Below are 72,089 nucleotides of genomic sequence, written 5' to 3'. Positions count from 1 at the left end.
AGTTTTCTTTATGATGATACAGTGTTAAAAGAAAATAAATTACAATTGATCTGTCATCCATACTTGCTAAGAATGTCTGTTTCCATGGACCAACCTTACAAAATACGCATTCTTGCTTGTGTGTCTGTGCGTGTGTGGGTGTGTGTATGTCGGTGTATGTGTAATGCCCTGTGTGGGATTTTCTTTGGATAGAAGCGACTTCACCTGCTGTCCATCTTGTCCAGGCCTTTTGTTGTCCCAGCATCCGTGTGCATCGGTTTGTTCCTTTTGTAATGTATCTACTCTTCTAGTGGCTCAGGATATTAGCCCAGCTGGAGGAAAGTAGGGTTCTCACATGTCCACACATTCTTGGGTACCAACTCTTTCTACAGGTCAACCCCTTCCACATTTTATGCCCTCGGAACATGCTAAACCATGGCCAACTCGGTAGTTTCCCTTTGGGGCCAATTACTTGAAGTCTCCATAGAAGATGTCAACTGCTCGCCTTATACCCTCTCCGACGTTTCTGTTCATGTGGCAGGGAGCAGTAGACAATTATGGGCTAGATGATTTAAAACTGAACTTGAAGCTAATGTTAGACTAGTGGTTAACAGAGCTAAGAAATAAGGCTAACCATTTCAGAGAACGTGGGCTGTGGGTAAATTAGCTTTGCTCTTTAGATGCAAGTGACTGAGGCCAACAGGTGCCTGGCAAATGTTAACTGTTCTTGGAAAAAAATAAAAAAAAATAAATAACGAAAGAAAATGGCTGCCATCTTCCTTTAAAACCTGTTCTCCCCACCACCACCAACACCACCTTTGTCTACACAGTTTAATCAAAGTCGAAGAGTTAACAATGACTGGAATATACTTTATTCATGTAGCATTTGGGGAAGATAAAAGTTAAATTTCCTGAGTAGAAAAGCAGGCAGACATAGGAATTGTCCTATAAATTGCATACCGTGTTGTTTTGTCTATTAAGGACTCTCGAGTTCCCTCAAAGAAGTGTGTTTCCATCCATGCAGAAAGATAAATGTGTAGCATCAAGTACAAGGACACGTCGTGTTTCCAGTGTCGCAGGATGAAAGAGTCATGTTTATCAAGGCAGAGACTGTAGCGTCACTTACCACAGCCTAATGGCTGGTTTAGTCTTTTCAGTTGCTTGTTTCGAGCTAAGCAGAGGGAAATAAACACACGTGTTGAGGATTTCCTTCTTCCAGAAAGAACCTGCTATTTTCTTCTTGATTCTGAGTCTCAAGGCATGGCTCACATCAGCAGTTCCTGAAGACCAAAGGATTTCTTCGATATCTGTATTTCTTCAGGAGAGCATTGTACCAGGCTATGATTAGCTAACTCATCTGGCATCACAGATAAAGATACAAAAGATTTTGAATGGTCAAGCTTATTTAAACCAACCCATTTTTCCTTTTTGAATATGTTCATACAGGCATAGACACAAGACAAATGTAGCCTGACTGTGAGGGAGAGAAAGATGATCAACATGGAAGGAAGGAGAGAAGGAAGGAGTGGGTGAATAGGTAGTTAGTGGATGGAAAGGCTTGACCTGAACTCAAGTAGCCCAAAGCCCCGATAGGCTTCTTTGGTCAGCAGTTGAAGTCATGATTTGTAACATGGCACACACTGGATAAAATATCAAGGTGGAGAGGGACACTTCTGTGGTTTTCCTTTCATTGCGTTGATGACCACGTACGACATCCCATCCCAAGTGGCTGCCTCTATAATCTGGATTCCCCCTACTGAGAAAAGAATGGTGGTTTTCAGAAGAATATCTGGGAACCCCAACATTTCTTTTTCTATTTAATCCTTATAAGAGAAAATAAATACACTCAATTTACTTAATAGATAAAATTCAGACCTTATGTATGAAAAATAGACACCCTTTTCACTTGAGAATGCCATCAGCAGAGGCTGAGGAGCGCTTGGCATTGTACAGAAAGCTCTCAGTTCACAGGCTAAGATACTGGATAGATTGTAACACCACCCAGTACTTTGATTCTTATTAACAGGCAGTGAAACTGAAAGGCAGATTTTAAACTCAGCAGTAAAGCAGACACCACCAAAAGCTCCATGTATTTTATGTCCTGTTTCTCTTACCTCAGCTCTCCTTTGTCGTGTGGTGCTATTATCCTGGGTCCTGGGAATTGTGCCTCCAGAGGTACTATTTCTGTCTGGAGAAACTAGGTATTGTTCACATGGGTGGAGGAAATACACACAGCCTGTGCCTGAGAAGCCTCCGTTTTCAGCATTACTCCCCCAGACCAACAAGGACACTCTGGGCAGTCCATCTCCACCTGGGACACGGATTCAGTGGCCAGTCTATTAACCCGAGGCTAGCATTACCAACTAATCCTTACCACCCAGCCGACAGCCATGCTAGACTCTCCGTAAGACCAAAGAGAAAAGTAAGCCAAGCTTCTGGGGAGCAACATTGTAGGTTAGAGATCACTGGCTGTCCAGTCCACCCACACACATCCAGAAAGATTTTCTGGGGAAATGTGTTTCCTGTAACTCTGGTCTCCGAAATGCTATTGGTCGGCTTCTTCCTCGGGCTCATGCAAATTCCTCAAGCCAGCAGCTGTTATGCAGCTTGTTTTGGGGCAAACAGCCTGTGCACCTCCAAGTGCTTCATGGTCTGTGCTTACCGTTTGTCTGGTGACCACTTGGCTAGTTCTCCTGTCCATGTTTGGGCACCAGGTGCTGCCCAGACGGTTATGTTCTGACAGAACCCTTTGTGCCAGAGATATTCTCCTTCTCTCTCTCTCTCTCTCTCTCTCTCTCTCTCTCTCTCTCTCTTTCTCTCATTCTGGTTTAACACAAGTGAATCCATCTTAATTGTAACAGTCTTCACAAAGCAAGGCCATTAACCTCAATACCCAAAGTAAATCTGATGTACAGATATTTCCTGCTTTTGCAAGTCAATTACACGGCCCTGAAAGTAAGGAGTGCTCTGGAAAGAACACCAAATAACAGGTATCTTTGGTAACCTATAGGATCTTGGGACTCTTCCTCCATGATCTCGACCCCCAACCTCAGGTTCCTGTTCCTTGACAGACTCGCCTGCTTCCTTGGGGCTATCAGAAGAATCTAGATTTCATTAGGAAAAGCTGGTGTCAGTTAGAGTAATGATTGCAATAGCCATTTTCATCAAGGGCAGCACAACATGGTGCTGTTGCCCTTTAGTCTTCTAGCAAGGGTTGGCAAAGCTAATTAGCAAGTAGGTACATAGAGTACATAGAATAAGTACATAGAGGTAGCATTAGGAAGAGAAGGAAAGCTCCCATGACTCCACACTGTGACTGAGCACAGGCTGGGAAGGCTGCCTTTGTTTGGCTCATGCTGCCCCTGACGCCCCGGGTTGGCACTGGCAGCCGCAGGACAGATTCTAGAGTCAGTCGGAAGACATTTTAGTTATTCATCATTGACCAAACTCTCAGCACCCAAAGAGAGCCCTAAAGATGCTGCCGCTGTGGTTTTTAGGGTACCATCTCTAAGCTGATAGCTGCCGAAATCATCCAGCAGACATTTCAAGTCAAGGTATCTTTGAAGTAAGGAAAAAAGCTGTCCTGGGATCTAAGAAGAGGTAGATAATTAGGAACAGATTTGCTCTCCGTGGCTCTGTGCGTGGAAGAACGGAAAGAGAGCTACCAGGGTGGGAATTGACATTAAACAATGACAACCCAGCTATAAGGACATGAGCCTGTCTCTCTGGAGCACTGCGGCTGTCACAATCTTGTGTTGCTTGTGACTGAAACCGTGATCCAGATTTGAATTAGTTGGCACACGTAAATGAGAACTCTAGGCATGATTAGGCTTCGGGCATGGCTGGCTTCAGGGAGCAGAGTCATCCCGCCTTGTTTCTCTCCAGCTCTCAAGTCTGTCTCCAGCTGTCTAGGTTTTCATCTCCAGGTTCAGAGGTAATAAGATCTCCAGGAAGCTTGTGCTCGCAGCCTTGAATCCATTAAGTAAGAATAAATTCAAGAAACCTAAACAAAACATGTGGGTATCTCATTATTGTAGGGTCATATGCTCATCCCTGAAGGAGTCCGATGGGAAAATAGAAACCTCTCAAGACACAAACTATGCTTTTAAGAGAGTCGTCGGGTGCAAAGTACCACACTAGAGGCTCCACTGTGCATTTCTTAAATGGATTTTTAAAACAATTCCTAAGAAATATCTTTGATCTTTCTGATCTTCTAGGCAGGCTCAGAGAGATTAAATAGCTTGTCCAGCGCACTGAAGCGATGGCTCAATGGATAAAGAGCTTGCTGCACAGTGTGAGGACCAGAGCTGGGATCCCCAGAACCCACATAAAAGCTAGGCAAGCATAGCAGCTGCCTGTAGTCCCAGTGTTCAGAAGAAAGACACGGAATTAGGGGTAAGCTGCCTAGACAGAACTGACTAACCACAGTCTCAATGGTTACAGTTGATAGCAATCAAGAAATACACCTGACATAAACATGAGTTCTCCGTGGGCATACACACATCCACCCACATTCATGTAAGCATTCATACACACATAGGTGCAACACATACACACAGACATACAAATAACATATCCAGAGTTGCAGAATAAGTGGTGGGATTTAAAGGGTACTGCTGGACTTGGGACTCTTACGATTGAGTCACACTAGAGCTTCCTAGTCCAAAACAGAGTGGTTCACGGAATCCTTGACAGCTACTCACTGTTTTACGTGGATGTGGTAGAAACTGTCAGCTGGGCTACCCGAGCTGCAGTTGCCCTGCCCAAGCCAGCCCACATGAGCACGCATGGCAGGAACTTGCTCCCTGAGCCAACCTAAGGCGTGCTGCTACACTCAGAGACTGTTGACCCGGAGACATTCGACCGGAGATGCCTATGAGAAAAGGACAGCGCAGCAGAGTTGGCCGCCTGAGCCAACGGAACCTTGGGAGGAGGAACAAGAGGCCTGCCCATACCCACAATAAATGAATAGCTTTCGCTATTCACCTGACTCCCAGAGTCTACGGCACTGGCTCAGTGCCTTCTTGCCCCCTCTCCTTAGAGGTGCCCATTCAGGGTCATCTGTAGTAACAGCATCACAATGACTTCATTATGTAGTAACAGCATCACAATGACCTTATTATGTAGTAACAGCATCACAATGACTTCATTATGTAGTAACAGCATCACAATGACTTCATTATGTAGTAACAGCATCACAATGACCTTATTATGTAGAACAGCATCACAATGACCTTATTATGTAGTAACAGTATCACAATGGCCTCATTATGTAGTAACAGCATCACAATGACCACATTATGTAGTAACAGCATCACAATGGCCTCATTATGTAATAACAGTATCACAATGACCACATTATGTAGTAACATTATTTCATTCTTAAAGTTCTTACGATTCTCCAAACTTTTAAATTGTGAATCTAGACTAAAAATGTTTGCCTTTGTCTTTCTAGATAGCTATAACCAAAATACCATAGACCAGTTGGCTTTAACAGAAATACTCCTTTTCACAGTTCTGGAAGTTGAAAGACTCAGATAGAGGCACCAGTAGATTTGGAGTCTGAGTCTTTGTTAATAGGAAACCATAATTTTCACCATGGCTTCTTTCTATAGTAGAAATGAGAGAGGGGCAGAGAGAGAATGTGTGTGTGTGTGTGTGTGTGTGTGTGTGTGTGTGTGTGTGTGTTTGCATATGACCACCATATCTGAAGGTCATCTTCCACCTTATTTGAAGCAAGGTTTCCTCTGTGTTCACATTGGGTACACCAGGTAACTGGCTTGTGAGCTCATGGACACCTCTGTCTCCACCTCATCTCACCCTAAGAATGCTGGGATTACAGACGTGCTCTTCCATATCTGGGTTTTACCTGAGTTCTGGGGATTAGAATCCAGGTCTTCAACTTTGGGCAAATGCTTTACCCACTGAGCCATCTTCTGGTCCAGCAAATTACTTTCTTGCCTGAGCCTCTGTTTTCTCCATCATCAAAATAAGAGGGTTATTTTGTGAGAGAGACTCCCGAAGTCCTTTCCAGCAGAGTTATTCTCTAATATCTATATGTTCAGCGATGCTTTCCTTTCTTGCTATTATAGTTTTGAATTCAGACACTATTTTTAAAACAAAATTTCGTGCAAGGATAAACAACAGTTCACACAATGTGTCCCCTGTCATCTCTGCAGCCCATCCACTCAGTTTTTTTTTTTCATTCTCTTGCCTGATTTGGAAGGTCTTTTGCAGCGAAGCAGCCCCTTATCTATCCATAAAAATCTTGCCAAGTACTTCTTGGTGATGAGAAAAGTGAGCCGTTCAGATTTCTAATATACACTTCTGCTCTGCCAGCTCCCTCCGGAAACTCAGTGACACGCTTCCTATTGCAGGACCGGACCAGATCATCTAGTAGAAAAGACTGGGCTGATCAGGTGGTTCAGTCTGTAAAGTGCTCGCTGTCTAAGCAGAGGACCTGTATTCAATCCGCAGCATCCACATTTAAAATGCCTGGGGTGGTGGCATTCGCTCATGATTCCAGGACCGAGGAAGGGAAGACAGGATCCCTGGGAGCTCCTGGCCAATCAGACTAGCTGAAGCAGTGAGTTTAAGATGAAAGTGAGAGACCTTGTCTCAAGAACCAAGGTGGAGAGAAATAAAGGAAAGCACCCAAGGTTGAGCTTTGGCCTCTGCCTGCACACACCTACCTAGCTACACACATGTACATCCACACATGAACATGCACGCATACACACACACCCTGGAAAATAAACCTCACTGACTTCTTGAAGCTGCCTCTCCAACAGATACCTCGGTTGACATCTTAAAGTCTAGAGACTTCCTCTTCCAGCCACACTCCTCCGTGTTTCAAATGATGCACAATTACCCATGCAAATAACCTTGGTCCCCGCACCATGTGAGACATATTCGTCTCTCAAAAGAACGAATTGCAAACACAGTGCTTCGTGTTTAGCTTACGAATGCAAAGGAAAGAAAAGTCACAAAATACATGATGCCGATTCCAGATCGCCCGAGAGAGGGAGAGAGCCATTTGTCAACTGTCCTCACCCCACTCCTTGATTACAAATGTCCACCTACAGAGACACCGGTGAAGCAGAGAAATAATTTTTAAACTGCCAGCATGGGTTATTAAAATATTCAAAAATAATCACTGACATAAGTTTTATTTCAGGTAGAAAAAAAATGTATTATAATTGACAACAAAAAGACATAAGACCTAAAACAGTTTATGCTTACACATTTTTCTGGCCTTCAGCGTCAGCCTGTGACATTCATGGATGGCACATAGGAAGGACTTTGATCTCCTTGGGAGCACTTGGTTGAATTTTGCCTGTCTTTATTTCACTAGGCACTGTTCTGTTTTCTAGAAACACATCTGTTGAATATTTGTTTCTTAGCAAAATACGATCACAACCAAGCCATAAGCCTTTCAGGTGAGAGTGTCTGAGTGAGAGCGGAAAAGAAGGGACCCACAGGATGCTGGAAACCCTGGTAACGGGCAGGAAGACGGTCCCAGTGCAGGAGCTGGAACACCACCAAAGAGCAGGGCAAGCAGGAGCAGCTGTGGACCCCAGAGGAAATTGCGTTCCATCACCTTCCACCATGGAGATCCAGGACAGGCGGAGGGAGGATGCCCGGCACTCTACCAGGAAAAGGCCTCCTTATTGAGTGTCTCTGTTCTCCTTACCCTCTCAGATCCTCGCTCCCAGCTGTGTGTACTCTCGTAAAGGCCAAGAAAACTCTGTGTGTGTGTGTGTGTGTGTGTGTGTGTGTGTGTGTGTGTGTCAGCATAAGGAAGACCTAACGGATGAGTCTTGTGGTGTGAACAATGTACTGTCTATGGACTGGGAAGAAACCCCAGCCAGGACTGACTCAGTAGAAGGAAGTGTCCAAAGACCGGTGAAGCCAAAGAGGGCTGAATCTGTTTGACAGAGGCAGGGAAGAAGAACTGAGAGAGGCGAGCCAGTGCTGCAGCCTGAGCACCTGTGCCTCCCCCAGGTCGGAAGCATTTGGAGGTGGGGCCTTTGGGTGGTGACTAAGCCATGGGGAGAGTCCTTACTCTGTGATCAGAGGGCTAAGGGGAGATTCACACAACAGCTGTGACTTCTCTGCTTTACCTGAGGCTGATTCTCCCATTACTTAGGAAGACAGATCATTGTTAGAGATACTTTCTTCCAAACGCGGCTTTGGGTCCCCACTTCTCGAGGCTCTATGATGGGAAATACTGTCAAATCACATCAGTCACCTTTCGTGGGATTCTTTGTTCATGTGCAGCAATGGACATCATGGGTTTCCAGGGTTCATTTGACAACTTAACATATCTCTCACGTGGCAGCTCTTAACATGCCAGGAAACTTGTGTTCTAGAGAATTCACACATCCCAGGGACAGCCCTGCCTTTCCTGCCACCTCAGAGAGTAGAACAGTGCACGGCTCCTTTGCGAAAAGCAGTTTATCAGAGCTGGGACGCCTGCCAGCTCTCTGATGACATGGTTCTCGAGACTCCCATGCAATCTCTACGGAATATTCTGGAGTGGAACAGCAAGATAAAGAGGAACAGCAAGATAAAGAGGATGAGCCCAGATGAGGCTTCACATCAAGGGACTCTGGCTATCGTGGGAACTTTATAACAGTTTGGGGTAGGTGGTGAAGTGGGAATCAGGAGCGAGCAGAGAGGTGGACAGAGGTGATGTACACTTCAAGTTAAACTCAGAACACTCTCGGAGATGATAAGACCCATGATGCTCACGCATTCCATAAGAATATTGATAAGGGGCTGGAGGGAAATGATACTTTTAATCACTTATTAACACCTTTTTTCTTTCTGATAGACACTGTCATATCTTTACATCATCACCGTGGGAACAAACTTCACGGACAGCAAGCCTTCGTATAATTTTGAAAGCTGTCATCCTTACACTGAACAAGAGCACGCACACTGTTTCCAGAAACAGAAAGGACAGCTGACAACGAATGCTATCAATGAACCTACAAATACTTGCACAGCCGACCACAGCTCTTCTGTATGTTGTAGGATGCGCTGTGCCTGTTGAAGTCGTAACTGACTTCCATTGTGTCTGGAACACTGAATATGCATCTGAGCAGGTGAGACTTTTAAACATAAAAATCAATAAAATTGGTATCTTCTCTGGAATGCCGATGAAGATGGGCACTGAGTGACTCACCATACACAGTGGGGCATTTTTCAAGAGGCTACAATCTTGTAATCTCCTTATCTTGTCTCATAACTTAGCCCGAATTGAGAGTACACATTATCAGGTACGGGCTGGATGTTATAATAGTAAATTAAAGGTGGGTAATCATTACTCTTGCATTAGGCCTTTCAAAATGAATAAAAGCAATGGCTAACTGTAAAAATTAAAAGATAAAAAAAGCGATGGTGAGGCATGGGACATAGATGAGACAGAGGGAAAAGTTGAGCAAAAGGTGGGCCACTCTGGGCAGAGGTCATAGGGTCTGGGGCCTGGCTTCCTTCCACACCGGCGCTCCCGCTCCCAAGTGGGCACGTTTGTGCTAATGGTTCCGTGGTGTGGTAAGTACTGTAGTTGTTGGCTGAAGCCTTGAGCTCAGAAATACAACTGGCCTGTAGAAGAGGGGAACTGAGTTGGTATGTCAACTTCAAATTTACTTAGTCTTACACATTCAGGGTGAATATGTTTGAAGAAGTTTTCTGAAATTGGTAAAAAGTGTTTTTAAACAAACCTGTGCCCCTACTCATCTGTGTATTGAACTAAAAGCAGGCAATCAGTCCTAGTTATGTGGGTACTGGGGTGTTCAGTCAATCAGCGCACCTCACAGCATGACGGTGTCCTCTTATTGGAGACTCTAAAGCTGAAGCAGAAGCGATGAGAGAAACCGGAGGCTTTGCAGTGCCAGCTGGTCAGTGCGCTGATGAACGGGGAGCGGCCAATTACACCGCTTTACGTGCACCGATCATTTCCCATAGGAAACAAATGGTGGGCGCCTGTTCTAAAAGAAATAACAATGTAAAGCAGCCAGAGCTGGTCTAATACACTGAAAATTGAGACAAATGAAAGCAAAACGAGGTTTATAGGAGCCCTGGTGGTAGAAAAACTGATCTAGGAATATTCAAGAAAAAAAAAAACCAAATGCTGGCTCATGAAACATGTCAGGGGAGCTCATTCCCCGCAGACTTTGTGAAAATTCATATAATATTGCAGTGATTGAGAAAACTTGTTTAAAAAATCCAACTATTCCCAAGTATTTTAGTTGTTCAAGTTTTCTCTAAACAGTTAAAAATATTTCTTGCATGCCCCTAGAAAAAAAAGCAGCCTCTCCAAGGTATAGAACACAGAGGCGGCGATGTATGACACTCCATCTTCTTTAACCACGCAGACAGGACCCCTCATGATAGAGAAGGTCCTCCAGGTTTGGGGATTTGTGTAGTAGAAGGAGAAGCTCCCATTCTCTGCAAAAACTCACATGGGGGAAACCAATAGAATGAGTATCAGAGAGTGTAGGCATGCCAACACCTCCTGGAGCAACATGGTCGCGAACTGAAGGTTCTGGAATAATCCTCCTATCCCTGACTCTTCTCTTGGCATTTCTTTGTTTTCTTCTTTCTCTGGTTTAATGCCTAAGCAGTGAACTTCCTATAGCTCCTCTCCTTCCTGCTCTGTCTTCTGCTCATTGTCTGCGCAGCTGTCTACAATTGTCTAAGTGAACAGAAGCCCCTGTCCTCAGTTAGAACCTAGGTCTCGGGTTGCAGACATCATAAATCACCTCCTACCTCTCTCGTGCACCAACTTTGACACAACTCAGTGGGCGATGCGCAACAAGACAATTTGAAACTGGGGGAACTTGTTTGAGGGGAAGGAAAGATTTCAGCAGGAGAGGGGTAGGGTAAGAAGCGAATGAAGACGCAAACAGCTAGAACTCATTACACGTGTATATGACACTACCAAAGAAATTGAAAAGAAAAGTTACAGACTCTAGAGTGGGCCTGCCTTGTTGAGCTCGTGGCTAGACCTCCTACGCATGCCAGGTGTCCCTGTAAACTCGCGCCGCTAAACTACTACCTGTGCAGCTGTAGGGTGCATTCTAAATTCTTCCTCCTCCTGTGCTCTGCCTGTTTTAGTGTGGAGGCCCAAAAATGTGAGCCTATCCCCACCTTGTCTGATGGTCAGAGAGTTTGGAGGTTGCTCAATATTTAACAACAACAAGGGCTACGCATACTGACTCAGGATATGGCCACTTGGTTCTTTTGATATTAGAATGGCTCATACGAGTAGATCCACTCCATGCTGACAGATGATCAGCAGGTTACCTGGGGAATGGCTGCTTTACCTTGGTCTAGCGTAAGTTCACTGCCTAAACAACAGAGTGCTAATGACTTGATGTCTCAAAGTGCTGAAGCAATTAACTGTTTGAGTTGTCCTTTGTATCATGTTAAAGAAGTCTTTTGTTGCCATCTTCCCCCTTTTATATTGTGGTATAAAAGCGTGTAGAAAATTAAATGTGGGTATTTCAGTATTCACTGGGACTCCCTCCTGATACTATCTGATGTTTTCTGTTTTATTATTTTTATTCACATCTTTGTCCTCTTTACAACTTTTCTGATCCCCATTCCCCTACCCTGGCAAGATGTCTTTTTGTCCAGGCTGGTCCCTAGCATTTTAGTGAGCAGTTTAAAGCTGGGTACGCTCCAATCCTTCATTTCATCTTTCCACCAGCTCTCCGTCTAGCCAGCCCTATTTCCTCCCTCCCGGCTCACCGCAGAGCATCTCCAGTGTCTTCTTCTCCATAGACTGACTGACCCTCTGGGTCCCATTGCTGCACTTCCAAGACCTTCTAGGATATAGTCTGAACTTCAAGAGTCTTCATATCAGAAACTGCCTTGACAGCAACTCCTTCAGCTGTGTGCCTGGATCTTTACCTCTACCAACACCAAGCTCCTAGCCGTGCCATAAAGCCTTCATGACTTACCACTTGGTGAGCGTTCTGCTGCCGTTTGGTGCTGACACATACTCATCTTCCAGCTTAGCTTGAATGTCGTGTCCTCTAAGGGGGGTTCTCTGGTGCTATGACCTGACTCCCTCCCATTGTATCTCCATCACCCTGAGCTGCAGGCACCTTACATTTGCTTGGCAGACTTCCTAAACGACATCAGCACGTCAAGTCCATCTTGAGTGACTGATGATCTTGACATTCTGGTACACTGTCCGGCGCATGACGACCAATAAATGTAGCGGCATAGAAATGTTTGTGTCAAGGGCAGTTACTGTGATAATAAAGAGGCTGTACGACGCCAAGGGGTTTTTGCTCTGAAAGTCTCTCACACTTGGGTGAGAAGTGGGTGTGCCACACAGAAGACAGCTGACAAAGAATGCTGTTAGAGAACCGGAAACACAGTTCCTGGGACTTTAGGGGTGGGGTGGGGGGCAATGCTTATCAGATTTCTCCAGAGATAAGGCAGATGACAGATTTGAGTTCCTTCAAGAGGAAAAATTAGAGGCAGAGGCAGGCAAATCTCTATGAGTTTGAGGTCAACCTGGTATGGAGAGCAAATTCCAGGACAGCCAAGGCTACACAAGGAAACCTTATCTTAAAAAAAAAAAAAAAAAAAGGAAAAGTCTCAAGTAAACCAACAATCAACACAGCCTTTATTCTATGAAGTAAATGTTTTATTAAACTAAAATAACAGATAAACCCCATGCATGGTTTTCTAAACTAACCTTAGAATGCTATCATGGTTGTATTTAGAGAAGATAACCATCTTTTGGTTGATTTAATTATTTTTTTATTCTTTAGCAAATTTATGAATATATGCAATACAGTTTGGTCATTTTCATCCCACGTTGGTCTTCCTCAGGCTCCATCCCAACACTCACTAACCTGTTCTCTCCCATCAAGTCCTCTTTCTCATTTAACATATCCTTGTTTTCTTTGGGGGTTTGGTTGGTTGGTCACCCACTGACTTTAATTAGGGTTGCTTACGTGATCAAGGGCAGAGGGTTCTTGACTGGAGCATGGGCAAGTTGCCAGTGACTACACCACTCCATGAAATGATACCCCTCCCCTGGCACTCACTACCAGCCGATAACTCCTAAGGGAGGGGCGGAGCCTGTGATGGAATGTCTGTAGGCCCCATTTTGTGTAGGTCTTATGCAGACAACCACTACCATAAGTCTGTAAGCTCAATGTACATATCTTGTCCAGAAGACAGCATTTGGCAGCTCTCCTCCTCATCCTCCTGTTCTATTCTTTATGCCCCCTCTTCTGTGATGCTCACAAAACATACAGGGGCTGACATTGATGTTGATGGCTGAGCACTCAGCAGTTACTTGTCCCATATTCTCTGGTCAGTCGTGAATCTCAGTATTGACTACTGCCCACGGCATGGGCAGGCTCTCTGACCAAGCCTGAGAGTACCACTCATCAGTGCATATCAGAGTCTGCAACCCTCCTCTTTGATGATTTTTTCCCCATTGAAAATCATTAAGTATTTACCTCGTCAATGCAGTTTTTCAAATCCTAAGAACCTTTATTTCCTCTGGCATAAGTTGAATATCTTAATGTACATGAAGTACAAAGAAAGCAAGAAAGACAAGCGCATGATGGGTGTTGACAGAGGTTTCAGTGGTTTAACTGTTTCTCATTTAGTAGAGAGAAGCCCACAAGCCTCCCACCCCGTCAGGAGAATTTTTCAAACTTCGGTAAGCACCAGGACATCAAAGCCCTTATCCACTTCGTGACCTCACGTGTAAGAAGAGAAAAGTTCAGACATTAAAACACCATTAACATCACTTTGGTTGTGGGAGTCCCACAGGCTCAGCACATCTGGGTCTAATTACTGCTGCCTTAAATGTGAAAAGAGGGTATTCCAGCATTGCTTGCAGGAGGATCTCAGATGGTATTAAAAAAAAAAAAAGCAACTGAAAACCAACAGTAAGAGAGCAGACTGTAGCTTAATTAAACATAGCTTCTGGTGGGAAAAGCAAACTGTACTCAGGACTGCTGACGCTGGAAACTGAGATACCTGAAGTGGCCTGGTCATTAAACAATCAACACTCCCTAGCACTTCTGGATTCCTTGTGTTCCTTCTCAGAAGGGAAATAGATGCTCGGAAGACCAAGGGGAACATCCAGAGAGGCCAAAGAAAATAAAATTTGCAGAGGCAAACCCCCAAGTAGAGGAGAATATGGGGTATTTATCCCCCCTTCTCACCCACTGCAATCCGAGGACTGCCTGGGGCATCCCTCAGCAATTCTGACCTCTGCAGCAACCCCAGGGAAAGCCTCTGTGGTCCCCCTTGTCTGGTCTGGGATAGTAAGTGTCAGGATAAAAAGAACAGGAGGCTGAACATTTCTGCCTCTGAGATCTGGAGTCACCTGCTCAGGGACTGGAACCTTAAGGACAACTATAACACGCTGGAGAGGACTCCGTGATGGAGCTGCAGACGCCACCTTATAGGCTCTGACTTCATCCCTTGCTTATATTCAGTCCTGGGTGGGAGAAGTCTTCTGTAAGTTGCTATAGCTGATGAGGTGGGGTTCTCTCTTCATACAAGGCAGTCAAGCAGCCCTGAAACCCACTCTGAAAGCTCGCCTTCAGTAGCTTCTCTAGGGCCCAAGATCGAGAACCTTCAACACACTCAAACACTGATGGGTGCTACAATCCTACTCATGACACAAATCACAATCCCGTGTCCCTGTGGCACACTGTATCACAGGAGCAGGAGCGAAGGTCTTTTTATGTCCCGAGCGCCACAGAGCAAACCCTCTCACTGCCCAGACAGCCCTCATTGCTCTCCTGGGAGGTTTAATTGAAGAGTTGATATCAAGGCCCTGTTGCAGCTCCAGGCAGGCCAAGCACACCTGAAAAACAACAAGAAACGTTTGTCAAAAACAGCATAATTCCAAAAAGACAGATACATAATTCTTTTTTTTTAACCTACCTTCTATTTAGCTCTATTTCTAGAACTAAAATTACAGACTTGCTTTGCTGCAGGCCGTGGCACCAAATGCAGACAAAAGCTCCCCTGGCAGCCCCGCAACAAGTTCATCTGACCCAAGTCCCCCTCCGTGTGTGGACTGGCACCCCCATGCCTCTCTACACGAAGATGCGAACCGTGAGAGGTCAGAAGCGGGCAAGTCCAGCTGTCGGTCCGTTCAAGTCTGCATTTCTCTGAATAGAATTTTTTTCTTGCTTTTAAAAAAATGCATATCTGTTCATTTGTAATCTCCACACTACTGTGAGACATTAAGTCAAATCTATTTTGCTGTTTGGCCATTTTTGCAGGTGTCTTCAAGTCCTGCTCTCAGCGGAAGGTTAACATCTTTATCTCTCAAGACAGCATTTTACTCAAATTCCTGCGGTTAGTTAAATGATACATGTTTATGACATCACTGTAATTTATTTGAACATGGAGTTCATACCACATCCAGGGGATGGATAGTCAGTCATGTTCAGCAGATTTTTTTAAGCTCTGAAGAATCTAAATATTAACCTGTCTTTATCTTTGTTCCCTTCAATACATAATGCATAGTGAGGACTCGGGAAAGGTTTGTTGAATTCATTTATGTCTGGACAAATATCAAGAGCACGTAGGAAACTAAGCCATGACAATGGTCGCCCGTTAGGTGAGAAAGTCGCTGGTTCACAGTGTTGGTCTTCACTGAATAGGCTCTGGGGCTACGTACTACCCTCGCTATTGTCCATGCAAAGATACAGGCATAACTGAAATGACAAAGGTAATGCCATCTTGTCCTCACTCCAGTTTGTGTCAGTTTAGACACTTCTCAGCTCTCTACACACGCCAACAACCATGTCTGCCTTGGTGACACATTTGGGAGTTCAACGCCCCTGGCCACGGTCTATATGTGTGAACCAAAATAACGAATGTTTACACCAATTAAACATAAGCTAAAATAACTGAAAATGTATAGATCAAAATTAGTTGACATGTTGGGCCTGAAATAAAGGCTATGTTCTGTCATAAAAATTTTTGCAACGTTTCTCTGATCCTCATCTATCACTGAAGTGGTCATGGTTTTTGTTTTTGAAAAATGTTTGAAAAATGTTCTGAGCTTTGGTACCAAAAACTTCAAGGCATTAGCCTGTCCTTGGTCTCCAGCCAAACTTAAAAGAAGTCCTAGACTCTTAATTGTCTTAATCAGCACGCTTGTCTCCGTGTCTCTCTGATGAACTATTTTATCACCCCATGGGGTCACCTGGGGTCAATTAAAGTTATACTAAATCTTGACATGTTCCCAAAAGGAAAAAAAATGTCTACAAAAGGCACTGTTGAAAATGAGATTTTTTTTTCCAGAAGACCCCACAGGGAGCCCATAAGCCTGATGCCCCACTGCTCCTCCCAGCCACATGGCAATCTCTACCCTGCGAACCAACCTCTCACACTCTTGACTCGGTATCGTATCATAGAGAAAAGGAAATCCTCCTGAAGATGTGTATCAAGAGGGGTTTCCATGTCTGTAAAGGGGGAAATAGATAGGAAAGAAATGCGAACAGAAAGGATCAACCTTATCACAGGTTTGTCAAGCCACAGACACATTTGTCTAGAGCCAGCTGCAGTGCTCACATCATAAACAGAAACCATATTTTCTGAAGGGTTGTCGAGACACACCGAAAGATGAGCATAAAGACTCATGGTCCTCGCCACAGGGAACACAATCCAAGAACAGATTTCAACAGGAGGAAACTATGCATCCAGGTGAGTGAAGAGTATCAAATTCAGGTGCAAAAGAAGGAAAGGACTGGGCTGAGAGACACAGGGCAGATGCTGATACCAAGAAAACCCAGCGCGGACAGTTGCTGACACTACTCCTGGAAGACACAGGGCCTTCTTGAAGTATATAAAATGCTTATAATCATATTAAGTAAAATGGGAAAAATTAAAAAGCAACAGACCATGGTTATGGATTAGAGTTGCTTAAAAACATGTGTGTGGAAAAGGTTTGAAAGCGTTCTTAGAATTTAAAAGAGGCCAGCCACCCAAAAGCTATTAGATTAAGACTTTTTTCCTATAAAAAAATTACTTAATGGCTACTTCATCAGTTTTTTAATTTAAAAGAACAAAAAAGTGTTTTTATTTTTGAAGTAAGGTTTCTCTCTCTCTCTCTCTCTCTCTCTGTGTGTGTGTGTGTGTGTGCGTGTGTATGTGTGTGTGCATACTCTCAGTGCTACGGCCCTACGTGTAATGCCACGGGGCCACATCTCCAACCCCAGAATCCCAAGCAAACCTGACGTAGCAGTCCATGCGAGTCACCCCTGAGCTGTTGCACACGGAGCGGACACACCTTTGGAGGAATATTCTAAGCCTTCCATAGAGATCCTTCCAAGTGTTAAACACAAACTTTCTTTCAACTTCCCACAACTGAACCAACCGCCAGTATAAAGGAGGCCAACGGCAGACCCAGCTCCATCTCTGCCTCAGCAATTTTTTAAAATCATTGTAGAATAAATCCATTTCATCAGTATTTGCACTTTGCCATCCAAAAATGGTCTTAAAAAAATGTCTGGTGGGGAGAGAGAGCACGAGCAAGGAACTCAGGACCGCGAGGGGTGCACCCACACACTGAGACAATGGGGATGTTCTATCGGGAACTCACCAAGGCCAGCTGGCCTGGGTCTGAAAAAGCCTGGGTTAAAACCGGTCTCACTGAACATAGCAGACAATGAGGACTACTGAGACCTCAAGAACAATGGCAATAGGTTTTTGATCCTACTGCACGTATTGGCTTTGTGGGAGCCTAGGCAGTTTGGATGCTCACCTTACTAGACCTGGATGGAGGTGGGTGGTCCTTGGACTTCCCACAGGGCAGGGAACCCTGATTGCTCTTTGGGCTGACGAGGGAGGGGGACTTGATTGGGGGAGGGGAAGGGAAAGGGGAGGCGGCGGTGGGGAAGAGACAGAAATCTTTAATAAATAAATAAATAAAAATAATAAAAAAAAGAAATGTCTGGTGGGAAACGACTGGAAAGGAGTTCTCGAACCTTTTGAAGTGTTGCCTGGAAGAGAAGGGATCTATGACACATTCCACTGCCTAGACAAAAAGTGGGCACAGCTAGAGTCTAGATGGGCTTCACAAAACAGGTGCTGGGTCTCTGTTGGGCCTTTCATCCTCTTCCAGATCCCGCAGCTCACTAACCAGTCACCTGAAATGAAGAGAATGTGACATTGGGTGACATATAGGACGTAATAATGAAAGAAATTGAGGTCACTCGTTTCAGTTCCCCTCACGCCCACCTTCCTTTTATTTCGGTTTGGACAAGTTGCTACTAGTAAACGTTCTTGTCCATCTAGAACACAAAGCCACATCATCAATCTTTATGAGGCACAGGAGGCACCCAAGCTGAGGGCAGTTTTTCCCCATCTGTGCTGGGGAAACAATCCCATAGACGAAAGTCCCTGGGGTGGGACGAGCCGCTGTTATTGTCAGCCAAAGGGAACGGAAGCTGTGGCTGCCAAGGAGACCGCTTGGGCAAGTAGCAGCTCTTTGTGGTGGATGTGGTGGATTATGAGATTTCCAAATGATCTGGCGTGAGCCAGACTGAACCCTAGTGTAGTAAAGGTGCTAAGACTTCAACGTTCAATACATTTCAGAGCAATCAGAATTGAGCAAGGACAACATAGGTCACCCTGGTGGAAGAGGATGGGCAAAGCCCTTCCCAGCTAATGTTAGTGGTAGTGAAAGAGCAAGCAGACCTGGCATCGTGTGAACATGCAGGAAAGTGTGCCTGAAGGCATCTCAACGGGCCGAGTGGAAAGACTAATACAGAGGAGTTGACTGCACCCCCCAAATGTCCCTTGCCCAAACACCTTTGACATGAATCTGGAGTTTAGAGTCCCTATCTGTGAATTTTATCAGACGCATGGAACTTGTATCGGCTGCCTCACGCCACCTCCACTGCCCTTTGCTGCATTTGAGAAGATGTTTCCCATGGAAAGAGATGCGCAGCTCTGATTTTAGAGGAAAGGTCTTGATGTGTCAGAGAGATATTCAAGCCCATGACCACTTCCTCCTCTGAATCTGCTCACACTGTAGCGTTCAGTAGTACCCACCAGTGTGTTTGCAATTCATTCTGAAAACAGCTGCCACCCACCACCACCACCTACCGCCCATCAGCCACCACCACTGCCTGCCACCACTGCCCACCACCACCCACCATCCACCACCACCCACTGCTCACCACCGCCCAACACCCAACTCCACAGCCCACCATCCTTGCCTGCCCTTCATTCTCAGCAAATGGCATAGCAAGATTTTTATTTGTAAATTATTTCCCTGTCTGCTTGTAAATGTGTTACTGGAAAGAAGAGGTGACCTGACAAACTTACTGGAAATTTTATTTAAGATATAAACTGTGTACAAAACTTCTTCATTTTAAACATGATGAAAATTTTCTGTCCTCCAGAGTTACAAACTCTGCATGAATCTGCCTGGTTAGACATCCTGCTCTTTCCCCCATTGCTGTGGAGAAGTGAGAACCAGGAGCTCCGGCGACAGCTGGTAGAATTACACCTGGCAAGTTTTCGGCATTGTGTCAGGGAAGAGATGTCGCCGTATCAGTAAAATCAGCTCAAATGACTAAATCGTTGGCGGATGAGAAAAAAAGCCTACATGGTGAACATTAGAGGAGAAAAATAAGAAAGTCGGCCTTAGAGGAAGAGGAAGAGAGTAAGTATATCCGTTTCCTGAGTTCAACAAATAGCAATGGGGCCGGAAGGCTGCAGTCAAGGTCAGGCTCACGCAGGTGTAATCAGTTGAAGATCCCAGGGGGAAATTAACCTGAAACTGGGGTGGGCTCAAAAGCCAAGAGTTGATATGTTTATATGACAAATAAAAATTAATTTCACTGTGAAGCCAGGAGAGCACCCGGGGTTCTCCCCGGAGAAAGAAGTCAGCACATCTGGACACAGTGATCGTGACACCTTGTGCTCAAAACATTTTTTGAATATGAAATATGAATATGAGATATACAGACCGAAAGGGTGAGGGGAAAAAGGCTTTCAAGATGCTAAGAAATTTAAGCCCCGAAACAATACAGTTACATAGTTAAAATGAGAGACAGGAGCAACTGTCAGCTCAGAATGAATGCAAGGCTAAGAGAACTACTGCTCAAAATTTAAGATAAATTAAAAAAAATTTTTTTTGCCAATGAACTTCACTAAAATAAAAGGATTATTTTCAGACAGAAGAAATAGAATATTAGCTCAAAACACAGAAATGCCAATAGGACATAAAAATAAAAAAGCAATATAAAATATAAAGAAATCTAACTGATGCATAAGATAATAAGAGTGTCTTATAACACTTGAAGCATACAAAATTAAAATATACAGTGACAGTTCTGGAAGCACAGTCTGTAGCAAATGTTAAATTTAAAAGGGATCTGTATGTTATTTCTGCTCCAGAAGTGAACCAAGACAACACTGGTAGCAACTAAGTCAGATCTGAGGTGAAGGAATCAGGGGCCCATGCTATCTTCCCCACAGAAGTCACTAGAAGAATAGTAAAAGGATGTAACTAGTGAAGGGTCATGGCATGATGATAAAAAATCAAGCCCTGAAAATTCCAAAAGAATTATAAGTTCAAAAAAAAAAAGAAACCTAAGTAAAATTAAATTAAATGTGAAACACATAAACTATGGTGACCAGAAGTCCCAGTGTGTTAGTGGTTATATCACATCTGGAGTGACAAAACACCTTCAGGAACAGAAAAATACTGCAAGGCTGAACTAAAAGAAAAACTAAGTTTAACCTATACACTGGCAGCCCAAGATGTACCTGAAAATAAGAAAACTGCAGCAATTAAACCCAAAATAGAATTAACCGCTGAAGTGCTGGTCAGGATAGCATGTGTCTGTAGTCCCAGGGCCCCGGAAGCTACAGGTAGGAGAATTATTTGACTTTGGAGGTCAAGACCAGCCCAGACAGCACAGCAACACACTGTCACAAAACCAAAGAAAACCCTAACGCAAACCTAGTTGGTCGAGGAAAATAGATTAGATCGCATGCATTCCTAGGGATGTGGAGAAACATCTCATACAGAAAAACAAACCTGTCGGTCCATCAGGAAGATTTAACAGTGGTTAGCAACTGAAAACACAGCTTGGAGACCCAAAGGAAAGATTGGACAGACCTGCGCTGAAACCAGAGCTGCCAGGCATGTTCACCATCCCCCCCTAGAAACTGACAGTACACAGGGACATAGTGAATAATAAAGCAGACTGGACCGTGGTTAATGAACACGTCATAGTTGTCATACACGTGGAAGCCAAGCATCGTGAAGCATGAAAGCAATGACGACAAAGAGGAGAGGCTGGGACCGGAAGACTGTGAGTTCAAGACCAGCTGGGGTTGCTTCAAACCCCAACAACCAAACTGAAGCCAGCAACCACAACCACAACCACAACAAAACCCAAGGAGGGAGCAGGGGGAAACACGCTACCATCAACTGTACAATGAAAACTATCTCAACCACTCAAAATGTCTTAAGCCCCACTAGGACTGAGCTAAACTTGATTTAAAAATCACTACAGAATCCTAAACTATTTGAAATTAAACAAAAGATGGATAAAAATAATTATAGGTATCGATTTCATTGTGTGTCTACCAATGCGATGGAGTTTTAGGCTCCATTGAAGCCAAGAAAATTAAAAAATCTTTTATTTTCTGCTTATAAATATAAAGGTTTTAAGATGTGAACATTTTTAAAGTAACTTTTGTAAACCCGTGTTTTAGGTGTCTCTGCTTTCTGTTGTACAAGAGTAAGGTTTGGTACTTGCTATTCCTCCATTTTTAGATTTAAAGATAAAAGACAAACATTGTAAAAACTGTTGTTTTGATCACCCATGTTCATGTTAGTGAAAAGACTTGGCATTCTTTAACATGTCTTTGGGATTTATGAGTTGTTTGAAATATTTTTGACACAAGGTTACTGCTGGCCTACTCAACGAAAGGTAGAACTCTTGACACAAGGTCTTGCTGGCCCAGGCTGGCATGAGGCCTGCCACTCTCCTATGCCAGTATCTTGAGTGCTGGGACGACAGACACATGCCTCCAAACCCGGTCTTTAAATCTCACTTCTTATCCCACATGCCTGCTCATAACACTGCCCACCATTTTGTATGTGCCATCTGGTATTTGGTTATCACAGGAATGGGTTTGGAGGAGCTGGTAATGGTAACACTTAGGCTTCTGGTACCTAAGTGTCATGCCCTTTCTTAGGAAGAACTGCGCAGCTATCAACGCAAGAAAGACCTTCCCAGTGCCTGACCAAGCACAAAGTGACGGCCACTAGCGCTAAGGAAGAGTGCATACCTCAGGGATGAGGCTTTTCAGGTTCTATTTACATCCTTAACATTAACAGAACGCTATACCTTTAAGTGGAAGTGTAGGAAAGTGCTCAGGCCATACACAAAGTAGGTCAAATGTGTGTGTGTGGTGGAGATCCTCCACAGATGAGTTGTCCTGCTCTCTCCGCAATATGGCCTACAGAGACTGTCCTCCCAGAGCTGCTCCTTATGATTTGGCATAAAGACTGATTGGCAAGGACATAGCAGGACAAAGGGCAAGACCAGAGAAGCCAACACCAGCTGCTACTTCCTCGGCATCACGCTGCCAGCAGGGAGAAGCCAATCAAAAGTCTACCCACCAGTCCTGGGTGCTCATCACCCTTAGTGTGGAAGAAAGAGTAGGTGATTGGCAAAACCTGGAAGAGCGTGGTATTTTCTCCAATGCCTGACCCTGATTCTGGAGAGACAGTCTCACTCCAGACGGGATAATTTTTTTCTTAAGCATTATCTTTAATGTGTTTGGTGCCCTTGCCTATATATTTGAGAATAAAATCAATACAGAAGAGTGAATTAAAATCAGCAACTAATTGAGCTGATGGCAGTGGAAGGAAAATGCAATCTACCAACAGCCACATTAGTGACAAGTGCCGCCCTGATTTTCTACAGCTTCTCATCAGGGGAGGAGAAACTCTTTTGATTTTAGCCTTCTCCTTCCTGCTGCGTATGATTGCTCTTTGTGGCTTTTCTGCTATTAGCGGGATCCACGGAGACCCTCATTTCAACCCGGTGTTGCAATGCAGCACTGTGAAATTTGTGATAGAAATTGCCAACCTGCATGGAATTACTCGTAGAAGGGTTGATTTAGCTGCACAGAACTGTGGACATGAGGACCATATTCGAGAGACGAACTTCATCAAGCGTCTATTTTAAGTAAAAAGGGAAGTTCTTTCTTAGGTCTGGCCTGTAGTGCTCTCAGGATGATTATTTATTTCCTTGAAAATCAAAAAGATCCTAGGACATTTTCTCTTCGTGGTGCGCCCATGGACAAATAAATTTTGAGAATAACTATTTGGCCAGGTCCTTGGCAGAATTCAAAACTAATTTGATCACCTGACACCCAAACTAGATAGTGAGGTCATAGGTCCTTCTTCATGCCCCTCCTCTTCCAGTAACCAACTAACCCAGACAGAGTTATGAAATAAATTACCTTGGTTTCTATGCACCTCTTCCTGTTTTACTTCCTTCTTTCTTTCTTTCCTCCCTCCCTCCCTCCTTTTCTCTCTTTCTCTTTCTTACATTCTTCCTTTCCTCCTTTCTTTTCTTAATATTCCTTGTCTTAAGCCCTGTCTTTACCTGCATTTTTTTGGTCTTCTGACAACAGTCAGCACCAAGCTGATCTGGGACTCATCTACCGCTGAAAGCTTCCAGCAAAGGTGGGCGATTCTGATGGCACATAGTGACTCTATGAGCTCCCGCTGGTGGAGATTCCTGTTGAATAAACAGATGAGTGAGTAAGCTTATAGCTCTCTGCCATGCCTGAATGTCCAGTCTCCACCCATAAACAGTCAAGATTAAGAAAGAATTCTCAGGAAACCCATAGTGAAGAACAAAAAGAAAAAAAAATCCAGATTCTCAAAACAGAGGGAAATAAGGCCAGTGAAGACCAATGGTCTCACTTGGCAGTTTCTCTAAGCAAGAAAACATCCAAGATCTGAATCATCAGTAAACTAAACACAGATACTAGGCATGTCACGCGGGCAGCTGAATTTCAGAAAACATATTTTACATATGTTCATCTTGCTTTCTATGATCTTCCTGTGTCCTTCAATGCCTGTCAGCTCACGGAACACCCCAGAAGATCAGGTTCCCCTGAACAGAGGCTCCTTTTGCTGTGGCCACAATGACTATTGTTCTGTTTATTGCTATGGATACCTCGGACACTAAAATTCAGAGTTCTGGAGAAAGAGAAGGGGCGTAAAGACTGATGGCTTTCTAAACGGTCATCACTTCCGTACATCAGCCTTTGCCTTAAAAAAAAAAAAGTGACTTTGCATTGGTATTAAAGGGGAAATCAGAAGCCCAAGAAAATACAAAGGACATTTACTAAAATAACTACCAAATAGATCATAGGCCCTTCACAAGCATGACAAATGACTACATGCATTTACATCAACCAAAATATTCTAAAGTACAACCTTCTTGATGTGTTTTTTTCCTCCACAGTCTGAAAACTTTGAATCATTTTAAAATATTTTATGAACACCCGAGTATCATTTTTATAGAGTCCTTTGTATATTATTTTCTACCGTGTCTAAGTGTGGCCAGACCACTGACTTGATGGTAGCAGCTGTGACAAAGAAATACTTACTGCATTTTCTCTTCAAAATTTGTAAAGTTAAACTGCATGAATTTTAGTGCGGATGCCTGTTAAGAAAATTAGCTTTGAAAACAACACCAATAATAGCAATAACTGTCAGCCTCATGGGACTAATTAAAGTCAATAGGATGAAAAACTAGACCCTGGTACTATCTTGCTACTTGAGGCCAGGAAACCTGTCAAAATATGATGTGTGTTGTGAGGAGCATTTACTTTGCGAGTGTATTTATTGCTCACTTCGCCCCACTTTTCTTCCCTTCTCCCTGGAGTTAAAGAAAGGAGAACGACATCCTTAAATTACACCTTTTCAGGTATAAATTGGGTAGATGCTTTCCTGGGGCTTCCCTTGAAGATTCTCAGGGTCTGTTCATTGAAAACAATCCTGTACAAGGACAGATACTCAATCACCTTGTGCCGTGAAGGCAAACAGAGACTCAAGCCATCAGTCTGCATTCCCGGTCTGACCGGTTTCCAAATGTTGACTTTAACTCCCATCTCTTTCCTGGCTTTGATCTCTGCCTTATCTCCCTTACTGGCTCTTTTTTATTTGCAAGTGCTTGCTAAGCTCCATGTAAATGCTTCAGGGATGCACAGTGAATAAGCAAATTATCTTAGCAAATGCGGAGGAGGACAGAGCAACCACAGCCGAAGAAAAGGAAAATCCACAGAACACGTTTCCACCATCAAGAGAGGAAACCCAACAAGCCACTCTCCCTGCTAGGAGCACTTGCTTTTGTCTCAGTGGAAGATCCGTGAAGTCGTTCAGATTCTTGCATCCATATGCAAATGTCACAGACAGTGTCCAAGGGTGGTAGCTGCTGCTGCTGCTGCTGCTGCTGCTTCTTCTTCTTCTTCTTCTTCTTCTTCTTCTTCTTCTTCTTCTTCTTCTTCTTCTTCTTCTTCTTCTTCTTCTTCTTCTTCTTCTTTCTTCTCCTTTTTTTAAAGGAATTGCTGTGTATATGTGTGGGAATTTTGTCTGCAATTATGTCTGCATTCTATGTGCTTGCCTTGTGCCTACAGAAGCCAGAAGGGGGCATCAGACACCCTAGAACTAGAGTTACAGGTTGTTTTATGGGAAATCCAGGTCCTCTGGAAGAGAAGTCAGTGTTCTTAACTGATGAGTCATCTCTCCAGCACCTACCCTGGAGGTTCTAAATACATTTCCATAGTGTTACAGTGATAACACTATTCTCTACACATGTCCCTGTAACGCAGCAGAGTAAAGGGGCTGTCACTGGATACTGGGGTGGGGGCTTCTGAGGTCTTGGGCGAAGGACACATACTTCTATGTCAACAGGAGACATGAGCTCGAGGTCTCTCTTCTTTTGAATTTTTTAAAATTTAAATAACATTTCCTTCACTTATTTTACATACTGCCAGTTTCCCCTCCCTTCTCTCCTCCCATTTCCTCCCCATTTTCATCTGCCCCCTCTCCATCTGTTCCTCTATCTCCCTTCAGAAAGGGTCAGGCCTCCCATGGATTTGTACAAAGCATGGCACATGAAGTTGAGGCAGGGCCTAGCTCCATCCCTTACACTGAGATGGGGCCAGGTAATCCAGTATGGGGAACAGGTTACCAAAAACCAGCTATGCGCCAGGGAGAGGTCCTGCTCCCACTGTTAGGAGCCTAGGTCAGTCCCACACAGGCTGCTAGATGTTAATCCGGTGCCCATAAACGCTTGCAAGCTCGGGTCTGCTGTCTCTGTGGGTTTCCCCCTCATGACTCCTCTGGCTCATACATTTCCTCCTCCCTTTCTTCCACAAGACTCTCAGAGCTCGGCACAGTGCTCGTCTGTGGGTCTCTGCCTCTGCTTCCATCAGTTACTGGATAGAGTATCTCTGATGGCAGTTAGGGAAGTCACCGATCTGCTTACAGTAGATGGCCAGTTCAGGCACCCTTTCCACTGTTGCTAAAAGTTTTAGTTGGGGTCATCCTTGTGGATTTTTGGGGATTACCTGGCACCACGTTTCTCCTTAACCCTAAAATATACCCCATCAAGATGTCTCTTTTGTTACTCTTCTGATCTATCCAGCCTCTAACACCCAGCCTGCCCAACCTGTTCCCTCAAGTTCCCATCCCTCCATCTCCCCAACCCCCACACCCAAGCACTGTTTACCTAAAAAGATCTTTTCTACTTCCATTTCCCAGGGAAATCCATGCATCCTTTTTTGGGACTTCATTGTTATGTAGACTCTCTGGGGCTGTGGATTGTAGGTTTATTATCCTATCCTTTAGTCCTAATAACCACCTATGAGTGAGTACATATTATGTTTGTCTTTCTGGATCTTGGTTACCTCACTCAGAATGATTTCTTTTCTTGTTCCGTCCATTTTCCTGCAAATTTCATGAGGTCATCTTTTTTTTTTTACAGCTGAGTAATACTCCATTGTGTAAATATACCACATTTTCTTTATTTATCCATTCATCAGTTGAGGGGCATCTAGGTTGTTTCCAGGTTCTGGCTATTATGAATAACACTGCTATGAACAGAGTTGAGCAAGTGTCTTTATGGTATGACTGCATATCTTTGGGCATATGTCCAAAATTGGTATAGCTAGGCCTTGAGGAAGATTGATTTCCAATTTTCTAAGAAATTTCCAAACCAATTTCCAAAATGACTAAAGACGTTTGTACTCCCACCAGCAGTGGAGGAGTGTTCCCCTTACTCCACATCCTCTCCAACATAAGCCGTCATCAGTGTTTTTGATTTTAGTCATTCAAGGGCTCTCCACATCATGGTGTCCATATCTACCAGCACTGCCTTATCTACTTGAAAACTGCTCACAGTCTGATTGGTAAGTGTGAAATAATGTGTATATTGATTAATTTCATTCATTATTCTGCAATGTGTATTTATGTCAAAACATCTTTGTGTTTCTATAAGCATGCACACTTTTTATTTGTTAATTAAATAATAGTAGCTAATAATTCTTGGTGATAATTATTTTTAGAATAGTTACTCTCCATATGCAAGCTTGTCACTGTGGTTGTAGTCTTTTGCCACAAGTTTTCTGGTTCATTCCATAGTCAATGATGGAGTCAAAGACATTGCTTTTAACAACCATGCTAAGTTCACCAAAAAGCAATGTCTCCTGTGGAAAAGAACTGCTTTGTGCTGCTATACAACCACTAAGTGTGGGGTCCTGAAAATATGCTTATGGTACAGTCAAATGAGGGAATAAAAAACAAGATGCTGAGCTGGGCAGTGGTGGCGCACACCTTTAATCCCAGCAGAGGCAGGTGGATCTCTCTGAGTTCAAGGCCAACCTGGTCTACAAGAGCTAGTTCCAGGACAGGCTCCAAAGCTACAGAAAAACCCTGTCTTGAAAAACAAAAACAAAACAAAGTGCTGACTGGAGAATGTAACTCAGTGGTAGAGCACTTGACTTACACTACATGAGGTCCTGGGTTCAATACAGGAGAGCAGCATCAACAACAACAACAAACAAATTAACAAATACAATATTTAGTTTGATGTTATCAACATAAAAGGAAAACATGTATGCAAATATATATACATACACAGGCACACATGCATACATGGATACGTACATAAATATATCTGTTAAACAAAAGAGTATTCAAGACACGTACTGGATTAACTCAACAATGTGCAGACAATGAGACTCTCCAAAATCTAAGTTAGTCCTAAGTGGGATGTCTTCATCAAGCTCCTCCCCTCCAGGCTCAGGGAGATTTCTTCAGTAGAGGGGCAGGGGAAATCACAAGAGTCAGAGGTGGTGAGTGCTTCTAAAGAAGCAATGTCTCCCAGACACAGCAGAACTGGCGTACATACGAACACACGGACACTGTGACAGCGCCCACAAGACCTGCACATGAATAAGCCAGACAGGGTCTCAGCAATAAGAGGGGAAGTGGATATGGACTTCTACCCCTAACCAAGAAGCTATTTGTAATCGATAACTGCGGGAAGAGGAAAAAATCAGTTTTCCCCAGTGGGTGTCAATGGTATATGAATCACACTCCAGGGTTGGCCCCGTGCCCAGGAAAAGTTGGCCAATACAGAATGAACTCCATGGGGGGTTTTGTGGGCTTTGTCTTTTTTTCAATTTGGTATATCATCTTAATGGATTTTTTTGTTTGTTTTTATCTTAATATTGTGGAGTTTCTAATTTGTTTTTGAAAGAGTGAAAGGGAAAGAGAAAGCATAAAATTGGTTGGTTAGGGAGGTGAGAAAGATTTGGTAGGAGTTATAGAAGGAACAAACCTGATCAAAATATATTGTTTAAAAAAATTAAATTACAAGAAAGAAGAAAGCTTATCAAAATGTTACATCCAGGGTAGTACTGGAGGGATGGATTGGGGACTATTTAAGGTTGACTTCAGTCTTTGGCTATGTTCAACTTTTAAGCAGGAATTTGAATTGCTTTTAAAGTACCAGTGACTGCCTTTTAAAATTAAAGATTTACATGAAATACACAGTAGCAGAAATAATTGCATCTGATTAGTATGTGATTCAGATATGTAACCCATGGGATATTCGGCCTCTTGAGCAAGAAACAGAATAATGTCTATATTATCAGGACCATGATAAAAGGGTGAGAAGATCTCCATGTCTTGGTGAGAAGTCCCCTGCTATCTCCGTACCTGACCTGCCCTTGATGGAGTCTGTGGGTCCACCATGGAGCCTGGAGAACATATACACATTTTTTAAAATTTTGATGAGAATGTCATACATGAAAACTGCTTTTGCATAATTTCCATTCATCTCTTCCTTCCTCCATCTTCTTCTCTAGCCCCTATTCCATCTAGTTTGTGATCTCTTCTTTAATTCTTATTGTTTTACACACACATGTATTCAACCTGCTGATACCATACAGCTCATATGTGTATGTATGTGGTCATATGAAATTAGATAACAATTTACAAGCGGTTCATCCATGGAGAAGACATTCTTCCTCTCAGCAACCATTTATTGCCCATAGTTCTACATCCAGGGGTGGGACCTTGCGAGATTCTCCCTATTCATGTTGGTACGTCAACTAGCACTGTTACTGTGCTGGTCTTGGTTAGGCAACAATACCGTTGAGATTTCATGGGTGCAGTTTCCCTGTCATAGATAAAAGACACATTCTCTCAGCTGCCATCTTGGTCCCCTGGTTCTTGAAATATCCCACACCCCCATGTCTGCAATGTTCTGAGCTTTAGATGTGGGGGTGTTGTAGATATATCAAGTGAGGTTCAACCCCCCATGGTCTGTCCTCTTCGTTTTGATCAGCTATGAATTTCTATACTGGTCTCCATCTTCCACAAAAGAAGCTTCTTGGATTGGAGCTGTGGGCACAGGGGAAGTTTTGAAAATGCAGTTAGGAGCTATATAAGAAAGTGGCCGTAGTCATTCTCCTCTGGGGTTCATGATGCCACCAACCCTGAGAAGCTGACTAGGTTTACAGTACCAGGCATGAATCTCCTCCCACTGAGTGGGTCTTGAGTCCAGTTAGACAGCAGTGGGATAGCCCCCAAGTACAAGTGCCTCTGTAGATAGGGATAGCAGACACCAGGTTCTTCGAAGGGGGTGATGGGAAAAAAAGGGAGGGGGAGGTTTGGTAATATAGAAAGCGATGAATGAAGAATAAATAACAATAAGGGCTTTTTAAAAAGCCACAGGAAAACATTATTTTTGTCTACTTAAAATACATATATATGTACAGGAAGTAAAACCACTTCAGGTTATAATGTTCCCCACAAGAGCCATAAACTGACTATCTAACAAAACTCCAGTACCGAGTATGGAAACCTCCTCTTGAGTTGGCCAGGGGAGTCTGAGAAATCCCCCAAACAATAGAGTCTGTTACTGTTGCCCTTGGTGTCCCCCCAGCACCTGAAGATAGGACCCTATTTCTGAAGGCCCGCATGCTTTGGGCATAGGACTTGGAGTCTCCTCCTGGAGGGCGAGCTTTCCTCGGAGCCAAAGTTGCTGCATAACCTGCCAGGAGAGAAAAGCAGTCAGTTTGACTGGACAGCAAAGCCTATGAACCACAAGGATCAGCCCACTGAGGTGTCAAGTTCACGTCTTGAGCATCAGGACCCCTGGACTTGGATAGCGAGGAAATGATGAGGCTAGCCATGCTGACCGCCTCACAGGGAGGAACCTACATAACCACCATGGGTGGACCCTTTGACTTAGACTCGCAGCTGACTCATGACTGGAAGTGGCAACCACATAATTACAAACTTGAGATTCCTGAATGATGAATGGGCTGTGGTGGCCTCGTTCTGTGTAAGTCTGGCTTACAGCCGCCATTACCTTAAATACAGCCCCTTTTAAATAAATCACAGTGCGCACCGGGGACTGGAAAATTGAATCATGGGGGAAATGTATCCCCTAAATCCATTTTTCCCTCTGTGCAAGCTTGCCAACGTTCTATAGCTTGTGTTCATGCGGGGCTCTGGTTCTGGTGTCTACTCAAAATACAGGCTATAAGTCAGGACCGCCCTTCCCTTAACTGAATTTTTGTATCAGGAGAGAATCTTAACATTTTTTCCATCCATACAACTAAAGGAACTTGTAGAGAAGGAGCTCCCATTGCCCTGCCGCGTGCCCACTCATCCAGCAAGCACTGCGATGCCCTGGAAGGAAGCCAGGCATCCTCTTCACCCCTTCCTTCCTCTTCCTTTCTTTTTTGTCTTTTTTCATTCTTCCTTTCTTTTCAAAAATTTAATTGAAATTAAATACACAGAGCACAGTATTTACCACCATAACCCCCTTTAACGATACTGTTCACTAGAGTTAAGCAAACTCACTGTGTTGGACAGGTAGTCCGTCTCTAGAATGTTCTCATCTTGCTAAAATAAAACTCCAACTCATTCAACAAAACTTTTCATTCCCACCCCCTCTTAAATAAGATGGCAGCCACCATTATACTTATCCCAAGGATTTTAGCTACTGTTTACCTTTTGTAAGTGGAATTGCAAGGGGTGTACCTTTTTGTGACCGGTTCATCTTATCCAATATACTATCTCAAGGTTTATCCGTGTTACGGATGTCTCGAGATTTCCCTCCTTTTAAAATAGAGGCACATTCTATTATAACATATATCAGTTTTTGTTAGTCCTCCTCTGTCAAGGGACACAAGTTGCTTTCACCTCTGGCTGTTGTAGAAATGTTATTGCAAATATACCTTTAGGAGCCTGGCTTTAACTCCTTTCGCCTTAGCCTCGTTCTGTAAGGCTGTGTGCGAATGAACGGCTGTTCTGAAACTCCCATGTTCAGACAGCGCAAACTGAGCATGGCAATAGCTTTCTCAGCTAAACCCTGCTTTTTATAAATGAGGATGAACGAAGCAGATCAATAAGCGAAGAGGTCAGAGTGTGGAGAACATATCCAGGTGAGGGGCTCTAGAGACTGGAAAACAGGGAGGGAAAGAGAAGGCTTGCTTGTAAGGGCAAGTTGAGGAAAGCCCTGGGGAGCTGGGTATGAGAGGCTGAGGGAAGAGAGCCCTGGGTAAAGAAACATCTCATGCAAAGACCTTGAGTCACTTTCAGGGCTGATGCTTGAGGCTAGGAGTGAATGCCAAAAAAAAAAAACAAAAAAAAAAAAACAAAAAAAAAAACCCACTTAATGTAATTTATTATTTGCATAAGAATAGACCTTAATCAGTAACATCTTTTATATACTATTTCCCTAAAGGGTTTTGTTTTGATCTTTAAGATAAAAACCACAGACTGTATCTCTTTCTTCTATTTTCTTGCAGCAGAATATTCATGCAGATTAGGGATAAGTCATGTTAAGTTGCGTCTTTCTCCGTACTGGGTGGCTTCTTAATAGGGAGCTAATAAGGCTACTTGAGCTGATCTTTTTAAGTGGCTACTCATATTTCATATTGTGTGCTCTCCTTTCCTTAACCTGAGGTAACAGGTAAGAACACACACACACTCGCACAAATAGATTTACATTATAAATTACATTCCCAATTGACATTATTAAATATCCTGGTGTCATTTTATGTAAAGTCTACTTAAATCCACATTGTCTTTAGCATAACCTCTTCTCAATGAACCACACCCACCGTACATTGGAGACCAGAAAAATAAATTGTGCTGAAAATGAATCTTCTGGCAGAAACCATAATTCTGAGTCATGCTTCCAGTGACTGAAGGGCCGTCCAATGTGGAGAGACTTTAATAACCATGACAATTACAGTGACAGACGCTTCCAGAGCCCTGGTGATACATCAGGTGTACTATTAGGTGTGCTTCATTTGGTCCTCACAGCTCTAAGGGCTATATGATTAATTGCCGTCTGCTGTTCCTCTGCAAAGGCCAAGGCTTAAGAAACACTTTGCCTGGGATTCCAGCGCAGCCTTGTCTGGATCCTGGTGAGCCCACTCGTGAACCACACTCTGTCCCCGGACTCTTCAACTCATCCCTTCCCCTGCTGGTGACTACCATGCACAATTTTATTTTTGAAACTTATGTAAATTTCCCTATAAATTGTGTTGAGTTTTGTTGTCGGAGGCTGCTTGTTTGTCCCTGGATGTGCAGACCCGAAACAATCACACAGAAACTATATTATTTGCAATATTGTTTGGCTAATAGTTTAAGCGTATTGCTAGCTAGCTCTTATAGCTTACATTAACCCACCTCCATTAATCTGTGCATCGCCACAAGGTCGTGGCCCGCTGGCAAAGTTCCGGCTAGTGGCTCACATCTTTCTCCTCTGGTGGCTACATGACGTTTCCCTGGCTCTGCCTTCTTTCTCCTAGCATTCAGTTTAGTTTTCCTGCCTAGCTCTATTCTGTCCTATCATAGGCCAAAGCAACTTCTTTATTCACTAGCCAATGAAAGCAACACATATACAGAAGGACTTCCCACATCAGAGTTTACATTACTTCCTCCCTTACACCCTAGACATCTCAGCTTGCTTTTATGTCACTTAAAAACATGAATGATGCTACATTTCCTTTTTTTTCTGTAAACTAGGCTTTTCTTTTGAAGTATATTTTATGTCACAGATTCACATAAACTGACAGTCAACCCTTGTAAATGTTTTGAGTTTCTGGTTTTTTTTTTTTCCTGGTGATGTTTTATGGGGGTGTGTTGTTTCAGCACACAGGTCTTCTCAATAAAAGTAGGTCTCCCTAGCTGTGATGTTTTGCAGCAGTACTGTACTGTTTTAAATATGTGATAAAAACAGCTTTATGTTAGAGCAATAGGACAATCAAATTATCATTATATTTTCCATGTATTCTTTAAAAATATGTAGGAGAAGCCCGGCAGTGGTGGCACACGCCTTTAATCCCAGCACTCAGGAGGCAGAGGCATGCTGATCTCTGTGGGCTTGAGGCCAGCCTGGTCTACATAGCTAGTCTCAGTACAGGCACCAAAACTACAGACAAATCCTGTCTTGAAAAACACAAAAGAAGAAAAGTAGGAGGAGATGCTTAATGTTAAATAATTTTTTTCAACTTAATCTTGGTAACTAATGAAAATATATCACTGTTTACAAGAGTCTTTCTTCATATTTTTTCCCAGAGGTGTTTTTCAGATTTATTTATAGATGTCGAGATTCGGGGAAAACACTCACATCTGTGGAAAGGCAATGTGCACATGATTGCTCATGGCAGCACACAGTACAACAGGCAAGGTTTCACTTACGTCTGGAATAGTCCATAGCATGAAGATGTGCCCCACACCCTTCCAGCAGGATCCTACAAACAGCATGCTGGCCACAACAAACAAGCTAAAAAATGATTCTTTCAGTAGGATGCTATTTCATGGGGCATTAAACAAACCACAGAGGGAATTTAGGGGTATACGAAACTCAAATGGATATTTAAGGAAGGCATTAAGAACAGCATGAAAAACAACCTTCGTGACAATGATTTTCTCTGAGGAAGGAAAGTGATCAAGGGAAAATACAAGATCGCGGTCCCAAAGCACAGGCATGGTTTACTAATACTGTCCAGTATGTTGGATATTTTAAACTAAATTATAAGCAAAATCACTATCGTTTTTGTGTGATCATTTTGCAACAGGATAGCTTATTTAATTTTCCTTTTGTTTCTATGAATACGTTCATTGGCTATTGGTGGGGTTCCCAGTGAGTGAATCATATCATACCTGAAATTACTGTCCATGTCTTACTAAAGTATAGAGAACTGATGGAATTTTCCATAAATTTTACTATCCAGAACATTTTACAATGATGGCTATGGAAGTCGCCTATTCTATTGTTCATCATCAAACATATATAGTTTATTATTCCAGTATAATGATAAGACATACAAAATAGTGTGGGGCATGCAGGTGATGGAATACATATTCAATGTGCATCTACTGTTGTTTCTGATCTCATCTTACTACAAGGAAACTTTCATTTACTTTGACTTGTGCTGCCGCAAGCGCTTCTACAATTCAAGGTGGATTGGATGGAGCAGTTTGCTCTGTGCTCTCTGTAATACAGTTGGACGGGCATCCAGAAGTAATGAGAAAACTTCATTCTTTCTGCTTTAGGGGAAGAGCCTAGGATTTATCAGTTCCTTAAAGACGTGGAAGCATTCCCTTGGAGACCATAAACTTTGAAGTGAAATATGTAGTCTTTTTTTTATACCATTTTCTACATTTTTTTTTAGGACTTTCTCTCAGTCTTTAGAAATAAGTCTAAACACAGCATCATCTCCTGACCATTGCAGCTGTGTTACCATGCAATTTTACACACTTCTCTTGCAGACACAATGACTCTCGTGCAGGCAGAAGGTGTATTTGGCCACCTGTACAATGAGTGTTTTATTTGTAGAACTTTTTTTTCCCAAACTTCTCTTTTGAATACTACCAAATCACCTCCATCATCCTTCCCTGGTATGATTACCCACATCAAGATGGTGGAGTGGAGGGAAAAGACTTTCATCTGGGATATGAGAACTTCAATATGCCTGGCAGTAGATTTTCAGCTAGTTACAGAACATGAGCAAGACTAGTGTCCTTCTTTCTAGGAAAGGAATGTCTGTTTCTGTTCATACAGAATGGAGTATTTTCTAGCACCTTGACTATTAAGCATTGTGGGCTGAGCTGACAGACTTGGGAGCTTATAGCTCCAATCCCAACACTAGAGACTTATGTCTCGGGCGTTGGAAGCCAGAACTTACAGCTTCACGTTCTCCAGACAAAGGCTCAATGCTCTGAGCTCTGATTTCCAGTGGGCTGGCACCCAACCCTAGCTAATGAAATCTTGGCTCAAAGCAGTGGTCAGTAATCAGTGCCAGCTGGTGTGATGGTTCCTAAGTATCGGGTCTCAAGACGCGCGGTGCCTAACAATGAATAGTGTTGCAGCTTGCATTGCAGCAGTTAGGTTTCAGGACACCCCCCCCCCCAGCCTTCACAGTGGCTCCTGCCACACTTCTCAGACTATGGGACCCTTGACCCGCAGGGCAGAGTAGCTCTCTGGGACTTCCCAGCAGATGGAGCCCACAATTCATCTTCAGTTCCACACGTCTTCTGCCTCCTGCTGTCTTGGCAACCCCATCGTCTCTCCCTTTCTCTCTTCTTCTATTGGCCTTTAGTGGCATCCAGCAATGCCTGGGCTGCCTTTGTGCTCCCTTTGCTGCTGTTGTAGCCTCTTTAATGGAATCATCTTTGTCTACTCTAACCACAGCGAAGGTCAGAAGCGGACAAGAATACTCTTTCCTTAGTCCCAGTGTCACAACACCAAGGACAGCATAAGGAGAATGTCTCCTAACTGATTTGAAAAATAAGATAAACACCCTGGTTTATAAACAGAAAAGAGGTGTGTGTGTGTGTGTGTGTGTGTGTGTGTGTATGTGGGGGAGGGGGCATTGAATTAGCATGTGTTTCTTCCTGTTTCCCCAACTGTAGCCTTACATATTGACCAAATACGCAGGGCTCCCATGACAAACTCCATTCTGAGCCACCAAGAGAAGTCCACCCTTCTTGGGCTGGTTGAGAATAGTTCAAGGGTCATTTAGAGTGTAAAAGACATGTCGCAGGGTGGTGTATGCTGAGAGTGCACAGGCCGTCCGGAATAGCCATGACCAGAACAAGCAGCTGAAGCAACAGTCGTGGCTATGGTGATGTAATTGCTGGGTTGCTCTCACAGTGGCAGGAAAGTGCCTACGTCCACCAGGCCTGCCCTGGAGGCCATCTGGCCAGCTGCCAAAGAAGGGGCAGTTTGCTCAGAACAGTCTGTCAGGCTTAAGGGAAGGGCCTGCTGGCTGCTGTTTCAGTGGTCTACAGCCCAACTCTGACCATCTCAGTCACTCACAAAAATAATAAACAAACAATGATTGCTGCCTTCAGAAAAGACGGGAAGCTGAATGCAAAACTAAGAGTCTTAGCAATGTTGAATGACGCCTAAGCCCTGGCTGAGAGCTGAAGAAAACTGAGGTAGCTCTACCATGTCTCAAACCAGTGAAACCCGGGCTGGGGAGCCAAAGGCAAACATAGATGTTCCATGGTGCTATACCAAGATGGCAGCCATAACAACCTGCATTTCCTTCTGAATTTGACACAGTTCTACCAAGAGATGGACACTGAAGATCAATTAAGATTCTTTGTTGAAAATTTTAGGCAGGATAATAAGAATATCCCTCAATTGGAGTATTAGGAGCAAAGTGAAAACATGTTAATTTGTGGTCAAAACTTTCCATGTCGCAGCCAAAATACCACTGAAAATACCTTTTAACCCTCTTCTCTTTCTTTTGAGACAAGGTCTCACCCTGAAGCCTAGACTGACCTTGAACTTCAGATCCTCCTGCAAGTACCTCCCTAGCACCCGGATGATGGGCCTGTACCACCCTGCTTGCTAAATTTGATTTCTTAAAGTCACCTTAGATGGTTTTATGATGAACTCAGAAAAGAATTTATGAGGGACAATTAAGACGGCCGCCATCATTTTGTAAGTGTCCTGTACAACATGCACCAAAATTGATTAGATGGCTTTAGTTATAAAAATTATATATATATATATGTAAGTGCCAAGCCGCAAAGACCTGGAAGCTTGCTATCCTTTCCTTGTGTAGTTCTGAAGTACTGACTGTAGCCTCCCGAAGCCTAAGTACTAGCTCAGCAATGTGTTCACAGTGTGCATCTGTGTAACCAGCATCTCCTCCCTGACCTCGTTTTCCCCCGTGTTTATAATTTAGCTTTTATCTGGCCAGTTCTACACACGATGCTTGTCTTGTCTGCCACTGTACATGTGCAAAAATGGCAGGAGGCAAGAACTTGGCTGTCATTATCATTATTACAGAATCCTTCTCAGCTACCATGCTGTTAATTCTTCATCAAGTCTTTCCGTTCCTCCATTTCCTTCAGAAACATTCAGCAAATTTTTCTCTAAATACCTGTCTTCCTGTCCGTGGGTAAATAAGGATTGAACACAATGACATTCGCTCCTCCCGGTTCCTGCCTACACTTCCCGTCTCTGGAGATCAACTCCTCCTCTGTTTTCAAAAAAAAAAAAAAAAAAGGAGCAGGCCTCCCAGGGATGTCCACAGAGCATGGACTCACAAGAGAAAATAGGACCGAGTAAAATCCCTCATATCACAGCTGGAGGGAGGAACCAGTAGGAGGGAATGAGTTCCATCACAGGTAAAAGAGTCAGAGACACTTCCACTCCCATTGTTGGGAGTCCCACAAGAGCACCAAGCTACGTCAACCATAAGGTATATGCAGAGGCCCTAGCTCAGACCCATACAGGCTTGGTATTTGTTGTTTCAGTCTCTGTGAGCCCCCATGGGCCCTGCTTAGTTGATTCTGTGACCTGTATTCCCGTGGTGTCCTTGACCCCTTGCTCCTACATTCCTTCCTCCCCCTCTTCTGTAGGGTTCCATAGCTCCACCTAGTTAAAGAGTATGTTCTTATTTGGGGTATTTTATTGTCTAATGATTCTTGAATAGTCTTTCAAAAACCTTGACAAAGTACCCCAAACATCTTTTCTCTTAAATTCCCAAAATAAAGTATTTCAAGTCTCATTCAAGTTTAACAAGAATGTTATGTTCTTGTTATAATTATGATATTTTAAAGTGCTGTTATCTGGATCACAGGAATGACAGAAGACCACGAACTCTTCGAGCAGAATGTGCCGTATAAGCTGAATGTTTATGTTCTCTCTGAATGGGCTGAAATTCAACTTCCAAGTTCATGGCATTAGGAAGTAGGGCCGATATCTGACTCCTAATTTTTTAATGATAAAGAATAATTAGATAAACACATCACTCATGAGGCAGAGTCTCATGGAAAGGATTAGTGCTCCCATTAAGCAGAACCTAGAACATCAGCTTGTCCTTTCTGCGAACACATCAAGGAGGCCTTGCGTATGAATCAGGAGGCTGTCCGTCACCAGACAGCACATCCGCTGGTACTTTGGACTTGAACTTTCCAGCCACAGAATTATAAGAAATAAGTTTTTGTTGATGATAAGACACAGCTTCCATGGTATTTTTTTTTTTAATAAAATCCCCCATCAGACTAAGACCCGCATGATTTTCTGTGAAATCTAAACCTAAGTCGTCTAGCAGTAGACTTCACAGGGATCTCATGGCACTTTGAGCAAAGAACCCCGACAGGAGAATTGACTTGTCACTGAGTACTAAGGAGCATAGTCAAGCTGAATCAGCCCCTTGCTGTATCTGTGAACTTCTCATTCACCTGCAGTAGGTGGAGGGCTAAGGTTGCCACCTGGAGCGATGTGTTGGCAGAGGACCACAGCAAGCCTCAAATGGTGCCGTTATTGATTAGAATAATACTTTCATGCTTCACCATTAAACTTGGGGCCACTTTTGTGTTAAAGGCTTTTTTCAAAATAATTAGTCATAGACTTTAAATGAGACTATTATTCGAAATGAACACTTAAAACCCCTAATTAATACTGAAAAAGTACGTTCTATTGTAATATTGCCAGGCATCCTTTTAAAACATCATTTATGTATGTGCATACATCATACCCTTTAATTCTGGTTTTATAGATGAAGAGAGCAAGACTTTATATCTGCAATTTTAAGGACCATCCAGTGAAACTTTCACAGTGACAGTCACTCAGATGACGGGTCTTTCTCAGGAAAGTTTTAAGACAGTCTAACTGCACCAAAATGTAAATTCATTCTTAAATCCATTGTAGGAAGTATAGGTTTATAGCAACAGCACCCATTGAATTAAATTAAAGGTAGATGTTAGTCCAACTTGGTGGAGCATGCCTACAGCTCTAGTGCTTGGAAAGCTCAGGGAGGAGAATTGTACTTGCAGCTAGCCTGGGCTACAAGGAGTTCCAAGCCAGCGGGAAAATTACATAGTGAGTTTAAGTCTAGCCTAATAAGTAGTAAGTCTCTGACTCCTGCCTCAAAAAGAAAACGTATGGAATGCATCCTATGGGTCTCATGGTTTAGCTTATACATTGTTTATGAACGTACTAGGTCATGATTCTAAGAATAATGTACTTGTTCCTAATCTGAGGCATATTTAAATATTTTTAAGTTAACTGTGGAGGGTCACAATAGTTTCATAGCATCCATGTATGCTATACTTGAGAACCCAGTGCAGCAATTCTCTCACTCCCTCACTTGGGTCCAGCAGCGGTTCTCCGTCAATGGCCAATATGAGTTTGTTTGCTTGTTTTTTGTATTGTTTTGTTTCTGCCACAGATTGGGGCTCCTCTCCCCTGAAAACACGTACCACTTCCACTCCAAGGCAAAGTCCCAAAGTTTTGTGATGCAGGCCACTTACTCATTCCAAACTTACCTGTGATTTATATCACACATGGATCCATTTTCTAAGCAAGTATTTGCCTCTGGGAGGTACTGAACCTCTATCTTCAATGCCTGTTTGCACTCTGGACAGAACATGCTGGGTTCAGCCCACAATAAATGCTCAGTTGATGCCTATTAAATAAATGTGCTTTAAAAAATAAAAGTAGCCGAAGACAAAGAGCACCCAGCACAGCAAATCTACCTTCCCGTGTGTTTCACCAAGTCCTGTTGGGTTCCCCAAGTTCACTGAAGCACCTCTCCTGAGTGTTCTCTTGAGGGTGCACAGGTGTCTATAAGGACGTACATACAGCTCATTGAAGGGCAGGGAGCCTGCGGATGAGCAGGTATCTTGAGTAGCTTATTAGGCCCTCTTGACTTTGCATTAGAGTCTACCACTGTGCCACATTTTGTTCAACTATGTTTTCTGATATTGACCAATCGGAACCTGCCCTCCCATCCGGTACAATGAGATATATGACTAGTGTTTTTAATCTTCACTTTCCCATGGGTTACTGAGGTCAAGACGATTTAAACCCCTTACTTAACGTCATCAAAATTAGAACAGACATCAAAACCGTTTTCAGGTGTTTCTCATAGAACCTTGGCCATCTGGGTTAAAAGCTACAGGAACACACAACTCACATTTCCAGTCTACCGGGACCTTCCTAAGCACTTAGACCATGCTCAGATTTACACTGTGCTTCTGCAATGGATGAATAAGTGCATAAATTCATGGCTCCAAGACCCATACGTAGAGAATAAATACCTATATACTGTGCCCTACAGTTACAGAATAGAGAAATTAGCTTGAGCTGCTTTGTGGAGAAAAGCCACAAGGTGATTCATGAGACTATTTGGAGATGATACAGGACTCTGGAGAGATTCTTGCCAAAAATGGAATACCACAATATGCTCTAAAAGAAGCAGCAATTGGTATCTTGGCTCGTGAGGCAGACAACATGGGAACAGCCTGAGACGCCACTTGGCTCTGTGCCTGCACTTTCCCTAATTCTCTCAATAAATGTAACAAGGGCTTCAAAAGAAGATAGGTGAGGTTTGTCTTCATAGTCATCGTCTCAGAGCAGAGACCCTCCTCTTCCAGTCCTCGGATGTTACATGGGCAAAACGAAAACAGCAGAAGACACCACACTCCCGCTTTGCAAACTCCTTTGGTGGAGACAAGGAAGATCCCAGAGGTCAGGCACTGAGGAGCAGGCAGCCCTGCCAGATCAGAGCTTGAGTTAAGATGCAATGCTGACTACAGTGGAGGCTGAACCCAGCAGTACCCAGTACCACTAAATGCTTTGGTTCCGGGCTAGCCTTGCTTGCATAACCTGCTCATCTTTCAGGAACTGGTCTCTGACTCTTCCAAACAATCTTGAAATGGAGTGTCCAATTCAGGCATCTTTTCTAGTCTTCCAAGTTAATGTGTCAACTTCTAAACATCCCACGTCATCCTCGACATTTTTAGAAAAGTCACTCTGAGCCAGTTTCTCTCTCAAGGAGATAAAGGAAAGATATTTTCTTTGAATTTTATTTTTCCTTTCTGTTGGTGCACAGAGCAGGAGAAGTCGGCCCACTTTTAACAGACCTCTAAGATAAGTCAAGTGCAAGGGTTGATGAACACATACACAGAAAACTAGTTACCCACTGTCAGCTTTGTGTGCCTAGGGTCTCCACTGATTCTATCTGCATGTCCAGTGCTGCCCTGTCTACTAGTCACCACGGTGCTGCACACTGAACAGCTGCAGATTCTAAAGAAGTCAGCCATAGTGAATTCAGCCTTGAATACCTTTCCTTACTCTGGTTTTTCTTTAAGGACAAGTCTTCTGTTTTTCTTTGTTTAAGAATGAAGCGCAAGAGGCAGAGAGGGGGAGCAGAGAAAATGTAGAGCTCAATAAAAATCAATTAAAAAAAGGAAGAAGAATGAAACACACCATTGAAAGACAGAACACCCTAAGCAGTCACACTTGAGAACACGGGACTCAGGTAGACCCTTGGGCGGTAACCACCTGCTGTTCCTCATCCCTTTCTTCAACACAAACCCAACTCTCAACTTCCTCTCTGCAAGGAATTCTTTCATCTTCCTTATTTTTTAAACTTTTTTTCTAAAAAGAAAATCTCATTAGCACATTTTTTTGTCTTCTCCCAAGAATGTTACTGAGTTCTAGCCATAACAAAGAAATTCTGTAATCATCTATTATCTCTTAATAATTCTCTTTTAGTCTGTAGACAGGATGAAATCATCAAAACAATCTTTGAACCCAAGATGACAGCAGCCATCATGAGCAGACACAGAAAAATGTATCTGGTGGATGAGCTTCACTGACTCATAGAACAATAACAGTGAGCCACCATGCAAGGCAAAAACAAAGGAATTATTAGGAAAGAAATCATTACATACACAACATAGGCCCTCCACCCTTTTTCACAGTGGGCCACAGAAGCACACTATGTCAGTAATGGTCGCTCTTTGCAGGCTCTCCTACTGCCCCTGTCTTTTGCTAGATCAAGACCCACAGGATTCTACAGTCAGTAGCTTCATAGAAAACCCTTTCTGTCCTGAGAATAGGTTTCAGAGTCTTTCTTGAATGAATGAATGACTACAAGCCAGACTTTGTCTGTAAGAAACTTGGAATGCTGCAACTCAATGTTGTAGAGTCCCAGCCACCACTAACTCACCAGAACTCATTTACAGGGCCAGCCCAGGAACTAAGCAGGTAATGGAGTCAGGAAGTAACTTTTTGCTTCTTTAAGAGTTTATAGATAGATAACATAGATAGGAAGATAGATAGATAGATAGATAGATAGATAGATAGATAGATAGATAGATAGATAGATAGATAGATGCATATAAACATACATACATAGAGATAGGAGAGAAATAATTTCTTAAGGGAATTGGCTCATGAAACTGTGGAGACTGAGAAATACTGTCTGTGCTCTGAAGACCTGAGAAAAACCATAGTGTATAATTTAGGACATCAGAACCAGAGAAACTACTGGTGTAAACCTCAGCCCAAGGTTGAAGACTCTAGAGCCTAGAATTTTAAGTTCCAAGACCAAAGGATAGAGACCCTGAAGTTATGCTACCCAGGGCATGAGAAGATGGCCCAGCATCACAAGAGCAGGGAACTCTGCCCTTCCTCTCTGTTCCGACCAGACCCTCAGTTAAGCTGGTGCCCAGAAATGCCACTATCCATGCATTTCTTCCTCCAATCAAGTTGAAACCTAAAGTTAACCACCCAGACAATAATAGCTTAAAGTTCATTTAATTTATGAATACAGCTCAATTTTATTGAAAGCAAGTATTTTAAAATGCCCCCTCTTGTCAGTTTTTTTTTAAAAAAAAGAAAATGCACAAGACTGAACACTTGGTGTTGGATAACCAATGGGTGTGCTCTTCCCCCATGAAAGACTGTTTCTCCTGCTCTCAAATTTCCTCAGTCTCCTGTAGTTCTTTGAATAGGCTTGAGGCCCTGTGGTCTTTTTTCTATTCTCCACAGCATGTCTATTGCTGTTATCCAATGCCGAATGGTCATCCCTTAAAACATACATAAGAAGTAACTCTTCCAGACTGAGCAGGTTGTAATTAGGAGGCAGGGGAGAGTAGGGGGGGGGGGGAATGCATGCACGTGACAGCAATTAATGAAAAGGGCTCTGACTTTAAAAGAGGCGAAGAAGGATATAGGAAGATTTCGAAGGAGGAAAGGGAAGGGGAAGATCATGCAATTACATTATAATCTCAAAAAATAAAGCGATAAAAAAGAAATAAGCACAAAACAATATGTTTTTAAGTAAAGAATTTTATATCAGAGTTAAAACTATGTCCACATCACCTCTCTCTAGTCTAATCCCTCATAGTTAGTGTTGGCAAAGAATTTCAATGAAAAGAATGATGCCGCATCAGGCTGAGATTGTCCAGCAACACTGCCCACTTGAAGAGTGAAAACGACAGCACGGTGTCGCTGTGAATTCACCTCCACTCTTGGCCTCTCTCATGCCAATGAAACAGTGGATGGATGAAACAGTGATGCTCTGTGCCTTAGGGTCGTCACGTGTGCTCCACACTTGGCGGCGGTTTCATTCTAATCTAGATGAACTCAGTCCCAGCGTGCTGCAGACACATGGATGTGCTGTGAACATCCCAGACATCTGAACTTTGAGGCGTTCGCCAGCTCCATGACTCAGCTTCTGACTTATCCTGCCTCTGTCTTTCCAGGTTACTGAGTCAGAAAACCAGATGTCATTCCAGCCCCAAATTCACCATCACACCCTACGGATTTTCTTCTCTAACCCTCCCTTCAGCCTTCTGAGTAACTCCCTAGCTTCATCTGCTCCTTCACAGATTGCAGCAATTCATCCAATTCTTCCTCCAAGAAGACACCCCAGATCTCTCTCTTCCCATATTCATAGTTTCCCATTTCCTGATAGGAAAACCAGCTCCCCAGTAGATGCCCAGGCCTCTGTGTTCTTTAGAACAGGCAAGGTATCCTCTTCATCCTCTTGGTGTCAGAATAAATGTCATTTGTTCAAGGAAGCTGTGCCCTGATCACTCATAAAAATGAAACACACATACACTTACACTTGTTTATATCATCATAGAATCCTACCCATAACACAGCTTCTAAATATATAGTTACTTTGACATCTTTTTTTGAAATCCAAGTCTTCTATTAAATTATGAATCAATTTAGCTTCTACTCTGCCTCTTGCACTGGACCATATATTCAACAGAATAAGCAGCCAAAAAGAACTTGTTGAAGAGAGAACCAATGGTGTCTTCTAAACTGACCTCCTTGCTAAGCCCCTTCAGTACTTCATTCTCAAGCTGGAGGGGGTCTTCTTAAACTGTGACCTTATCATTCTGCTCCTTGAGAGTTTTAGAAGGGTGTGGGCATGGTGGCACATCCTGCAGCTGCAGTACTTGCTCAGGATAAAAGTTCAAAGTCAACCTGAGCCCTACAGAGAGACCTTGCTATGATGTTGGCTCCTATGTGGGTTGCCTTGGGTTGCTACAAAGAGAACATTAGCTGTACAATCCCCGTGGCTCTCCTCAAATGTAGGATGTTTTAATTTTTCTGTCTTCCGCATCTGAGTCATCTTCTCCTGTCTTCCTGCCAAAAGAATAAAGTTCAATTTTCTTATTCAGGCATCATATTGCATTGAAAATGCACATATTCTGAGATCCTTGTTTGGATCTTCTGTCTTCCAGTTCACTGGGCTCAGCATTTTCTGGATTATTAGAACTCTCTTGTTTATTATAGAATCCCAGCTTATGTTTTCCAACATGATATTTCTCAGATGACAAATACCAGACAGTAAATACATTACATGTCACTATCTGACACAATGTAGTCTTATTTGCTTTGTTGATTCTGTCTGCTTCTTTGCTGGGGAGTTATAATTTCATGTATTCCCGGGGACCGGCTTAATTGAACATTGGATTGGCAGTGAAAGGAAGGCATATATCTCAATGGCATAACTGAAACGTGGGGGCAACTCTTCAACAAGCTCAGAGCTCCCAGGAGAGGAAGCTAACCACATGTGGGGTGGGGCAGAGAAGGCACTGTCACCTTAAAAGACTGTGAAAGCTCCATTCCCTGAGGCACACAAGGAAGTTGCTCCCTGGTGTTGCTTACAGGCAGCTGAAAATCTAGTTGGAGGACTGGTTGATGAAAAAAAAAAAAAAAAAAAAAAGGACAAGCAAGGAACACTGATCCCCAAGACAGAGCTTTCTACAGAAACCAGGGATGCTTCTTGTTGCTGAACCAGAAGTTTCAAAAGAAAGTGGAAGAAGAAGCAGCATTGAGACAGACAGCAGGGGATTTCATGCAGCAGTGGAATGCATATGGACCTCCAAGGATTTCAACAGGGAAAAGGAAGAGCATCCCAGAAGGGAAACGTGGAGAGACTTTTGGCCCATCTGAAAAGAGCCTGGAGTTTGATCAGAGAAAATCTTGTAGTAAGAGGTGGGCAAAAGAAAGCTGAACTCACCCAGGTCAAGAGTCACCAAGATGCTGGTCGTGCATCACCAAGGTGGCTGGGATGCTAGTTGATGTTGCTCTGGATGGCTGATCATATGAATCTCTCTCTCTCTCTCTCTCTCTCTCTCTCTCTCTCTCTCTCTCTCTCTCTCTCTCTGTGTGTGTGTGTGTGTGTGTGTGTGTGTGTGTGTGTGTGTAAAGAGAAAGAAAGAGAGATCCACCCCCAACAAAGTCTATTCTTGGACACTGCTGTAGTTTCACTGCACAGTAATCTCCAAACTCTCATTTATAAAAGGCAACCAACTACTAATGGTTCTTCAGCTAGGGGCAGGACTTCATGGCCACTTCCCCCTCTGTGCGAGGATCTTTTGTCTTTGAGCTTGTGCAGGTCTTGTGAGTACTATGACAAATTTCCTGAGTTTATTTTTGCAACTGTTCTGTTGTCTCTGGGAAGCAGAGCTTTCTTTATTCATCCCTAACCTCTGGGTCTTAGAATCTCTCCTTCCTCTTCCACAATGATTCCTGGGTCTGGGAGAAAGAGAAGCAATGTGTATAACCCACATATAACCCAAGCACTCTACGGTCTCTTACTCTCTGCACCTTGGTCAGCTGCGGGTCTCCATGTGAATCACCATCTACAGTGAGAAGCTTCTGTGATGACGTCTGAGAGATCCATTGATCTCTAGGTATACCAAGAGTCATTGGGAGTGGATTTGATACTGTGTTCTCTTAGCAGAGCAATAGTAGTAGATTCCCCACTAGGGTCTGCAGCTGCAAGGAGCAGGTAGTTTCTTTTCTCTAAGGATGCAGCCACTTTCGTCCAACATACTCCAGTGGTGGCTACCCACCCAAGAGTACATAGCAAGAACTGAAATGGATTTTTTAAAATAAGAACATAAAGTTGAGTGGCAATGAGGGGAGTCTGGGAGGAATTGGGGAAGGGGAATGAATAAGATCAAAATAAAATGTATGAAATTCTGAAAGAATTAATAATAAAAAGGAGGTTAAATTTTTAAATAGAAAAGACAGAATCATTCAGTAAAATGGAATATACAAGATTTTTTAAAAATCCAGATAACGAATCAGATTGGTGACTATCCTGTCATCATAGAGCCTTCATCCAGTACCTAACAGAAGCTGATGCAGAGATCCACAGCCCAGCACCAGGCCAAGCTCCTGGAGTCCTGCCGAAGAGAGGGAGGAAGGATTATATGATCAAGGAGGGTCAAGACCATTGAGAGAAATCTACAGAAACAGCTGAATCAAGCTCACGGGGACTCATGAACTCTAGACTGTCAGTTTGTGGAGCCTTCAGGAGACTGAGCTGGGTCCTCTGCATGTGGATGACAGTTATATGACTTGGTCTGCTTGCGGGGAGGGGCTGACAGTGGGACCAGGATCTGCCTCTGGTGTATGAGCTAGTTTTTTGGAGCCCATTCCCTTGCTGGGATGTCTTGCTTGGCCTTGATACAGGTTGGATGGGGAGTAAGGGGAAATGAGGTGGATGGGAAGTGTGTGTGTGGGGGTGATAGGGTGGATGGGGAGTCGGGAAAATGAGGACAGACTGTAGTTGGACTGTAAGAAACAGCTTATCTGAGTTAATGAGAGCTTGCTGACTCTTGACTGACAATGTGGGAACCAGCATAGGACCAAACTAACCCTTCTGAATGTGGGTGACAGTTGTATGGTTGGGCAGTCTGCGGAGCCATTGGCAGTGGGACCAGGATTTATCCCTAGTGCTTGAACTGGCTCTTTGGAGCCCATTCTCTTTGGAGGGATACCTTGCTCACCTTAGATACAGCAGAGAGGGCCTTCGTCTTGCCTCAATGTGATGTGCTAGACTTTATTGATTTCCCATGGGAAACCCTGTCCTCTCTAAGGAGTGGATAGGGAGGGTTAGGTGGAAGGGAAGCGGGGAGTGGGAACTGCAATTGGTGTATAAAATGAGAAAAGATTGATTTTTTTTAAAAAAATAAATTTTAAAAAATAAAATAAATAATTAAAAAATCCAGGGAACTGATTGGTTAAGATACACAGGCCAGGGAAGTTTGGGTTATACCTGAGAGTGTGTTGAGAGATTTGAACATAGACATAACCTGTTTTAGGGGAACTAATCTTGAAGTGGCTGGAGCTTGCGGATGCGGACAAGGAGGCTAAAGACGAGTTAGAAGGCTACAGGGGACACCCAGGAAGGCAGAAAGAGGTTGGCATCATAAAGCCTTCCAAGAAATAAAGCCAGTGGAACGTGTGAACAGAATATCATGGAGCAGCCAAGCGGGCAGAGGTGAAGAGAAGGCCGCTTAGCAACTGAAGGTTTCTTAGGCAGAGCAGCGGTGGTGAGACAAATTGGATAAGCTATAAATTTCAGATAGGAGGAGATCAGATGTCACGATGATGGTGGGCTTGAAGAAGTTGTGCTTCTAGTAGCAGTGGGCGTTTCTTTGGAAGAATTTACTAGGAATTGACCCCCTTTCCGTAAATGGGGTGGGAGAGCGCATTTGCCCCAGGGTTGCTGGAACTGAGCTGGGGACCTCACTCGACATCCTGCGCTTGGGGAGGGAAAGCACTGAGGGCCTTCTGTGTTTGTGTGGAGCAGGCTGGCTCAGCTCCACAGATGAGACTGCACCCCTCTGCCAGTTCGGCACAGTGTCTCCTCTCCTGCACTCATGAGCTAATTCTCCAGAGGATTTGTGTCTTAGAACTGCTTTGTTCAAAATACATCTTTTCCCATCCTTGGCAAAATAAAGCAGACTTGACAAGAAGTTCTGGTAATTACTCCCCAAACAATAAATCACTCTGTTGCTGAACCATATGAACTCCACGTGGGGCATGAGAACATTTCACGGGAAGCACGCTGAAGAAAAAAATGGCACCCAGTGAGGTGATTACAGCTCACACAGACAAGGCTCTGATGACTGTCAGGTTGGCAGGAGCCATCCAGGGGACTGTTGCGGAGACTGGAAAGATCTCTTCTCACTCGGCTGCTCCTCCTCCTTGGAAAAATCAGGGGGCACTGGAGGGAAGTTTTCAGTTTTTCTCCTTCCCTGACTCATCTCCTCATCCATCCATCCGTCCGTCCGTCCGTCCCTCCATCCACTCAGTTGTCAGCTACTGGCTGATGTTCAGCTGATACACAGCTGTGGGGGTGAACAGTCTTAACAGCCAGCCAATGTCTGTTATCCTCATCAACTGTTATTGCCTTGCTGTACAGGAAGCTGATTCTTGCAGATACCACCCTATTATTCAACTTAATCAAATCAAATTCTCTATAGTCTGGAAGAACAATGACGGTACTGCAAATATATAAATGCATGGCCTGAGAGTCGTCCTTAAGGAGTGTACCAACAGGGAGGGAGATGTTGCAGCTTAAGAAAGATAAAGCCCTCCCAAATATTTACGCTTAGTAGAAGCAGAAGTAGCACCAAAGCCCAAGGTTTAAAGTGAAGAAGGCATGGAAGGAGCATGGGAGGGGCAGAACCCTAGGGGCTTGATTCACGTGAGAAAGGGTAGCTGTCTGGGATGGTGTAGTGGTTTAGAGGAGAATGTCTCCCATAGGCTCAGGTATTTGAACACTTGGTCCAAGTTGGTGGTACATTTTGGGGGAGGGACTAAAGGAATGTGGCCTTGCTAGAGAAAGTGTGTCACCACGGAGAATATAAAGTGTCACCCTACTTCCAGACTGCTGTCTCTGCTTCCTGCTTGCGTTTGAAGATGTGAGCGCTCAGCTTCCTGCTCCAGCTGCCATGCTTGCTGCTCAGGGACATGCCTCTAATGGACGCTTATCCTTCTGGAAACTTAAGCCAAAATAAACTCTTCTTTTTGTAAATTGCCTAAGCTGTGGTGTTCTATCATAGGAACAAAAAAGTAACCAATACAGACGGTAACCTGAAAAGACTCTCGAGGTGTGTCCTTAATGTGCAGGGGAGGAAGCGGGTGGCATGATTAATGGGTTCTTGCAATTCTCTTGTTAAAATCTTTCTTCTTTTACCCTCCCTCCCTCTTTCCCTTCCTCCTTTCCTCTCTCCCTCCCTCATTCCTCTCTTTCTTCCTTCTTCTCTTCCTTCTTTTCAGCCTGGGATCCAGAAGAAGGGAGACACATGCCCCCACAGAACAAGCAGGCAGACTGGACACTGGGCTGCAGAGCCCCCAGGGTCTAGCTCCAGAATTCTTTCCACTAGGTCACTGGCTTTGGAAGTGAGATACAAGCGCTCTGAAGTTTTAAATATAAGAGCAGCAACTAACAGCCACAAGGATCTGGGCTTGGCGCTGTGCTAACAATTGTAGCAATGCCCTCAAGCCTGGTCCGTAGATTCATCCTCTCCCTCTCCGGTGAATAGAATGAGGCATTATGTTAGCCAGACTTACTGTTGCTGAAAGAAATATCAGAGAAAAACATCTTATGGGGATAAAGTTGGTATTTTCGTTCACAGATCCAGAGATTTTTGTGATTCATTCATTTTGATGAACATAAAGAGGTGAAATTAAGTTAAAAGAGCTGGTGGGACAAGCCTAAGCTAAGGCTGAGCACTCACAATTAGTAGGTCTACGTGTCTTTATGTGGGAACTGGTTGGTGGCCCAAAGGAAAGCCCAAACACAGAATACTGTTTGCATCAGTGACCGAGCCTTTAATGCAGCCTTTTGCAGGCACACTTCACATCCAAACACTAGCAAGCGCCCAGACATCGCTGAATCCATCCCCGTCAGCAACCACCGGTAGAGCTCGACTTTGAAACTAGGCAAGTGCCGTCAGCAACCAATCAACACATCTGTTGTAGTCTGGTCCAGCCGGTTCTGCCAAAACAACTACTGTAGATTCGGGTTCTTGTAAAGAACAGAAGTTTAGGGGCTGGAGAGTTGGCTCAGTGGTTAAGAGCATTGCCTGCTCTTCCAAAGGTCCTGAGTTCAATTCCCGGCAACCACATGGTGGCTCACAACCATCTGTAATGAGGTCTGGTGCCCTCTTCTGGCCTGCAGATATACACACAGACAGAATATTGTATACAAAATAAATAAATAAATATTTAAAAAAAAAAGAATGGCTGGCATAGGGCTAATCCATTCTCTTCCCTCCTCCCTCCCTCNTAAAAAAAAAAAAAAAAAAAAAAAAAAAAAACAGAAGTTTATTTCCTTGGGGTTCTGGAGGCGTCTGGCGAGGAACTCGTCACATCATCTCCTGTCAGGACAACAGCATGGGAGGCAACAGAGGGATGCTAACCTGAGGAGCCTGGCCGGCAACATTAAGCCCACCTGGGACAACAGAATTAACCCAGTCACTTTGTTCTGTATACGCAGTTGCCGCACATGCGACCCCATCTTCCAACGCTATTGCATTGGGGCTTAAGGGTCCAGCACTATCGGGAGGTACTTTCTCCACCTATCCTGTTCTCAGAATGAACCCTGGGCATCAGCCTCCATCCCTGCACTCTCACTGAGCACTGTTGCTCTGCTGGGATTGTTCACCCGAGGGAGGCACCACGGTGGTTTCCAGATCCTGAGTCCCAAACACTTATGAGGCCCCATGGCAGGGGGGGATTTTCACCTAGACAAGAGGGCAGAGCCTATTTCTTGGATTCAAGCTATTAGGGATAAAAGATCGATTTTCAATTTGTTTCACTTTTCTCTGAGAAGTTATAGGGTATATATTCCAGTTTAATTTTATTGTTTATACGATGGGCTTCCTGAGATATTTCACTTTGCACCTCTCCACAGGGAGCTGTTTTCTTCCATCCATGCTGTTTCCCCAAGAGAGCCTTGGCTTGGGCCACATGCTCCTTATCTTCAATTTATTAATAGCCACCTCTGTCCAACGGCAGGGAGCTGATCTTCTAATGAGAACGCGGAGAGTAAAGAACACTGTGTTCTTTTGAGATGAAATAAATAAGAAGACTGTGTGGGAAGTGTGGCGCCATGAATTAAGGAGGGGAGAGTGTCATATATGTCGCAAGGAATAAACACAACTGTCCTCCTGAAAAATGAGTCAGACAACTGAGCAGAAATTCCACCTCTGCCCGCCAGAGACAAACCTCAGGGCCTTTTTTCCCCCCTAGTGACCCATTTGTGATACAAGATGGCCTGGAAACTACCTGTTCTGCTCCACTGTTCTTCCCGATCTCTTGGGCTGGAGCGGGAGTCTGGATCCCCACCCACCTGGGCTTTTCTAAGAACTGTGCCAAGGAGGAAGCTAACTGCGGGGAAGGATGCTCCAGGGTGAGTCACTGACAGCGGGGTGCTGAAGAGAAGAGTCACCGATGGCTGACCAGAGCTAAGACTGTGGGGCAAGAGATTTTACCTCCTGAGCTGTCTTGCTGCCCAAGTCAGCCTTAAAACAGTTTCTCTCAACTCCCATTTCCTCCCAAGATGAATCAGCTAGAAATCTTACTAATTCTTCCTCCCACATCACACCCCACAGATACCGAAGCTCCCTGGGTTTCTGTTGTCTGGTACTCTAGGTTACAGATAGGAAGGGTCAGGAATGAAAGGATGTTTATACATTCAGAGAGAGAGAGAAACAAGCATGGTGTCTCTGCACTGTCACCCATGGGTCCCATCCACACTGCCCCTGCCACAGTGACTAACAACTCCAAGTGACGCCTCTAGGTCTCCCCAGCATTTAACCGGCACAGTGTACCCTGTTTCCTGACAAAGAGTGGGTGGGTTGGGGAAGGCCGTCTCTGTTGACCTAACAAGAAAATGGCAGCAGAACCTCAGAACACTGAGGTGAGAACTTCAGAACACTGAGGTGAGAACTTCAGAACACTGAGGTGAGAACTTCAGAACACTGAGGTGAGAACTTCAGAACACTGAGAGGTGAACAGAGGGATAGAGAAGATGCCAAGTCAAGTCCAGCTGTGGCGTGTGAGGACAGGCTCACTCCTGGAACTCCAGAACTGGGAACTTCTTGTAAGAGAGCAAGACTCCCAGGGAAGGTGTTACTGAAAGAAAGGAGGTGGGGGAGAAACACAGGAGACCAGGACGCACCCAACAGGGGACTAGCAAGGGACAGGACAAGCGCTCAAACAGACTGCCAATGCCAAAGGGGCAGCTGGGTTCTTGGAGACCAACACAAAGAATAAAGGCCTCTGAAGCAGACATTTGCTTTTGTTTTCATACAGGAACAGTTTCATGTCACTACAGACAGCTTCACCACGTTGTGCAGGATGGGGAAGGAACACTTTCCTCCAGCATCCTGCTCCTCACTTAGACCAGCTGTAACCAATGCTAATCTTGAAGCAGGGCTGATCAGCCTGCCCATGTCTGACCTTAGAAGGGCACTGATCAGCCATTTTACCTTCACAGCTTTTTTTTTATTGCATTTTGGTTATGTGTTCATACTTGTCTGTATGTGTGCCGCATGTTTGTGGGTTCACATGGAAATCAGAGGAGGGTTCTGATACTCTGAAGCTGGAATTCCTGTTGGTCGAAAGTTGCCCACTGTGGGTGGTGGGGGCTAAACCCTGGTCCTCAGTAAGAGCAGGTGCTCCTATCTGCTGAGTCATCTTTTTTTGAAAATGATACAATCAGCAGGAAGATAAACCCAGTGGTCTCTCACATCTCCCCAGTAACAGTATCACATAATGTGGCGGGGGGGGGGGGGTGCTCCTCTCCAGTTGGAGCCCAGGCAACCCCTTGAAAGTGAAAGCACAGGAGATGAATGACAAGGGAGAAGGGATAGGGAAAGGGGCACGGGTGTTTGTCCTGGAGAGACAAAGGACTACCTCTGGGTATAGAGGAGACAGACATTGCATATAGGAAAATGGCAATTTATAAACATACCAGGGGAAACTTCATGTTAGGATGAGGGGTTTAATTTTAATTAGGCATGTTAATTAGAAGAACCAAAGGGGACTTTTGATTGCCATACTTCAATACTTTGATAGCTGGACCTCAGTAATCAATCTCAGGAGGGAAAAGTAGCCAAATAAGGGAACAGACCATGGGGGCTAGCTTCAGGAATTTAATCTAATGGTTCTTAGCAAGGCAGAGGGAATGAATGTGCAAGGCCCCCAGAGCCATGCTCGCCACGCTGGGACATTCAGAGTCCCTTGAGTTGGTAAGGCAAGAACTCTGTAAACACGTGTGTTCCTGGGACCCTAACAAACAGGTTGGAGCACGGGTGACAGGCACAGCCATTGGCAAGAGCTCAGCGGAGTCTGCAGCCAAGCTCAGTTGTGCTTTTCTGTCTCCGTGACAGAGCTCAGACCACTCACACATACCAGGGAGTAAGAAACGTCTCTGCCAAGTGTGCTCCTTCAGGCAAAGTGTCAGCCATTTGCACGCCTCCTTCCACATCCATATTCTACAGCGTCTTATAAAAACAATTGCTCACAATGTTCACAACATTGCCATTTATACTTTTGTTGCATAGACAGGATAAGGGAGTTTTAGATGCCTCCCATGCCCACTGTGTTGAGTTCAAGCCTTAACACAGGAAAAAAGGTATAAAGAACACAAAAGGAGAGTTTCAGAGAAACTCAGAGCGCCTTTTCCTAAACGTGCAGCCAATAAGGGAATAATTGCTTTATTTGGTGCTGCAAGTATTCCAATAAACTAGCTTTTTCAAGAACTGAGATATGAGTACATTTATCATAATAAAAGTTTCCCTGTTTCAAAAATATGAACAGCAAAGCATTTGTGGGTTTTGATCAAGAACAATGACTCAATTATTCAATTAAGGAAAAAAATATGTCCAAACTGCAAGTCCATACATATCTATGTCAAGCAGCCAGAGTAGTAACCACACTGCAGTTCTGACAAAGCTTCCCTATGATGGACTACCCACGTACCAGAGGGTGACCCCTAAACCCAGGCACACACAGCACCAAGTGAACTCAGAGGATTTCAGGAAGCGCACGTGGGAAGAAAAGTGGTGGGATGGGGTTGAAAGGAAAGAAGTAAGGAGTGGGTTTGATTAAAACAGATGGTTTGCCTGTATGAAATGCTTAAACATTCAAATCTTTAAGAGTATTTTTAAATTTCTTAAGGAGTGACATGAAAATGACAAAGGAGAAACTGTTATAATGTAACCTTCAGTCTGCATTATCTGTACCAGCGAAAGCAAAAGAAACAAAGAGCAAATGAAATCTCCTCTCGGAAATGACAAAATGTAGCGAATTCACACACTAGTCTCCTGTGGCGACCATAACAAAACACCATAGACTGACTGCTTAAATCCCAGAAATTTGTTTTTGACAGTTCCAGAGACCAGAAGACAGAGTCACGCTGTTGGCAGGACATGTTTCTGCTGAGTCCTGTCTCCTTGGCTTGCAGTATTTCTCCCTGAGCCTCCCCGGCCTCTCTCAAATGCCTCCAGAGCGGGTGTCGCCTCCCCCTCTTATAAGGACATTCATCATGTGTGGTTATTGTCCCACCCTTATGACCTTTTTCAACCTGTTTCCGACTGCAGTGGCCTTAGAGGTCATGGCTTTGACATAAATTTTGAGGACAACACGATTCAATCTGTAACAGCTCCTTGTCAACCAGAGCACAGTTCAAGAACAAAGTGTATTCAAACATACCCTTTTATAGTTATCAGATCAGAGAGGGGATTCCATCAATTTATCTGAAATCACAAAGAACTATTTGGAATTAATTGATAATTATTTCACCACCATTTCTCCACATTGCAGAGATCAAGAAAGACATTTTTCAGAAATGGAAAGGATTTGCCCTCCTGATGTCGCTGAGTGAACAAATGACATAGCTGTATATAATTTGACTTGGTGAACACAAATGGGCTTCATTGTGACCCGTTCATATGTGGATAGACTTTGCACACAGTCAGCTCCCACTGCCATGTCTTGTTACCCAGCCTTCTCCATCTTCTGTTACCCTCCTCCTCCCACACAGTTCCCCTTTGTGATGGGTAGCCTCAGCTGTCAGATCAATGGGATCTAGAAACACCTGGTACGTGGACCTCTCGGTTGGGGGATTATCTTGATTACATTGATTATGGATCATCACTGTGTGAGGCACCATTCTCTGGGAGAGGCCTCTGAACTCTATAGAAACGAGAAAAGCAAGCTGAACGTAAGTGTCTAGCGTGCTCTGCTTCCTGACTGCAGGTCCAGTGTGCTGTATCGCCTCAAGCTCCAGTGACGCCCCCTCCACGACAGACTGTAAGCTCAAACTGTAGTCAAAGTTAGCCCCTTATTCCTTAATTTGCTTTGTTGGAGTACTTCATCACAGCAGCAAGAAGAGTAACTAATACACTCTACTTTCATGTCATACAGATTATTTTTCTATTTAGATTCCATGTAAAAGAGGGACATTTCTGCCTTCTAAAAATGACAGAGAAGCTACACACATTATAACTTGACAATTTGAGTGCCTAAATAAAACCCAAACAATAGATATGCTAACAGGGAAAAAGAAATCTCCTAAGGTCCTGCTCCTAGACAAAGAACGACAGGCAACTAATGACTGCCGAGAGAGGGAGAATTAGTCTCTCCCAGAATGAGCCCTTAACTGGTAATCTAACACAAAAAGATCAGCCCCAATCCATATCCACATAAATAACAAACACAGACTCAGAGGGTTGGATAGATAGATAGAAGATAGATAGATGGATAGATAGATAGATATGATTTATCAATTATAATAAAAAACAAGAGGTGATATTTGAAAGAGTGGAGAGGCAACATGGAAGATGCTGATGGGAAGGAATACGGAAGGAGTTGGAAGGAGAAGAGAGGAGACAAAGGGATACAATTATATTTTGATTAAAATTTTTAAGGACCTTTTTCAAAGGAACCTTTGCTTTCTGAGTCTGCCTTGTCTTGGTGAGTACAATAATATCTAGTTCCATACATTTCCCTACACATGACATAATCTCACTGCTCCTTACGGCTAGGTAAAACTGCATTTTGTGTGTATGTGTGTGTGTGTGTACACCTGTGTGTGATGTGGAGGGGAGGGGTGTGGTATATGTATATGGTGTGTGTGTAGTTTGTGTGGTGTTTGTGGTATGTGTGGTGTGGAAGGGAGGGGTGTGGTATGTGTGTGGTGTTTGTGTGTGTGTATGTGTGTGAGGGTGTACGTGCCTGTGTGTATGTGGTATGGAGGGGAGAGGTGTCGTGTGTGTATGGTGTGTGTGTGTGTGTGTATTCATGGTGTATATGTATGTGTTTATGGTGTGTGTGTCTGTGTGTATCTTGTTTTCTTCACCCTTCACTGTTGACAGACACATAAGCAGATCCAATATACATTGGCCTTTATGAATCACGCCATAGTAAACACGGACATGCTGACAACTCTTGCTTCTGAATCACGGGGCAGTTAGATTTTCGGTTATGTTGAAGAGCCTCCATGCTTACTTCCACAGTAACTAAAATAACTCCTATTCCCACCAGCAGCGTGTGAAGTCACTTTTTCTCCACATCCTGGCTAACACTTGCGATTGCTTATTTTCCTGATGGCAGTCATCCTAGGTAACACAGAATCTCAAGGCAATTTTGATTTGCGTTTCCACGATGGCTAAGGATAATGAATACTTTATATATTCATTGTACACTTATTGATTAGATTTGGTAATGATGTTGACACTTAATTTTTAGAGTTGTTTATATATTCTGGATATGAATCCTGTCTGGTACACAGTTAGCAAAGATTTTCTTCCACTCTATGACGTGTCTCTTTGTTAATTGCCACCTTCCTGGGCAGCCGCTATATGATTTCATGTAACCTCTTAGAGTCTTGATATCGGAGCCCTTTTCAGACATTGCCCTCACCTGTGGCTTGAGATGTTCTCCTTGTCTTCACCTTTAGTAGTTTTGAAGTCTCAATCTTTAATCCATTTTTTTTTAAATTCATCTTTGTATAGGGTAAGAGTTAAGATCTAATTTCTCTCCTTAATGGGTGAATATCCAATTTTCCTAGCACAATTTGTTGGAGAAACTGTTATTTTTCTTCAGTGTATATTCTGGGCACATTTTTAAAAAGTAACGACTGTAACTGTGTGGGCTCATTTCTGGGTTCTTTGTTCATTCTGTTGGGCTGTATGTCTGGTTTTGTGCCAATACCTCAAGTCTATACTGTAATTTGAAATTGAATGTTATGATACCTTCTCTCTAGGCTTAGGATTGCCTTGGTTATTTGGGAGCTTTTGTGCTTTCACGTGAACTTAGAATTGTTTTTCTTCTAGTTCTGTAGAAAATGGTGCTATAATTTTGATGGGGTTTACACTGACTCTATAGATCACCTTTGCGTACACAGCCATTTTCACGATACTAATTCTGAAAACCTGTCTGTGTGGAAGATCTTCCCATCTTCTACTTGTCTTCGTCAATTTCTTTCAGGGTTGTGAAGTTTCTAGTACAGACATCCTTCACCATCTTGGTTAGGTTTAATCCCAAATTTTTTGGAAGATATTTCAAGTGGGATCATCGCCTGCGGTTTTGTCTCCGTATGTCCTCTGTGGGTATATAGAGACACTACTGCTCTTCTGTGTTGATGTTGGGACTTTGTTCAAAGTGAACATTGACCTCAGAGTTCTCTGGAGGGAATCTTTTATGGCCTTTAAATTATAGAACCACATCTACAAACACAGATGACTCAGCTTCTTCTTTTCCTATCTATCCCTTGTACTTGTCCTGTTAGTCTTCTGGCTAAGAATGTAAGCGTTATATTAACTAAGAATGAACTGAGTGCACACCTTTCTCTCATTCCTGGTGTTAGTTAAAATATCCTGATTTCTACCATTCAGAATAATGTCAGTTTAAGGTTTGTCATATGTAGCCTGTTATGCTCAAGAATGTTCCTTCTACTTCTAGCTCCTTTAGGGTTGTCATCACAACTACACATTTGAATATGACCCTTCAGAAAATTGACCAGATTGAGCCATAAATGTAGCTTGATAGTACAATACTGTGTAAGGCCCTGGGTTTGAACCCCAATAGTCAAATAAATACGTAAATAAATAAATTAACAATGTCTTAAAGTTATGAATCAGAGTTTATTATTATCCAAATTGCTTTCATTTTGGGTTAATAGTTAATTTTAACTTACATTAATTTTCATTCATTTAAACTGTTGACAGTTTAAGTGAGTATGATGATATGCCCTTAAAATTCATTGTTCTACAAACTTGCACATTCCTGGGTACTCCTCACTGGCCATCAGAAGGTGTCCAATTTATCTTCTTCCTGAAGCCTTGAAACCTCAAGCTACTTCTCTGTCTCACTCTTAATCCCATCTCTCATCTCCCTGTTGATGTTAAGACTAGGAGATGACCACACCCACTCTCATTAACTGCTTTATCTGCCAGTAGAGGATCGTAGAAAGGTCTGTGTGGACTCTTTCTATCTCTCAAAGGCCTCATCGTCTTGGGGTTTGGGATACTGGGTCTTCATACCACTTGGCCCTAGACCCTTGTTTGCTCCACACTGTCTCTTCTTGGCTGCTTTATCTTTCCTAGAACATACTCTTCAGTAACTTCTGTCTTTCTTGAAGGTAATTCAGTAGTCTTCATAGCTCCAATGTCTGAGTCCCACAAGAGAGGAGGGTGTAGAAGTTATTTGGTACTACCTCTCATCTCCTGAACAGCCCCACAGTGCCTACCTCTTCCCCGGTGTAATTACTGTGCTGAATGGTCACTCTACCTCAGTTAGAGAGTCCCAGGAATGCATGAGCTTCAGTGGTCCCAACTATAACTCTATTTCTGCATCTGGATGCTCATCTCAGAGACGATAGGTAGGTCATGAGAATTGGAGGGTTTATGAATTTTGATGTAGGGAGTTTTTTAAATTTTTTTATTTTTTATTTTTCTTTTCAAATATTTACACTTCCTTCCCTCCTCCCAATCCCCTCCCACTCCTCCACACCCCCTCCTCCCTCTCCCTCCCTGCTAGAGAGAGGGCAAGGAACCCTGCCCTGTGGGAAGTCCAAGGCCCTCCCCGCTGCATCCAGGCCTAGGGAGCTGTGCATCCATATAGACTAGGGTCCCAAAAAGCCAGAACATGCCGTAAAAACAAGTCCCAGAGTCTTTATCAATGGCTTCTCTGTCAGCCCCCATTGTCGGTCACAATCAGAGAGTCCGATTTGATCACATGCTCATTCAGACCCAGTCCAGCTGGATTTGGTGAGCTCCCATTATAACAGGCACACTGCCTTAGTTGGTGGACCAACCCCTCATGGTCCTGACTTCCTTGCTCATCTTCTCCCTCCTTCTGCCCTTCAACTGGACCTTGGGATCTCAGTCCATTGCTCTGACGAGGGTCTCTGTCTCTATCTCCATCTGTCACTGGACAAAGATTCTATGGTGATATTCGAGATAATCATCAGTGTGATAGTGGGGCAAGGACAGTTCATGCACCCTCTCATCTGCTGCCCAAGGACCTAGCTGGGGACATCTGGGATCCCGCAAGGTGTCCACGGGGATGTAGGGAGTTTTAGTACATGACACTCCAAAATGTCTTTTGTCCCTAAGCACTCAGTAAGAAAGAACACAAAAGACAATCTAGAAAATCATAACAACAAGGAAAAATGTCATTTACCCTTTCCTTCTACATACCTCACCCTTGGCTCTTTGTATCTGTGAGTTCATGCAGCCATCCTTGTATCCTGCTTTCCACTTAAGATGCAATTGCAGATACATAGCCTGAATTGGCCATTTCCTGTGACCAGGAAGACTTCTAGGGGATGGACTGGGACACCAACCTAGGCACATGACCTTTGACCTACAGTCTGCCCTGTCTATGAGATGTGCTGTGCTAAGTGTTGCTCAGAGATCAAGGCAGTGGCCAAAAATTACTGGTCCAGGGACCTAGAATAGAGCTAAACATGTCAGTGTAATGATACCTAACAGTATCATAGATTGGTGCCTAACCCAATTGTCATCAGAGAGGCTTCATCCAGCAGCTGATAGAAACAGACGCAGAGACCCACAGCCAAACATTAGGCTGAACTCAGAGAATCCTGTGGAAGAGAGGAAGGATTGTAGGAACCAGAGGGGTCAAGGAAATCACAAGAAAACCCACAGAATCAACTAACATGGCTCATTGGAGCTCACAGAGTCTGAACTGACAACCACGGAGCCTGTATGGGACTGACAAAGCCTTTCTGCATGTATGGATCAGTTATGTTTTCTTGCGGGACTTCTAACAGCAGAAGCAGGGGCTGTCTCTAACTCTTTTATTGACTTTTGGGACCCTATTCCTCATACTGGGTTGCCTTGCCCAGCCTTGCCCAGCTTTGCCAAGCCTCCCTATGCAAGGGGAGGTGCTTAGTCTTATTACAACTTGATATGCAATGTTTTGTTGATATCCATGGGAGGCCTGCCCTTTTCTGAACAGAAACAGAAAAGGAGTGGACAGACCAGGGGCAGGCAGAGAGGGGATGGGGGGAAAGGAGGGAGGGGATACTGTAATTAGGATGTAAAATAAATAAATAAAAATTTAAAAAAAGATTATGTAATCTTCCCCATAAGTTAGCAACTATAATTTAAACTTTTGTGATTCTATTCTTCATCTACAGTTAAATAAAATTTATGGGCAAAGCCATTATTCAGACTGAACTCTATGTTATGCCCCAGATCAAACAGACTCACTCATGCCCAAGTTCCAGATCCCTTATTAGTGTGGTTTATTAGAGCAGTATAGCGGCCACATCCCCAGAGGCCAATTTCAGCCAGCTCGATAAAACAAGATATCAAGAAATCAATCTCAAACTGACCAGGAAGCTCTCTCCCCGCTATTTAGCGTCCATAGACCTGGAAATTGCTCTGCAGGCTGCTGGGGAATGAAGGACCTCAGTGGTTTTACTCACTACTGGGCCTTACATACTACAGCACCAAACTGTCAGGCAAATGATTTCAGATGGTGCAGTAGTGGTGTGATGGTTATGGAGATAACCAAGCGCTTTATGACTGACTGTGAAATCTGCTCCATAGGGGAAAGACATGTCTGCTACCGTGAACCTGGTCAAAGCCTATTCATACATGGTCAGAAATAACTGGACTGGGATCTGGTACTATTACTACTAATAATAACAATAGTAGTTTAAAACAGGACATAAATTCAGGGGGAGATATATTAGTGTTTCTGAAAAGAGTGGGAAAGAGGTAGTGGGGGTAGATAAGAGGGAAATACATTGAAATAATGTATTTATTACATTATATATATACATTATTTGAAATAAATGTTAGTATTTTTCTATTAATATGGTAAAATCCCATGACAAAAGCACTCAGTTGGTGTTTACAGTTCTAGGGGGACTAGAGTCCATGAATGATGTCCAGAATAATGGAGAACTGCTGTCTCAAACTGCAAACAGGAGGCAGACAGAACAGGCTCAGAATAGCATGAGTCTTTTGAAACCTCCAAGCCCACCCCATAACACCCTTCTCCAACAAGTCCACACTACCTGATCCTTCCCAGTTCCACCAACTGGGGACCAAGTGTTTAACTAGCCTACGGAAGTCATTCTCATTCAAACTGCCACTAAAAATTAATATATTATTTTGGAAAATTTTATTAGAGGGGTTGAGATTATCAAAAGAGCCAGAGGGCCAGGACATCTGCTGTGAAATTTTGTCTTCTATATATGACAAGAAAGTTGCATGCATGATGAGATCGCAAAGACGAAAACAACTGAGTAAGACCTGTACGATGACAATGCCCGTTGGCATGCCAAGATGGACGGGGAAATCTCACACAGTCCTATGCCCAAATGAAGGGTGTCTTAGTTGGCGTTAACGAAACACCACGACCAAAATCAAATGAGAAGAAAAGGGTTTATTTGACTTATACTTCCAAATCATTTTTTCATTATTGGAGGAATTCAAAATAGGACTCACGTAGGGCAGGCACTTGGATGAGGAACTGATCCAGAGGTCATAGAGGAGCACTGCTCACTGGCTTGTTCCTCTCGGTTTGCTCAGCCTGCTTTCTTATACCCGTGACCACCAGTCAGGAACTACACAACCCACAATGGGCTGGGTCCTTCTACATTAATCACTAATTAAGAAAAGGCCTTACAGCTGCATCTTGTGGAGGCATTTTCTCAAGAGAGGCTCTCTTCTCTCAGACAACTGTAGGTTACGTTAAGTTGACATGGAATTAGCCAGTCCAGAGAGCTATACACGGTCAATGGCTGCTGTAGCTACTGAGAGAGGAAGAGCCAGTGTTCTCCAGGGATGAGCCCCCCGACAGGTTACCCAATCTCAAGCAGTCAACCCTAAAAGATTGCACATACTGTGTGTGTGTGTGTGTGTACCACGTCTGTGTGGTATATTAGCTGTGAAAACTCCAATAATTGTCAGCAAGAGAAGACTAACTTTTGAAGCTGTGCTGGGAGGGTCTCAGGAGAAAGCTAGACCTCTGGGGATGCTCTGGCCTTGCTGTGTAGCCTGTGTAGCCAAATGCTGGGCCGACTTGCACAGGTTTCTCAGAGTAAGCAGGATTCTGTCCAAAATTATACTTAGCCTCTAATGCGTGGGGTTCTAATCAGCTAACTGCTGTTGGGAGACGCGGAGAACTGTTGCCTCTCAGAGCTGAGGATGAAAAGGAATAGCATGCTGTGTGGTTAGCACATAAATACTTTTAAATGTGCATAAGTGTTTGGAGAGGGAGAGAATTATTGTAATGCCCTCCCTCCATGTCTCCTCCCCAACCACCACTCACACGCAATTCAACCAAAACCACTAAATTGCATCTGAGAACTCTTAGGCAAACCACTCCCACTCCCAGTTTGATATTAACATGGGATTGCAGTGAGAATTAATATATGTATCTGAAGTCCTGAGATAAGGTAGCCTCTTGAAAATCAAAATATATTAAACAGCAAGTGTTTTGTTAAATAGTACATGTTTAATTTGCCCAGACAGGATACTCAGAATAGGAGCTTAGCTTCCTTCTGGCTATGCGACATCGAAAGGTTATCCCAAATCTCTGAGCTTCCTTTCTCTCCAAAGTAAAGAGATGTACTGGAACATAATGAAAAACAATTACAGTGTTTGTTTGTTTCTTAAGAGTAAAACAGCATATCCAAAATCTGAACTTAATGTCTGCCATATGCTACATTCTTAGCGCATTTTTTTTTAATATAGCAAGAAGAATAAAAGACTCCATAAAAGCCGCTAATCCCACTGGGAAATGGCGTGGAAGCACCCACAGGGAATGGGTTGTTTTTAGCAGTTAGCACCTCAAGTCTCCCTCTAGTGCCAGCCCTCTAAAGCGCTCAGCGTGGTGGGGGCTCTTGGATCTCCATGTTGTCTTCCCACCATTCAAGGGGACCCCAACTCCAAGTCAACAAGAAATATGACTGCCCCACACTAACCAGAATGTTTTCCATGGAGACAGAAGGGGATCCAGTGAGATGGTGAACATTGCTGTGGTTTGTGTCTGAAGTATCTCCACTCCTGCTCCTGTGCGGTCCCTCACACAAGTTCAGAAGAGGGGTTTTAGGGAGAGTGACTTTCTATGACCCCCCCATCCAAAAACAGCCAGCGCCCCCTACTGTGACACGAGTTATATAAACAGCCCCAGGCTCCATATTCTCTCCTCCAGCATTCAGCTCCATCCAGCTCTCTGGCTGCACGGGTCTTGGACTGCTTCTCCCTTCCCAGAATGGGCCAGCTCCATCATGACTGAGCCTGAATCCCATCCCAGACATTCTCCTACAGGCTCCTATCTCATCTTACTAGTTAGCATTTGCCAGCTTGACAGAAAGAGTGTTGGAGGAAGAAGGACCATGGACTAAGGGATTGCTGCCATTAAGGTGGCCTGAGGGCCTAACTGGGGGGCATTTTCTTGATCTCTTATGCTGTGTAGGACTCGGTCCACTGTGGGTGGCATCATCCCTACGTGAGTGGACCTGGGCTGTAAACTGAAGGTAACTGAGCAAGCAGAGGAAGCTAACCTGTCAGCAAGTTCCCTTCATGGTTTCTGCTTCAGTTCCTGCGTCTGTGTTCCTGCTTGGGTTCCTGCCCTCAATGACGGACATGCAAGGATGGACACGTAAGTCATATAAACCCTTTCTGCCCAAAAGATGGTTTGGGTCAATGTGTTATTACAGCATCAGATTCCCTATCTGAATAACGAGGTTATTCATCCTTCCTCTTCTAGGAGTCGATTGCTCTTCAGTAGCTCTCTGCTCTGGGGAGAGCCTGTCTAGACTCCAAGCTTATATTTATCAGTCATTGTAATTCTTTCATTCTTAACTATTTCTTTTTTCTGATACTTAACTATGCTATGGTGGTCATTTTTGTGTTAATTTTTACTTAGATCCACACCAGTACTTGGTTATAATATCGTTTAAGGCCAGGAAGACCACACACCAGTACTAGGTTATAATATCGTTTAAGGCCAGGAAGACCACACACCTTGCCCGAATTTCGCAGTGGTACTAAAATATGTGTTGAACTTTAATATTTTTTAATTCAATCCAGAAGATAGTTCAAATAAATTTTTGTGGGTTTTATCTTAAAATATAATTCAAATATTCATTTAGTAATCATTTCTTTTTTCTATTCATTGTTTTTGATGAGATTTGAGATGACATGTATATAGTAGGGTTGACTGGGAAGTTAATTGCACAAACACAAGGCGCAGGCAGCCAACGGTGAACAGTGCGTGATGTGCATTGGGAGGCTTAAGGGAGCTAGGCTTGTTATGGCAAGGACATTTCTTAATGCCTTGTGTGTGTTCATGGACAAAGTGCCAACCAAAAAACACGTAATCATATCTCTGAAAAAATTTAAGCTCCCTAAGTGATTCTAATATTCAGTGAAGGTTAGCAAGCAGTGCATTCATAAGTCTGGGGTCCCAAAAGAGCCGGAAGCATTCCATAATCCACCTGCCTGATTTTCCCTCTCCTCTTCCTCTTCCTCCATCTGTCTCACTCCCACCCTGGAGACTTTTATTCAAGGCATGCACGTGAAGGGTATCTCCCACTGGGGACAATGGCATCATCATCACAGACTGCACTTGGTAATACATGAGGACAACTTTGTTTCTCGGCCCTGGAGGCCCTATGACTAGAATCTGCAGTGTGGGAGCCAGGGATGCTGATAACTATGCAGAATGCATAGGCAGCTGCACAACAGACATCAGTGGTACCAAGGGCGCAAACCTTTGTCTCCAGAAAGAGAAAACAGGCTATGGTAACCTTAGACCCATGCTTTCCCAGCCCGGGCCTGGGAAGGAGCAGAGGAGACAGAGCACAGACTTCAGGCTCTAATGCTCCTCATTCACAGTCCACGTGAAGTAGTCTGCTTTCATCAAAGTAAGCCAGATAAAGCGCTACAACCAAGAAAGAAAAAAATCCGAAGAGATTGGGGTTGGGGGAGATAGGGAAGGGAAAAGGAGATAGAGATAAGAGAGGGAGAAGGAGGGAGGTAGGGAGGGGAAGGAAAGAGAGAGAAAGAGAGAGAGAGTTGCAAAGTCCATAAACTCAGCAGGTATATTATAGCTGTGCAAAACTATTAGCCCATGAAAAATTAATTCTGGTTTTCATTCAGTAGCAACTGACATTAAAATGAAAATAAGACCACTCAAGTAATTTTGAACAGCATCATCTCGGCCAAGGCAAAGTGGTGGACTATCTGGGGAAGGTGCTGCCAGTCACCAGCCCCACGAAGCAGAAAAACAGTCATTTCAGAGGGCTTGCGAAGCACCCAAACAGCAGCCGGCTTGCTCTTCGCTTTCCCATTTAAAAGCATTCAAGAATCAGTTCGATGGAAAGCACCCCTCAGAAAATTTAAGATAGTGGGTTTATTGGTTCTCCTCAGACCAAAAGAGAGGAAATAAGGCAGCCGGCACAGAGCAAATGAAGTATGTGTTTCCCTCGGTGGCGCCTAATGAATGGGCTAGTCGGGTGAGTGACTCGGCGGGGCTCTGAAAATGAGCTGCCTATGCTTGGTTTGCAGCTTCAAGCAGTAGGTTCCAGAGCCAAAGACAGGGGCCTGTTTCCTGTTGAATAAAAATGCGGTCTTGGAGGAAACGTGGGTATCTGTGGAGCGAGGCCGAGGCTGCTGCTCCAAAGACTCAGCAGCTGCACATCCAGTCCCCAAGGGAGCTGGGACATCACTTGAAGATGAGTATCCCGCCAGAGATTTTACAGTCAAATCCTGGACTTTAAGACCCCGAGCAAGCTAGGCTTCCTACTTGCCTTCAGTAGATTAATGGTTTGAGATAGAATGTGAAAAATTGCTCAATATGGTCACAAAGGAGAGAGAGAAAGATATCTAGTGATCTCCCATCTTTGGCTGAGTAGTAGTACAAAGTTTCAGGTTAAGTAAAGAGCAAGGTGTGTATCGGTAAGCAGTCCTGGTCAAGGATGGTCTTTGAACACCAGCACTCTATCTGCCGGCTCCTGAGGTCCAGTTGGTCCTAAACATTGCCAGCATCAAGTGTATTCTGTTTCCAAGAGATAAACAGCCCCTCTGAGTTGACCGTGGTAAGGCACACCTTTAATCCTAACACTCGGGTGGCAGAAACAGGCAAATCTCTGTGAGTTCAAGGCCACCCTAGTCTAGTCTATGTAGTGAATTCTAGAACAACCAAAGATACAAAGGGAAAACATGGCTCAAAAAAAAAAAAAACTATAAATAAATAAAAAAACTGCCCCAGGACAAGACTCGCGTGAAAATCCCAATCCCTTGGGTTCTGTCTGAGCACTGAAGAGAGACATACATATCTCTCTTTAAAATATCTTCACTTCTAAGACTACACTTTCAGGGATCATTTCTATAGTCTGTTACTGGGATATCTTCTCTTCCGTCCAAATGGCTATGATTCTTACTCTACTTGGAGGCGGGATCTTCCTAGTTGACAAGCATTGAAGGAGCAAACACTTGTCTGGTGAAGGACCCTGTTTTAAGGTGTCACCTTTGAGATAGGAGGGGAGGCCCTGCCTATAAAGTAAACTTAGAAACTTTAGTGCCTTCTTTGTTCGTCCCACAGGGGAGCCCACTGAAGGAGGAACCGTCACCCACAAAGGTTTCAAGACTGTCTTTCCTGGGTCCCAGGTGCTTTGTGTCATTCTCCAGAGTTTCTCTTATCTGGTTTCCCTGGAATCTTTGGCTCTGAGACCACAAACAATGACGAAATAGACAGAGCCCAACACCATAGCTCCAATATAAAAACCTTCCAAGTGTATTCAGAAAAACGGGACGTGGCCTGAGCAGCGAGGTCTAACGGAGGTAGACGGGCAGGGTTGTGCAGACTAGGATGGCTGCCACCCATTACTGCCACTGAATGAAGGGGTTTGGGGTTTACCTGTTTGTCACAACGACCCAAAGTTAAATTTCGATTGCACAATGAACCTGGGATGTGGCTGGCAGCACTCACCTGTGTGACATCATAGGATATCGCTGCAACCTAGATTCTGAACACCCAACATTCAAACCGCACGATGCACACCACCTTGCCATGCCATGCCAGAAACCTTGATTCTGAACACCCAGCATGTGAACTGCATGACGCTTGCCACTGTGCCATGCGATACCAGCACAAACTTCTTGAAATGGAACTTGGCTTGGATTCGGGACACTGTGTTCTATGGATCACAGTGTCTTTACTATACACTTAATTTACTTAATTACAGAAGAGATTTATTTGCCCTTTCCATGTCTTTGTTCCTCAGCATGTGAGCTTCAAATCAGTGTGTCTTTGGATTATATTCTATTAGAACATTTGATTTCAAAAAATCATCATTTTAGGTACTGGCTGGAATTTCACTTCAAAAGATCACTGAATAAATTTTGTCTCATGATTTGATTAGGCAGAATTTCCAAAATCATCCTGAAAAATTTATATTATGTATTAATATGAAGAATTCTGAGCGCTGGCAATTATAATCAAAATATCAATCAAGTCTGAAAACATTGAGGATGTTCACCCTGCAGTATCAAATATTGGGCCAAGACTTAGTCCTTTCTGTGGATATAATCAAGACATCTACGTTACAGATATACAAATTTAATCTCAAATTTAATAAATGGCAAAATTGCGTACACCAGAGAATGAATCTAAAATACATTTATTGGTGGTTTCTTATCAGTAAATATTTGCTCTACATACCTATTAACCTGAGGTTATGTAACAGCATCTAGATTGAAGGGTTCCAGGTCGGAACAGTTTAAGAAGGCCTGGTTTTCCTCATGCATAGATTGTTTCCTTCGCTGGACAGAAGACTTTCAGTTCTATACCGTCCAGCTTGTCAGCTATTGGCTTTAACATCTGCTCACATGGAGCCCTACTCAGAAAGTCCTTCCTACATCTCTATCCAGCCTGTGTTCTCTTCTAGCCATTTGAGTGTTTGGGTTGAGAAGTAGGAAGGGGAGGGATATGGAAGGTGTGGAAGGAAGGAGACACGGGAGGGTTTGGAGAGAGGAAGGGGAAGGTGTCGTGAAGTAATTATGTTTTAATTTTTTTAAATGTAATAACTAAACTAGGAAGAGAAGGGGCTCCCATTCTCGAAAACTGTTAGCATGAGCACAGGCAGGGATATTACCTACATAGCAGCATGGAGAAGCTGAAGATGCATTGCATGCTGGGTAACCTCAGAAATTTATTATTTTTAAGTTAGGCCAGAGTTAGTGAAGCCAGAGGGCTCATTGAATTGGTCGGTCACAAAACTATTAAGAAAGGCTTCCTGGCTCTTGTTAATGGCAGGAAGGCAGAATCTGTTGAGGGTAACAATGGCGGGGGGGGGGGGGGGGGGGGGGGGGGGGGGGGGGGGGGGGGAGGAACTGGGGGTAGGGAGGGTTGCAGTAGCAGAGATGAATGGGCTCATTTCCTAAATACATGAGCAAATGAAGATATTTATTTATTTATTTGGCAAGGAGCAGAATAGTGGAGAACAGGAATAAAATTACTAAGAGGAAACACTAAAGCTAAGGAAGTCTTGTTAGATGGATCCAGCATAGTTGCTGCTGAAGCAGGCCAGGGCAATAAGATGCGTGGGGGTGAGGGGAGGAATTTGATCCCATATCAAGTATGGAGGATTTTTCACTTAACCAACCCACAAGGTAAAAATCAAATGTCGGGACCTTGAGGGATTTGATTATCCTGACTAGAATCAGGTGGAGGAGAGAACCTTTGCCTCATAGAAGTGCTACAGTCTGGGTCCAGAAAGTTCTACAAAGCTACAGTCTGGGTCCAGAAAGGCCTACAAAGGCCTATGTGACCAATCCTGGTCTCCTTGCTCCTAGTGCTGTTGGGACCTTACACAGCTGGGGACTAGTCAGGAGAAGTTAGGTCACTGGTGACACAGTCATGAAGGGGATATTGGGAACCTCTCTGTCTCTCTCTGCTTCCTTGCCTTCGTGAGAATGGGCTTCTGTGAGAGCCAAAGTTAAGTTTTAATTACTGTACTTAAGAGATCCACAAAGCAAATGAAGCAAACAATTCCTCTACCCTGAAAGCCCCATGCCCAAGGACAGATACTTGCTGAAATGCTGGAGGCTGTTGTTTATAGAAGATAACAAGCCACCTGCCTTCACTCCCCTAAGCAAGTTTGTTTGACCCAACTACACCAGGTGTGCTCCATCACCTGTGGGCAGGAAGTGCACAGGCAAGATATATGTCAGAATGTATGCTTGCCCCTGATTGGCTTAGATGGGGGATACACAGGATGAAGTAAGTCAGGATATATGCTTGTCCCTGATTGGCTGTAGATGGGAGATACACAAGATGAAGTAAGTCAGTTCCTGATTGGAGGTAGATGGGGCTTACATGGTGTTACAATTCCAGCCACACAGCATGGCTGGCATTTCCGGGTTCCAGGGCCATACATGTGCAGGCAAGCACTCAGGCAAAGTACTTATTTTTTCCTTTAACTCATCTCATATATTTTATAAAATAATTCGAATCTACGACAGAATTAAACAAAAGTCAGTGCGCAGTTTGGAAAGCACCTTGTCTAAGTGTGTCTTTGAACTGGGCTGCAGATACACCACAGTCAAACCCTAAGCAACCTGAACTTCCGGTTTTTTTTTTCCTAAAATATTTTTCATTAACTTCTGCTTGACTCTCTACACAACTAATTATTTTCTGCAAACCCCTCAGAGACTGAAACAATACCATGCCTGTTTTTTTTTCTCAAGGCAGTTTGACTTCGGCAGGCACCAACCAGAGTTTCTTACTAACAAGTGAGAATCATTTCCAAGTCTCCTTTCTGGTTTGTAGCTATAAATACCAGCAGAGCTTTGACAACTCTCACAGCTTTTCACAATTGCTCGGATCCATGTTTGCCAAGATTACGTTCCTAATTAGCCCCACGCAAATGCCATTTTCTTCCCTCTCCGCCAGGCTGAATTTATTCTCAATCAACAGTCCTGAGACTTTGGATTTCAAGTCTCATCTCTGAACTGGTAGGGTCTGAATCTGAAATGATCTCCAGCAGTGTTTTGGACGCCCCTTCACCAGCTGGCTCTATTTGGGGAAGTGGAGCCCAGATAGAAGCAGGTTGTAAGAGGAGGGCCTCTGGACACTGACCTGGCCTCTGGTTCCCACCACTCTGTGCCTTCTGGTGTGGGCAGAGATGCCTTCACCACAATCCTCCGCCATGATTTCAGCGGTTCTGCCTTGACTTCCGTGGCATGGTGGATGGAAACCTTCTGACACTGTAAGTCAAAATCAATCTTTATCTGTTTAGTTGTCCTCACAAAGTATTCTGTTCTCAGTGCTCAAAGGCACAAAATGCAGAAAGCAACACCAGAGAAGCATGTTCTTGCTGTGACTAAACCCGGCCTAGAGGGTCTGGGCCTACGGAAGTACTTG

General features: G+C 43.7%; 1 protein-coding gene across 1 annotated transcript in view; it reads left to right on the top strand.

Moving 5' to 3' along the window:
- The window catches only part of Ctnnd2 (catenin delta 2), a 709,004-nt gene extending 708,389 nt beyond the window's left edge, over positions 1–615 (top strand). The window contains exon 23 of the mRNA XM_050144862.1: positions 1–615. This exon is cut by the window's left edge and continues 1,148 nt beyond it. The gene's annotated coding sequence lies outside the window, so the exon portion shown is untranslated.
- The last annotated feature ends 71,474 nt before the right edge of the window (positions 616–72,089 follow it).

This window comes from Alexandromys fortis, unplaced genomic scaffold (assembly GCF_014885135.2).
Source record: "Alexandromys fortis isolate MF-2015 unplaced genomic scaffold, M_Fortis_MF-2015_v1.1 scaffold_52, whole genome shotgun sequence".
Lineage (NCBI taxonomy): Eukaryota > Metazoa > Chordata > Mammalia > Rodentia > Cricetidae > Alexandromys > Alexandromys fortis.
This window is presented reverse-complemented; position numbering and strand designations above follow the sequence as displayed.